This window comes from Rhea pennata, chromosome 3 (assembly GCF_028389875.1).
Source record: "Rhea pennata isolate bPtePen1 chromosome 3, bPtePen1.pri, whole genome shotgun sequence".
Lineage (NCBI taxonomy): Eukaryota > Metazoa > Chordata > Aves > Rheiformes > Rheidae > Rhea > Rhea pennata.
Genome location: NC_084665.1, coordinates 119868272 through 119940360, shown reverse-complemented (window position 1 = coordinate 119940360; position 72089 = coordinate 119868272). Strand labels below are relative to the sequence as shown.

The following is a 72089-nucleotide window of genomic DNA, read 5'->3' as shown; positions in this document are numbered from 1 at the left end:
AAATTTAGCCAGTTTGAGGATTTTTTTTCCCTTTCTGCTGCTTTTGGAAGGTGGTTCAGATACAAAGTGTTGTGACAAGAAATAAAATACTTTTACCCTATTGGATATTTGCATATGTGGAACAATTTTTTGTTTAAAATACAGCAAATGAAAAATGTATAAATTAAATATATAGTTGCAGTTCTTTTTCATTTAAGGGAGACTCCTACTTTTGTAACGCTTCCTTAGGATGACATGACCTACATCCATTAGTGAGAAAATATCTTAGTAGTTATATTCACAGTATACCTTTTTGTCTGGATTTTGGTGAGGTTTGAGAGAAGGAAATTAGCCCTCTTTGCGGTTCAGTTTGACTGTAATATATTTTCAACTATAGTAAGTACTAAGTTAATGGAAGCTGCTTAAGATTATTCGATTGGCCAATGCATTTGTAAATTAATATGTAATTTAGAAATGATACTATCTTTTTGGGCAAAGCAGGATAAACTATATTTATTACAGTTGGAGATTTCCAGATCTAACTTTTTTCAGATTATCTATGATAACTGCAATGACATTTTCTGGTTTTGAGGAGGAATGCAGTGAAGGATTCTTTACAATGTCCACATGGAAACTTCAATAACACAACTTTTTTTTTTCTATTTTATGAGAATAGAAAATATTTATTCTTAGATAAGTACCAGAATCTTGAATCTTTCTTGAATATATTACTTCCCAAAGAGTGCCACATTTTTTGACTTCACAGAAACTAATTCAGGCTTCAGACAGTTCTTACAGATTACACAGTGAATGATTTACCTAAATACAAAAAATCAAGTCAAGCATATAATACTCCTTTTGGAGTCTGAGTTGGAGCAAATGTTAGCAGTAAAGTTGTTAATTTCTGAGTAGATTTTCAATCCAGAAGTCACAATTTTGATGACCCTTAACATTTTTCATAAAATATTGCCTGTTAATTCACTCCTCATGCTCAGTAATTGATAGAAGTTTGTTATTAGAAACAAACAAAAAAAAAAATCAAAGAATATATCCATTAGAAATCAATTGTCTATATTATTAGATTATTTGGCTAGTTCTTGGCATGACCTGAGCCAACAAACACTCTCCTGAAACTTCTGGGCCTGATTACATAGTCAGTCTCGGTCAGGGACCATTTCCAATAGATAGTTTGGATACAATCATCATGGTTTTGAAAGTAAGGAATTAATAATAAGGGTGCAACTGGATTATACCAATTGGACTGTGAGGCAGAGTCCCAGATGCTGTTTGTTTTTTAGGACAAAAATAGCCTTCTTGTGTGGACTCATAAGAACCTGAACTCGATGAAAAGAATATACAGTAACTTATCTAGGTGTTTCATAGGAAAAATACACTGTCACTGCCTTGATGAGTGTAAAAGGGTTTTAAAAAATAGAAATTACTCAATCTCCTCTGCTGCAGCGGGCACATCCACAGTAGAAGAAAGCAAATTCTTTTTCTCCAAACAAAATCAATTTATATCCTAGCTGACAGATAGTTGCTGCAATTTACTAGGTTATATAGTTATATACAAGGGGACTGGAAAAGGTAGGAGGAGCCTGGGGTGGTCACATTCACCCAAACGGTCATAGGGGTGCAGGGGAGTGACTCTTTTTCTTTCATGTGTTCTGTGTCAGGGTGATCTTTCAGCTGAACAGGTCATTGTGGTCTGAAGTTGAGTATTACCTGTTGATCTGAACCCTAAAGTGTTTGCTTTGAATAATTCTTATCATTTGTACCCCTAAGAATTACACAACATGCAGTATCTCTAAAAAGGCTTATCAGGAATCTTTTGTAGCAATAAAATGTATTTTTGCCTTTTTTGCCTATTTTTGCTTTTTCTTCACTAAGTACTTGACAAAACGTGCAGTCATTTAAGAGTTGAGAATATATATCCAGCAGAATGAAAATGTGATTGAAGATGAGCAAGTGTATAAATAAACAAGCTTTAAACTGCATAGCATGGATAAACAGGAAGATATGATTGCATAGGCTTAACCGTGGGTTGTACAATCATGCTCAGGACTTCAGGCCTATACTTAATTTGCTAACCTGCTCTGACATCCGCAGTTTCCAGGCAGTATATTTGGTCTTCATTTAAGTCATTCTCCACTGCAGTCACATCTTAAATTTCAGTAGCAGCGTACATCCAAGAAAAGTTGCTATGATTTCTCATTAAATACCTAGACTGGAAGTCGAACTACATACTAAGTTCTTTGAGTTCCAAGATCTACAAATGGAACCTTTCTTTTTTTTTTCTTTTTTTTTTTTTTTTTAAATGAACATTGCTTTATTGCTTTTGCTAATGAACATTGAGTTAACAGTTTTGGCATTTTTGAAAAAAACACAAGTATGTATTTGTGTGCAATTAAAACTGAAAACCAAACACATGTATGAAAAGTAACTTTTTTTTCTTTATAATCCAGAACCTTGCTAAGACTGTAAGAAATTGGGGAATTTTTCACTGTCTCATTTCACAGTTTTTAGTATATTTTTGAAAAGTCCTAATTATAATTGGAGTTGAATCATAAATAGGAAGTTTGAGACCCGACTTAAATTCTAAATGAGGAGTAGGACTTGGGCATAATGCAGTGGTACCAATGTTTCTCTAGGATCCATTCGTCTCAAAAGACTTCCACTTTTATGAGCTGAGTTGAAATTTTATCTTGAAAGCTTTGTTTTCATCCTGGATAGGAAAGTGTCCTATAGAGTTAACCATTAGTAGAGTATTTTAGGACATGTAGAATGGTAATTATCATTTTCTGTGAAACTAAAAACAATCTTGGGAGGTGAATATCCAGCTCTACATCTTTTATCTCTGCAAAAACTGAAAGAGACTTGAGAATTGGCATCTCTAAATATATGTGCTCTAGGAAAGCCTCAGTGTATAAGAAATTCACAGCTGCTTTTGAAATATATACCTATTTGATTATTTTATTTTTCCCTCTTAGGAGATGGTGAAACTTAATGTATGCTAATTAAGTCTGTTTGCCCAGATGGACTGAGGCCAAATTTCAAGACTGATTTAATGCCTGATAAAACAGTGACTTGAGAAAAGGGTCTTTGCAAACAAACCTGAAAGGTAAGGATAAATCGGTAATTTTAAAGGAAAAAAAAACATACATTTTTGCAAACAAACTCCATAAACAAGTCTACAGAAAGTAGGTTAAAGGGTAATGATGCTAGTCTAGGGGAGTGTTCTCATATACTTTTTTTGGAATCAGTATGCTAATTTCATGCTAATTTCAGGATGTGAATCATTAAGGATGAAACTATACTTGATCAACTGATAAAGCAGAATAATTGAGGGTTGTTCAAGATATAAACAAATATAAAACTTGGGAGACTGTTCCTTGAATCTAATAAACACATACTGTAACTAATGCAGTTAACTACACCGATTTTGTCATTGTATCCCTGTTAATTCCTAAAGACATGAATAAAAATGTACAGAATTGCTTTTCATAAGCACAGACAGTCATGTAAAGAGAAAGCTGGGAACAGAGGTATGTTGTTCACATGTTTTTATGAATGAGCATTTTCTTAAGCAAGATACTACCCACTTAAATTAATTCATTTAAATGATAAAATATGTAAAGGAGTGGTCATGCTTTATTATATCTGTACCATTATTTTTAATAGCATTCTTCATCATAATCTTGCTAATTTATTGAAGACAAAGCATGAATTGCTTACCTGTTCCTGATCATTCCCAAAGACATAAAGAACTTCCTATAAGTTAGGTCACAGTGTGTTAGTTTATATTACTCATCATAAATTCTATTTTTATTCTGTAAAACATTCTTCACAAGTACTCTGTTGCTGTTGATCACACAGTATTGTAATGCAATTAGTGGTACAGTTTAGTAAATACTAATTTGCATTTTTCTTGTTCTGGGTCAGAGATTTAGGTAATGTTCTATATCCATTTGTTTCATTTTTTTGTTGTTGTTCTCTACTTACTAAGAGGGCTGATTCAGGTCTCAAACTGCTAAATAATTTGCTATCATTACATTGCAGTATTTATATATTATTACAATTAGATATCATGGAACAAAAAAGCATAGTCTTTGTCCTGAAAAATGTACACATTAATGTCATGGCCTTGTTCTTCTTATGTGGGTATTCCTTATTCATGCGGTTCATCCTATTAATGACAGATTTCTTGGCCATATATATTTAACTGCCAATATCAATTCCAAGAGTCATAATCAGTTTATATTACTGCAACCCTCTGGGAATGTTAAAATTAGCAGATATTTTTCTGACAATGAAAAGCTTTAGGCAAAAGAAGAGGGAGCAACATTTTGTATATAATGTAGTATTACCTGTCTGTGCTGCCAACAAGTCTGTAGTGAATGACAACGCTTATGAAAGGCCATTGTGATTCTGTAGTGCCCAAATGTGACGGCCACATGCACCATATTTCTTCCCCTGGTGTCCAGCCATCTACTGTTATTCCTTTGCTGTCACATGCTCAGAGATACTTTAAATATGAAGTCTGTGCAGGTCCAGAAACATTTGATTTTCATAATTAATTTCACTGCACCTCTAATGTAGGGCACAGGCACACATTCATTGGCATAGCACACTCCTGTCTATGCCAGAAGAGGAAACTGTGAAGGTGGTGACTGGGAATAGGATGTTTGCATCAGCATAGTTTAGAATCTGGATAAAAGCAGGCTGCAGTCTGTATACACTGTTCTGATGACAGCATTTTTTCTCTTCAGTTTCATTTCCTGTTGCTGGGCTAACTATATGCCTGTTACCTGACTGGAAAGGTGTAACTTCACCCACCTCCAATAAATAGCATATCCAGCCTTCTTATTTTAAGAGACCTTATTCTGAGAGGCCTCTGCTTTCAGTGGAGAAAAGAATAATCCAACTATTCCTCTGTTTTAGGTCATTCAAGAAAAAGAGAGCAAGCAGCACTTCTGTGGAGCATTCAATATGAACAAAATCCTGGAGACATTATTTTGCCAGTATTAAAGCATCCTCATAACTACTCAGAATTACAGGGAACAATTATGAGCCAATTCATTTTAAATAGAAAAGTGTAAGCAGTAACTGAAAATGTTTAAATAGCATACTAGATCCTAGAAAATCACAATCCAAACGGTCATGCAGGTTTGAAAATGCAACAGGAACAAAGACAGTGGGAACAAATATGCAGAAAGGGAAAACTGACACCAGTGGCTGAACTGGAAGTTAAGAAGTGAAGAAAGGCGAAAAGGAAAGCAGGAAAAGAAAGTAAGGAGAAAACTATATGTTGAAGATTTAAAGACAAAGTAAGATATTTTAACTGTATCCTGAATGGAAGGATTTCTCCCAATATAAGTAAATTCAAAGAGATCCTGTTAATAATAATAATGCAGAATAGGTGAAAGTGTCCTAGAAATATTTTTATTTTCACTTCAGAAAAGGACATATTAGATGACTATAAAATATGGTCATGCCCAAATACTTTCCACCCCAACAGTAACTAAAGAAGATACTAAATGTCAGCTAGTACAATTAATACTTTAAAATCAGTAGATAGGGATAACATATCCAAATGTTTTGTAAAAACTATCTAAAGAGGCCCCTCTACTTTTAATACTGATCTTAATAAGTCTTCAGGCACTTCCTGAGGGTTAGAAGAAAGCTAATGTTATGTCAACACTTGGCTATTTTTTATGTAGACTGTAGCAAGGCTTTTGAAATAGTGTCCCATAGCATCTTGAAGACAAACTGGAGAGGTATGTATTGGGTAAGTGCATTATAAGATGAATTGAAGATGGCTAGGCTGTAAGGCTCAATGAGTAATGTTTAGTGTTTAGAAGACAAATTGGTAGTTGGTTACCAGTGGCTTGCCATAGGAATCAATATTGGGCCCAAAACTGTTTAGCAACTTCGTTAATGACCTGGAAGTTGGAATGGAAGACACACTTTAGCAAATGTGGAGGTGACAACAAATAGGCAAGAGTGATTTATATGCTGGAGGTCAAGGGTGCTATTGAGAAGGACTTTGGCAAACTAGAGATCTGGGCTGACAAACCTCGTAAACTTCAGCAAAGGCAAATACAGAGTCTTGTATCTAGAATGGAACAACACCATTCAACAGTACACACTGGGGACTGTCTTGATAGAAAATAACTTTGCAGAAGAGGAACTGGTAGACAAGTTGAACATGAGTCAGCAGTGTACTCTTATCGCTATGAAGGCCACCCTTATAAATGGCAGTATTAGCAAGAGTAGCTAAGGAAATAATTTTCTTTGGCACTCATGAGGCTACATGTGGAGTGCTGTGTCCAGTTTGGGGCTCCAAACTAGAAAAAAGACACTGGCAAACTGGAGAGAGTCCACAGAACAGCCACCAGGTGGTTAGGAGTCTGGAACATATCAGGTATGAAGTGATACTGAGAGCTGGGTTTTCAGCCTTCAGAAGAGAAGGTTATAGAGTGATCCTGCTGTCTTCAACCACTTCATGGGTACAGCTTTGAGAAAATGGAGCCACGCTATTCTCACGGATGCACAGTGAAGGGCTGAGAAAAATAAATTGCAGCAAAGGAAATTCCAGTTAGATATGAGGAAAAAAACCCTGCAGAGTGCCAACCTAATTTACACTGTGATTCTGTGATCTAGTCAGTGAAGGGGATAACCATGCAAAGTTCCTTTCCTGCCATAATTTAGGGGCTTTCTTGTACAGGGTGTGTAGGATAGGATTCTTTTGCTGCCAGAAATCAAGATGGAAGGGAGGTAAGATACCTACTCAGAATTGTCAGAATCATTTAACTGAAGTTTTCTGTGAGAGAATTTGCAAAAAATATTTCTTGGGATTTTCTGAGTGCTCTGTTTACCACGTTGATTTTGGGGCGGTTGGGTGGGTTAGACTCTGTAGATGCAAGTACAGTATAGTAGGTCCTTGGCCAAAAAATGACTTTGGATAAGCACCCTTGTGAATTTTTTCAACTGAAAGACCTATGCTGTATTTGTGCAGGGAATAGAAGTCTTATCAATAGTGCTGACTCTTAACACTGTTTATCAGTGTTGTGCATGTGGGTTAAAACTGGTGTCAGTAAATGAATGAACTCAAGCCTGAAACCAGTGGCTGCCTGTACCTCCTGTTTATCCCAGTTCTTATCAGTGAAGTTATAAAGAAGCTGTTTTATCTGAACCCATTTGGATTATAAAGAAGCAACAAGAAATACCCTGCTTTTATTACAGAGATCCCAGATACTTGGACTTTGCACGTAACAAATCTCTGTTGGCTGCAACCTTTGCACAGCATAATAAATATGTTTGCTGCGTGGCAATGAGCTCATTGAATTAGTAATAGAAAAACAAAAGAATGGTTTGAAGTTAGTCATATAAAAATACTCTTAAACACAGAAGGAACTGTTGCTTTATAGCAATTGTATGCTCTAATTTATTCAAATTAAAAAAAGTTAATAGAGGAAAAAGTTTTTATCTTTCAGTTAATTTATCTTTCTGTTAATTCACCATAGTTTTCTAACAGTATTTCAGTTTTACTCAGAAATAGAAATCAGATATAAACAATAAAGATATCTTTTGACTGGAAACATGATTTAATAAATGATAACTGTAATGTCAGATGTATTCTGCTACACTTTTTAGAAATCCTAAGCGAGATAAAATAACGCATATTTTATTTATATATGGTTTTACTTAAATTTAATTTTTTTCTGAGAAAATATATATGAAATTTTCATTATTTCCACTTGCCATTTTTCGGTCAAGTAGACATACCAGTAGCTACAGCAGTAATGGCCAAACTATTTAAGAGAACTGGGCCTGGAAGAGAATTTAGTAAAGCATCCAGACAGCTAAGTACAAGTGACATAAATGAGACTGCATAAATTAGTGACATAAATGAGAGACATAAACTGTTTATCTCATTAGATGCCTTTTTGCATCAAAAGATTCTCAAATGCTTTTAGAAATCTCTGGCCCTAGTCATTATTCTATTTTTGTTGAGTTTAATCTGTTTTAGATTAGAAAAAGAAATGCAAGCTATTATCAATTTACTATTATTTTTTTCTTTATAAAAAAGAGATCCAGAATTCCCAGTGTTTAAATTAAGTTGGCTATTTTAAACATATATAGTTTATAGGGAGATAATGTAATTTAAAAGAGTACTGTGCACAGAAGTGCGCTGGACTAACACAAAGGCTGAATTTTATCCATTTGTTCTCCACGAGCAAGGTGAAAAAAAAGACCTTGGGCACATGAAATGCAATACAATCGGGGTTTTAGGTAACTAAGTTCACTGGAGTTGTTCATATAAATCTTATTTAGATACCTAAGTATGTATAGATGCTTTTTTTTTTCCTTTTTTTTAGTGAAAACTTACTTTGATTCCAAAAATTTGTTACATGTTCCCTGAAGCATCACCGCCTTGGCTGAGCTAAGCATCTCAGTGGCTCTCTTCCCCCTAAGAGTGTTTATGATTTACAAACAAGGCATTTCTATGTCAGCTCCTTTGGGAGGTCAGTTCAATCAGTGCTCTCTGAGCACCTCTAGCACACATGGGCAGCATTTATTTCATTACAAAGTACAGCAGTCACAGACAATTTCATCCAAAAGTACAGCCGGAGGAAGCATCAGACTTTTGTATAACAGTCTAGAGATTTGAATCAATTGTCAAGGAAATGGAAATCAGGATTTCCAGACGCTCTTCAGTACAGGCATGTTCTATCAGACTTCGCTCAGCTTTCACGTGAATACTCTAACCCTTAACTGACAGGTAGAGCTGCAGTGAGGACCGGTCATCACTCCTCTTCTTAAAGCGTGCTGCTGTTCCAGACATTTTCCTAACAGATATTGTAGTAAGTTAATTAAAGCAGCAGTTTGTTTTTACTGTTATGCAGATAAATTATCTCTGGGCATAGTCCTGTCTTTCATGCACAGTCGAAATACCTATTGAGGTAAGAAGTCCTTAGCATGGAAAGAATGCGAGGCCAGAATTTGTTGTTACAGAAGTAGCACTGATAGCCTAATAGTGTCCTTTTAATTTATAGGCAAATGATGATAATAGTGATAACACACTGATTGCTTGAATTACCCTCAGCTTAAAATACGACTTTCTAAAATCAATGCTTAATCTTCATAATCTTTAATGGAGGAGGCACTGTTAATCTTTTGCTTTCTAAAATGCACAAAGAAAAGAAAAGAAAAAAGAAAAAAAAAAGAAAAAAGCAACCAAACCCTTGAGCAGCATCAAGGAAGTAGAGAAATAACTAAACTTTCCCAGGTACTCCTTAAGGTTGTTACATTAGCTATCTGTACTTCGAGGAAGAAACCGGAGAAGGAGAAGGAAGGTTGTGATGCGGGTAGGTGCTCATACTACCCAGCTTTAGATGCCTGGCCCAGCTGTTTTTTTTCCCTATCTGTAAATGGTCAAAGGAAAAGGATAAGAATCTCAGAAAGAGCCAATCACTTCTGGTGATCTGAAAATTCTTCTGCATTCACATTTTAGCCTTAATCTGGCATGTGCTCTTGAAGCAAACCTCCTAGCTTTCTGCACTTACTGTGCTTTGAGTCACATTATGGAGCAGTCCTGGAGTGCACGAACAGGATTCCTTTCAAGTGAAATTACACCAAGCGTGCATCTTAAGCTGTCCGGTCAGTAACTTGTATTCAGACCATGGTAGCAGACCAAGACTAATCTGAACTAAAGTCCTCCAAAATGTCCACGTAGCTGTCAATTCCTCAGCACTAACAAGTTTGCTCTGCATGTCTACTTTTGTTCTACAGTCCTCACTAATGAAGGCATAGCTTGATTCACGCCCAGGAGGAATGTACATCGTTCTACTGACTGTAAGCGGAGAGTTGCCAGTTCAGTGCCTAAGAACAGGTGGCTGAATAAGCCCTGTTGGTCTCTCTCTTTTTTTTTCCTAGTTTGGTCATTAGCCACCATAGCAGCATGCAGCTCATTATTGTTGACCGGTGGCAAAGCCAGAGTTCAATTCCACAAGAGTACCCTTGTTAGAAATTATATGAAAATTAAGATTAAATTATCCTTTCCTTCTTCAGCATTTGATAAGCACTTGCACATATTCTGTCCCAAAAAGAACACGTTGACAAGTTCTGTGCAGCTTCCCTGGTTCCCTTAGAATGTGCTCTGCCTTATCACAGGAGAGCACTAAGCAATACTCTTTAATGGTAGACCTGTTCTACAGTTTTCGTCTGAGTCTTCACAGAAATAGCTGTTGAAGCACAAGAGATGCAGAAAAGAATGCAAAAAATGAACAAAACATGCCAATGACAAAATAATAAGCTCATATGGCAAGATAAAGAGATCAATGCTAGATAACAGCTGACAGCGGGCAAAGTAGAGAAGGACAAGCTGTATAAGGCAATCTGATACAGTGCCACAGAAAACTGTCAAGATGCAGAGAAAAATTTTAATTAAATTTTAAAATACATAAGCCACTGGAGACGATGTGTTTCTTTAACCAAACCATTTTGTATCTTAGAAAAAGAATACTAAAATAGATAAAATATACATAAATTTTGACTATACTAGTAGTCCAGAAAGATTAAAATTATGCAGCTTTGAGAGAAGCAGTAGAAGTAAAATGCAAGCACATCGTAAAGATTGTAACCAAAATGCTGATCCATTTCAGAAAGCTCTCACTGGTTGGGAAGAAAGTTCATAGTGACCTAAAATATTAAATTTATTAAAATTAAAATAAATAAATAGTAAAGATTAGTTTGGGATACTTTCTACTCAGATATACAAACATTTTTTTCTGGCTTCAGAAATGATTTCATGTCAGCTAAGCTGATCTAGCTGTTGGAGTACATACTCTAAGCCCTAAGGAAATATGAATTTAACCTAACTAGCTTTCAATTGCTACAAGCTAGTAGTGAGCACATGGAGAATTACCCCAGTAACTTGGCTATGTGTCTAAACCTGCATTCTATCTCTAGTGGATAATAATTCAACCATGAGGAAAAAATACAGCCACTCAGTTATATACCATTATTTCTCGTCTTTGGGCTAACGCAGTTTGATACGTTTCTTAATTCACTTTAGACCAGTGGGAGTACTACATTAGACTGAGCTGCTAAACCTTAGATTTTGAGTCATGAAAACTAGTATTGCAATTTGTCTTTATAACAAGCAACGCTTCCTTACACCTATTTGTAGGCGAACAATATGACAGTCATTTGCATTCAGAGAAACAAATATTCAATGATGAGAGTAGCAATATTCATTGTAGAAACAATGATGACAAAATAAATGTTTAACTAAAATAAATTTGCCCTAGATTTCTTTGGCAGAATGACCAGGACACTGAGAAGTACGCAAAGATCTTCCTAGCATTTTCTTTTTTAAAATGGAAAATAATGTCTTAAAACTAATGAAAAAGAGCTCCATTCTCTAAATACCTTGTTTTCTATTCTTCCTGGTTCTGCGGTGGGTATTCTGGTGAGTTTTCTGTCTCCTTTTTAAAAGGCTTTTAAAAGCTCACAAGCTACATGATGAATCTGAATCTAAACAATCTGAGTTCAATGTTTTTCTTTTTTCTTTAGTGTATCTTTAACTGTAAATATATGTGGCTTTCACATACTGTTGGAGGGAGCAGAAGTAGAAACCTGCCACTGGGAGAGCCCATGGCAGCATGGGATATGACTGCATGTATTTCAAATAGCTTTTATCTGTTGTTACCTATTCTATGAGCAACTTGAGAATCTCCATCTGACCATATTTGAGGGATCTGAGTGTGCCAGAAGTACGAAACAAGAGCAACTGTTTTGTTTTGTCTTTTTTTTTTTAAAGCTTAACAGCTTCCCATAGCGGATCTTTTTAATGGATAAGCAATGAAGGCCCACAGGGCTCAGGGGCTGTTGAAGAGTTTGCCTAAGGTAAACTGTTCTTCCCCATCTGTGAACAACAACTCAAAAAGGGTGAAATCCTGGCACTTTGCAGTTGATGGCAAAACTCCCATTGACTTCAATGGGGATAGGATTTCTTCCAAAGTCCACAGAGTATTCCTAAGTCAAAATGTAAGCACACTGGCTTATTAATAAATGCACAATAACACAGCAAGCCAAAGGCAGTATAAATACTTAGACGGAGTGTGATTCAGTTTTGATGCCAATAGCAGACTTTTGGAAGCTGTGAAGGGTCCAGATGCCACAGCTAAAATTTCTCACGTTCAGGCATCTGGATTCACTGATTACCACTCAAAAGGAAATAATTAATAAAGAAAAAGTGGCAGAGTAGTGCTGTATATGTAATGACTTAGGATTTTATAGTGATTATGAGCTATTTTTTAATGTTTAAGTAGGTGAAAGCTGGATTCCTTTGGTACAGTCCTTATTCCACCTTTTTGCAGGAGAAAATGAAAAAGAACAAATGGAGTTAGCAGGGTGCACATGAAAATGTTGGGATGTTTTGAAACCATAATTTAAAGATATGGAAGAATGTGAAGATTTTAATAGCTTTCTATTTTTTAGCTAGATCTACAATTTAGCATATATATTTCAGTTAGAGATGATTATCCCATTATTGACTGCTTTCTATGAACAACCTAATAATACATATTCTGTAGATTTAATTTATTACTGAGATATCTTTTCTGTAGACATCTTAAGTGTACCTTGGTGCAGTAGTCTGTTCATTTTCTCTGTACTGCAAAGGCAAACCTGCACTAATTAACTGAACCCAAATGAGAAAACTGTCCTAAGTAATTATTTAGTTTTCTTATTTTTAGTGGCTCTTACCAAAAAAGAGTTCCTGCTTCTAAGGGCTATAGAAAAGATCCTTCATGTCTTCACTAAGAGAAAGAGAAGTCTATTTATGTAAGCTTTTTGTTTTCCCTGAGGCTTTTTTTTTTTTTTTTTTTTTAGTCCCACCGTTAGAGGACTGATGACCCTAACCAGAGGTTGTGATAACAACCTTATAACAGAGGTCTGATAAGCCTATGAAGTCATCACCTTTCGTCTAATCATTTCCAATGCCATGTCTTACACTGAAAGCATTTGCAAGCCTGGAACAAAATGTCGCCTCCATATGTCAAGCATTTCAGAGAGAGAAATCTGTGTGGAAGCAGGGAAGGAGGTACCCAGCAAAAAACTTTTCTTTGCACTCACACAGTTTTCAGTTTAAAGAAACTATTTTTTCCAGTTTGTACACAGCCTAAAGAGGCTTGTGGCATGTAAATGGGGAAGTACTGACATCTCTTCTTGAAACTTATGTTAAGAAACAGAAATTTTACGAATGAACTGAGTAATTATTTGCAATAAGCTCACTGCACTGTATTGATATAATCAATACAATTTCCCTCACACTGCTTTCCTGAAGGCATGGGTAAACTGATCCCATTTCAGATTTTAAAAGGCAATTTAATTTTTACATTTTATTCAATCTCCTCAGCAGTAAATATTTGGTTTAGAAATAACTGGGAATTGTGACATAAACATACAAAGCAGACAAAAATGGCTTAGATATTAGTAGAGCAGTAACTTAATCTGATTCCTTAGCTTCCCTTAAAAGGAGGAAGAGAGATAATAAAACTTTACATCATTTAAGAAAACCCAAAGAGTGAGATTCAGCTCAGGTCACTGTAATCACGTAACCAGAAGGCATCAAGTTTAAGTGACTCATCAGAGAAGTAGGTGAGATGCACAAAACAATAAAATAATTCCTAGGTGATTAAGGCATTTATAATCTTGTTTAATTTCAGCAATACTTAACACTGCTAAGGGACATACTGTGGTTGTTATTAGACACCAAAATGAGAAAATAAGCATCTTATGAGACTTTATAAAATCTCTTTATACGTTAGAATTTAGGAGAGGTTATAACATACATAACATAATATAAGCTCTTGTAAATATTGTCCTGATAGAAGAGGTATGTTAAGGAAGACTTCCACAAGATTTACAGAAATGAACAGAAGAGTAAAAATACTTGTGCTCCATATTACCTCATCTCACTGTGGGCACAGTGCAGCCTCTCCCACACCACACATGCTTCTAAAAACAGTCTATAATAGTGCATGTATTCATTTTTCATGTACCTACCTTCATTTTTCAAGATGCTATGCATCATTTCCTCAAATGACTATGTGCTTACTCCTCAGCTCTAGAAGCAAGGCATCTGCTGTCTTCAGCTGGGCTGCCAAACACTGTGTTAACACAGAAGGAGTGGTCTCACTTGCTGTCTTTGATTTGACCATGTCCTCAGTTTATTTTTTTGTCAAATGACAACAATGTATTATATGTCTTGAAAGAAAACAATGTCCAGAGACTTCAGTAATGGTTACAATGCATTCGCACAGTGACAACAAATACAGGAAAAACTGTAATGAGGCATTTTGTTAGCCCATTTTTCCAGGACGCAAAACTTCTTTGTCTGCTTCCATGGAATATACTGGTGATACCATGTATTGCAACACATGGTGAGACCATGGCCGCTGTAATGAAGCCTGTCATGTCATCTCTCAAATTTCCTCCCATCAGGCCTTATTTTACCCAGTAAAATAATTTTTACCATTTACCATATCCTGATAAATTCCTGCTTATCAAAATACATATTTTTTAATGCCTTCATTATCTGTTAGCTCAGCAGGTTTATGTAAAGTTTATTTACTTTGATCATTCTTCTTTTTATCCCAAGCACTTTGCTCCTTGACCCCTTCCTCAATAACACTGAGCTCAGTTTGGCCTATATCTGCATGACAAGAACTACAGTGCATGGAAATAATCTTGAACTTGGTAATTCTGCTATCAGTCAGAACCAGAGCAGGGCAGAGCTTGGTGCAGTTTAACTTCCCAAGAATTCACCCAGCTTCTCAGGTGGGTTTTGCTGCTTTCTCTGATCTTTGTCATAATTCTGATGACTGCAGCAGTGAACAAGCAAGCCAGTTTCAGCTTGTTTAGTAAAATGTATTCAGGCTTGGGCATAACTCCGAATAAGAATAGTCTTTCTCAAAACAGAAAGCTAAATTTGCCATTAACTTTATTTTGCTGTTAAAAAAACAAAATTGCTGCTCTGACTGTAAAAAGACACTCTAAGATAATTATCTTAGCAGCTTTTCTGAGGCAGAAATGATATTGTACATTTTCTTAGTGTCTATAATTGCAGAAACACATTGTACCAAACCAAGTTTAAATTCAAAAACAGAGCATTAATGACGATATTACTTTCTTTCTTGGAGATGCTCCATGGACGTAGCTACTGCTATAAAAAGCAATTGTTGTGAGTTTCTGCCTCTCTCCAGGGTTACACGTAAGTTCCCAGTCAAACACGGGGCACACTGAAGTCTGCAATGAAGTGATTTGTCGAGAATTACCTTTTGAATTTCAGCAATTTCAGATACTTGAGGAAATACATTAGTAAGCACAAAGCATGTCACTAATGCTTTTTAAAGTCCATCACAAATTAGACTGAAAGGTACTAATGAGTTTATAATTGGCAATAGGTTGTTAGCCTAACAAAGCCAACTGTTTTTGAAAGTTAGGCTCCCAAATTTCCATTTAGTATTCAAAACAAGTGGTCTGATTTTCATAGCTATAGACTTTTTAATCAAGTGTTTAAAAATGTAATGGAGGCTACTAAGTTCTGAGAAAATGTTCATTTTAATGGGTTGAATTTGCACTCATAACAGAGTTAGCAGCCTTATTTTAATTATTACCATTTTTCAAAATCTTGGTTTTGGTCTTTCCCATCATTAATTTTTATAATTCTGTCTATGTCAACCACCAATAAATATCTAACTTTAAAACTTCTCTCTTTTAACTGTGTTCTGAACACTGTGAATTTTTCATTGTTGAATTTATATTTGTGTATTAGTGAAAACAGTTACGTGTTTCTCTCCATACCACTTGAATTTATTCCTTGGTTGACACAAGTAACTATACACTAATGGAAAGAAATCTTTAAATAATTTCTAGGAGTTACAGTCTAACAATAAAGGGTCAGCATTAATTTATAACATTAAGTACTTTATGAAGCTGTGCGTGTGACTATCACATAGCCTGAATTATGACAGAAAGATAACTTGAAGTCCAAAGTGAGCTTGATAATTTCTGCTATAATTTAGCAATTTATTAAAATGCCTTCTATTCCTGGTAATTCTGTTCTTGCCACAGAATAATAGAAATTATCATTATCATAGTCTAATAAACTGTGATCTAAAATGTTGGTTTTCTTAGTAAATATACCCATTTAAGAAAACTTCTTTGCAAGCTTTTGGGAGAAAAGCCAATGAAGGGAAAAATAGGGCCTGGTGGGAAGATGTGGCTGTCAACACAGGTGGCTACGCTTCCTGCAAAAGAAAGTTACAGTGATCCAGAGGTAGCTTCTTACCATGTTGAAATCTCATCCACTACTTACTCCAGACATTATTATGTAATTTAGGGGAATTATTTTAAATTTCATTCCTCTATATTAATTAATACAGATTATTTTAATAAAATCAATGTGTTATGTGGGCAGAGTGCTTTGAAGCATGCTGAGTATCATAGAATCAGTAAGGTTGGAAGGGACCTCTGGAGATCATCTAGTCCAACCCTCAAACAAGTGGCCCGTACAAGGATCAAACCTGTGACCTTGGCATTATTAGCACCATGCTCTAACCAACTGAGCTAAACCACCTGCAAGTACCTTGAGTTTATGAAGTAGTTTATTAGAACAACTACGTCACACTAAACTAGATGCCTCCATAAAAACTCATGTTTACTACCAATCCTACTCACTGTAGAAAAGCAGGTCAGTATAATTATTTTTTTATATCATGAATAAATGGATATTTATCTGAGGTGCAATGATGCCAATTTCCTTAGTAAAGTCAAAATTGACTTTTAATATTTTGAGAGAGAGAATCTCTCTTAAAATGTATCCAGTTGTAGGTCATTTCTTACAGGTTTATGTATTTATGTTTATAATTGTCCTTGTACAGCCAGATTAAAAGGTACTTATTTTTATGTAACTGGAAATACCTTTATATTAGTAATCCAAGCAAAAACAAAGTGGAAGCAGAATGGTTCAATGCTACCACAGTTGCTATGGCAGAACTCTTAGATTTATTACAGTGATTTTATGCATTTTGCATAATAACTGGTAGCCTCATGTAAAACACTAATTGCAGAGATTGTGGAATCTATTTACAGAGGTATAGTACCCCTCAGGCACCTAATTTCCATTAATTAACTAACGTTCTTTGTGCCTTTGAAAATACTGCTTTTTGTCCTCCTCTGTATTTATACATTCTCTGACAGAATCATGCATCTAATAAGAAAACATAAGAAGTGCAAGACTGGGCCTTAATATTTGAATATCGTAGCAATTGAATAATCTGTGTTATTCTGCACAGTTGCCAGCCTTTGAAATTAGACACAGTTCTTATTTTAGACACAACATTCCTGAAATCTTTGGTGTAGTTTTTAGTGGGATTTTTTTGTCATTTTGTTTTTAAAGATCCATTACTGTTTGAGGAAAAATACCATCTGATGTTGCAACAAGGGGCTTCACCTTTCAGGCTAATATTTAACCTTAGGTATAAATATACACTAGTAACTAGTCAAACAGAGAGCTCTCCCTGTAAGAACACTGCAGAACTTATCTACTGATGTAGTCAAAGAAATAATTACTGTGTCATATCGTCGATGTCTTAATTCATTTCTACTTAGCAAAGTTCTGCATATCTGCTCACATTTCTGGAGCAACTGGAAAGGACCATTGCTAACATTAAGACCAGTGTCGTACCATCATAAGCAACTGTTTTTGTATGCCATTGATAAATATATTAAACCTCAGTAAGTAAGTTTGTGTCTTCAGCAGCCTTTGACTGCTTTATTCTGGGCCTGTAATAACATTATCCTTTAACTTAAAAGGTTCTTATCTCTTCCTGGGAATTTAGAGGGATCAATCATAGCCCTGTCAAATTTCCCCAGGATAGAAGTGCCAAGCTGCTTTACCAAGTAAAAAAAAAAAAAAAAAAAAAAATAAAAAAAAAAAAAAAAAGTTTTTTTTTTTTTATTTCCTTATTTCCTTACAGATTAGAACAGTCTTTCCATTTTTATGGAGCTCATTTTTGCTGAATATGACTAAAAAGAAGTGCTTATAACATTGTATGTGAGGTCTCAGCAGTACAGTGGAAAATTGTTCATTACAGTTACAAACTAATAACACATCCCTATCACTAGCGCAAATGCTTTCACTGATAAAGCCTGCAATTGCAGCTGCTCTCCACAGTTATGCCACAGCTGGCTGTTCCTAGTTAACTTGCACGTATCTAATATATCTAAATCCTCCTCTTCCTCTCTTTTTGGCCAATATACAGTTCTCTAGCTTAAAGCAGAAGCTCCTCCTGTCTGTTTTTAAATAAATGTTCCTCCCCTTTTTCCTACGGATTTTCATGCCATTCATATTGTTATTCTCAAGTTTATTTAGTTCCTTCCTGGGTGACCTAATCTCTTATGCGTTGGCTGTAGAGTAGGTCCAAGAAAAGATACAGCAGGATTTAATCAGGTTTTTAGGTCAGTGCTTTTTGCTCAGTAGCTCACTAACTCTGGTGGCATTGTCATTGGTGAAGTACCTCACTTCTTCACTAGAAAGTTCCATAAATGTCTTCAGTTGTGTTCCTGCATATGTCCCAAGCTTGTTTATTGAGAATTGTGATTGAAGTCAATTTAATATTTAGACAAAACTTACAGTATCTTTATATCAACCCTTCCTAGTGAGTGGCCTCACCTCTTTTTCTTCACATTTTTTTTTTCTTTCTTTACAGTGGTCATATTTTCCTTATGGAGTTTTGGCAGTTCTCCCTTAACCCTTCCAAGATCTAACTTTTTTGCTGATCTGCTCCTTTTTCTTATTCATTGTTAATGTTCTGCTTATTTTAGTAGTATTTTCTGACAAGGTTATTTATTCAGTTAGGCTTGGAGTTCTTCCTTACAAGTTTTTTCCCTGTGTTTAATATGGAAATTCCAAAGTGGTGTTGCACTAAAGAAATTACAGTCTTCCTCTACATACTCTTGGATTCATGCTCTTGGGTTGAGTATCTCCCCTGAGAACAATTGTCTTTTCATAAACACGTGTCAGCAGTTGAACATTTCTACATTTTCCTGATGGTACTAATCAGAAATCTACCTACTTTACTTCTCTTGTCAAATCTTCATCTTCCTTTTTTGCAAAAAAAAAAAAAAAAGAAAAAAAAGAAAAATCCCTCTGAAATTCCGCTGAAGGAATCACTGAAAATAACACGACTTCCTTGAGTGTTCTCCCTAAACTGACTAATCTAGATCTGTTCCAGTAAGAAAATAGCAGTGTCATTGCTTCCCAGCACACCTAACAATGAATAGAGATTTTTTCATTCTTCCTCAGATCCACATCTCATATCCTTGCTTTTGGCAAATGCTGCATTCTTCTGTTCTCTGGTTTTCCTTTGATCACGTTGTTCCTAGTGAGATAGTTCCTAGTTTTTTAGATATGACTTCTCCAGGAGTTAATATGAATCTCAAGGTTTTTCCTTTGTGCTTTTCTTCTATCCTCAGATCTTTGCATTCTATTTAATCTTGCAGTTCTTTGTATAATATCTTCATGTCTCCTTGGACACTGGTGTCTCAGACTGCACCTACACTAGTAAACTAAGCAGAGCCAGGACAATGGACCTTACTTTTTCTTAAAGCTAAAGAGTACTGTCGACGACACATTTTTAGGTCAACCCAATAAGCTCAGAAGACACAGCTTCAGACATAGCTCAAGTCAGTAACCATTCCCAGTAAGCAGTTTGAATGTGATCACCTTGTTTGGAGACATGAGAGAAATTAATCTGAGGGACATGGAATATACCTTAGAGCTAGAGTGGGATCCTTGGCCCATTTTAAATTATTAGCATCAACAAACCTGATCGTCTCCATCATCCTTCCCCCCTGGAACTAATTTCCTTTTTGTTCCTCTTTGCCAACCATTTTCTGTCTACTTCTCTTTCTTATTCTCTACTACAACAGGTCTGTTGTCAAACCATTCTTTCACTAGTAAGGGGTTTCTTCTTTTCCTTTTTCTTGATGATAGTTGCAGTCTGCATTTCTGGGCTTCTTGTTTAGTTGTCTAAATATTTGATTTTCCTGCTCTTTCTACTAATTTCTCTCTTCCATCCCTGCCTGAGCACTGCCTTTCCTAGTCCTGAGATTTTTTTTCCATATAATCTATTTTTTTAGTATACAGCTTTATTCAGATCCCCATCCAAAGATAATATACATTCTAGTTTTCTGGACATACTCCTCTCTACTAACCATTGTCATCGTTTGTCTCTGGACACTAACTGAAGAAACAGGGAAACAGGGAAAAGAAATAGGGAAAAAATTCCTATCCAAAGTCTCCTGTTTATGGTCTATTTGACCGCTACCTATTTGGTGTTTCAATCTATTGCCTGATTAAACCCTCCTTGTGTGCTGTGGGTGAGTTAAATGTCCATCAGCAGTTATCAAAGGCAGAAAGCTTCCAAAACAAGCTCAGCTGAGCTGAGGTGAAAATGTTAAGCCCACATGTAATTTCATTTCAGAATAATTTTCTACCAAACCATGAAATCATGGGAAAACTTCAACAAACACTTTTTCAAAATATATCTACAATAATTACAATTCAAAATTAGGTTTAATATGAATCCCATGAAAAAGCATAATTAAAATGCTAATAACTAAATTTCTAAGCACAACTGCTATTCCAAAGGATTGGAGCAGCTTTTTACATTCTCAGCTGTACCTGTTTCTGACTCTATCATCCTTCACCAAAAGAGCAGATTCTATACTCTTGCTGCAATGTATCAGGAATAATTTAAAATACTGGAAAAGAAATGTCTATCTGATATAACAATGTGTCCAGTGAAAGCAAATTTTATGTGAGAACATAGTTAAATCACTGAATATTATTTTCTATTTACTCCAGTAAACAAACAAGAAAGCCCAAATCCTGCTAGAGTCATGCCTCATGGAACAGTTATTCAGGTTGAAAGGTAGATATTAATAGAATATAGTGCAGCCGTACAGAAACAGTGATACTCTGTCCCCACAAGGCCAGATGATTCACAGAGAAATGCTAGAACCTGTCAGAAGGAGTTACGGAATTACTTCCCTCTGAAGGAAAATACCTAGTAATGCTCATATGCTTAAACGTGAAGGTTAGAATCATTTCAAAACCATGTTGTCTATAGTGTAGGTGTTTGCATGTAACCTAACTGTTAATGCTCCTGTTACAGTCAGTGGAGATCTACAACTGTGTTCAGTTCTCTGAACATGGGCACCTGGTGCTTTTTGAGATTCTCTGTTACTGAAGTAATACCTGCCAGTAATGGTAGGTATGATACAATACCTTGAAGATGTTCTTGCCCTTTTGGAGAGGCAGCTGAAGATCAAACAAGATACTCTAGGGTATAAAGAGACAGTAGATGCCCAAATTTGGCAAATACAACAATTACATCCTTCATGTATCCTTGTACTATCCTGTCTGCCTACTTCCGTTTCTTATGTTTATATTAAAATCATCAGTTCAGTGGATGAAAGAAGTATTATTTTTTATTCTTGTAAGATGCTTACTGTGATAAGGTCCCAGTCCAGCCAGAAGAGAATATCCAGAGATGTACTAAACCAAGGGATCATAAGTGAATAAACTTAAGACAGAGATTTCCAACACTAACTGTGGATTGTGTTTAGTTGTTGGTTCTGTTTATTTAATTTAGGTTTTTCATTCAGATTTATTGTCAACTTTCAAATTCACTGAAAGCAAAATTAAGTGGACATGGGTATCTGTTATCATTTTTGACCCAGTAGAATCTCCTCTCTGATCTTCAGTTGCTATCTGAGAAGGCTATGAAAATCCTGTAAGGTCTATGCCATATCTCCAAGCATCATACAGGTGTCCTGGATATCTTCGAGAAACTAAAATTGGATGGCTGTGTTTTAACAACTGATTCCCCACACATGCACTTGTATGCAATCCAAATGTGATTTTGTACTATGAGAAAAGGAGAATCACAATGCTTCTCCTCTTTCTATATTTTTGTAGTTGTTTTGTGTGCCTTTATCTTATCTCTTCTTATCTCCTCTTTAAAGCAAACAATTACAGTCTCTTCAGTCTATTCAGAATATTTTCCATGGCTCTGATCTACGTATCTCTTATCCTTTGCAATTTCTGCTATAGCTTCTTTGAACTGCAACCACAGGAACTGAATAATAGCTCTATTTGCTTCTATTACTGTTTCTGCTGAGAACAAACCACTGTATATATTATTATAATACTGTTAAAATATTTTGACACTGTTTTCCATTCTCTTCCTTAGTTATGTTACTGTTTTGCTTTTTTTCCTGAATTTGACCACAATTCTGAACTGCTCACAACTATGTGCATATTTTTCCCCAGAGTCCTGGTAATGGAATTCATCTAACCCAAACTTACCTTCTGAACACTGTGGGCCTGAATTTTGCACTGACACTCAAAATGGTGCTAGAATAGGAAACAGTGCATATACCTGCCAGATATAATGCCATTGCACAAGCATTTCGTCATGAGCTTAGGAAATGGGTAGCAGAAAGCCACACAGTAAAACACGTTGACGTTATGCATATTTTTGTGCAACAAAAGTGGGCATTTTAAGGAGCTTAAGTTGTGTGTGAAGAGTATCTGCTAGGCTGTTCTCACAGAGGAATTCTGGATAGGATGGTGAATTACAAGGGCTTAGTAAACAGGAAGATAAAGAGGAGATTTCAGCAATCTACTACCAAAGCAAGAGTTAGCAAAATGCAGACTACGAGGAGGGCAAAAATGAAAGGGTCACTGAGATAAAATGATGGGGTACAGGTGATGTGCTGAAACAAAGAAATATGATCGGAAAAGAAATGAAAGAGCATATAACATTAGAAGATAAAGCCCTTAAATGCAACTATGTCACTGAAAAAATCAGAGATACCAGATGGAATGAGGAAGATGGTGAAAGGTCAAAGAATAGAAGGCAAATTTTGGAGCTGTCAGCAGAGAAGGGCTGCTGAGACCAACAGATCCAATAAGAACAGTCAAAGAGACAGTTGAAAAATTGAGCCAAATCCTCATATCAGACGGAGTGACATAACTCCATCATTGCCAGCCAATTCATTCCTGCAGACAGACTGACTCTTAGTGTTACATTTCTCTAAAAAACCTGCTTTTTCAGAAAATAAGGTCATAATTGGTATGACATATCCTGATTTTATTTTTTTTTCCTAAAATTCAAATGCCAAAAAGCATAATTCACAAATCTTCATTCTTGCCTGCTGAATAAATATATGGATGTTTTATTTAACTTGATTAAGCATGTTTTCAAAGAACTTAAAAAAAATTAACTTCTGGAAGTTTTCCTCATGTTACTAAATAACATCTGAACTAAATAACGTCTGAACAACAGGATGTTCCCTTTTCCTTTTGAGCCCCAACTACTATTGAAAGATGAACTCTAACCTATTTTTGCAGGTTATCTCCATGTTAAATAAGAGCTGGCTCATTTGAATGATCAGCACGATGAATCACAGTGCTGGTGATAGCAGAGAGCATTGGATAAAGCTGTACACCAACATAAAACCCAGTGCTGCATCTTCACTGAAGCCTTAATGTAAAGGGGTTTTAGCTTAAATGGCAACTGATTGCAATCCATTATCATCAGAAATGGACACATTTTCTGAAGACTTTCTGGACAGATTTTCAAGCTCTCAGACCCCAAAATAGAAGCCAGATACAGAAAGGACTCAGTGCCCAATGTGGGAATCTGGCCATATACTTTCATCCTTAAATTATAATCATGATTTGTTGTCAATCTAGCCCATTAAATATGTAGTCAAAGCCACCAGGGGACAGCTTGATTATGTCCATCTCATTTTTTCAGATCCTATGGTGGAGTTAATAAAAATAGCATATTTTTACTAATAAGAATGCACTAATATTGAAAATAGCTTCCAATCAAATTTTAAGATTTGGAGACCCATCAATTTTGATGGCAGTCTATATTCATAAGTACATGCATGTACCTACAGACAATTGAGGAAATAACAACTCCAGATGCAAGATGTAGAATATACACAGTACAACACAGCAGAGTGCAGTAGAATTCCAGAAATGGTTTCTATGTGAAATGGTAGGGATAAGTTTTAGTATTCTGAGTAAATATACTTTTCTTATGGTGATTCGTATTCAGTCAAGGCTATATTCCATGCAAAATTGAATTTCAATTGCAATGATATAACTCTTACTAATTTGATTTTAGGAGACACATTTCTTCTGCATTCCAAATGATAAAAAAAAAAAAAAAAAAAAAAAAAAGGAAAGAAAGAAAGAAAGAAAGGCTTCTTAATTAGAAGACTACTACTTTTTCCTTTTTTGATTCAAGCTGGTCTTTCTGTATATTCAGTGCAGGATGTTGAACTCACTCTGTTCAGAACAACGAATTTCTTTTGGTTATGGCCCCTGGCAAGGCTGAATTTAGGAATGTATATTTCACTTGACCCTCCACAGACCCTCAACAGAAAGTGTAGATGATAAAAATAGCCTACCTTCCTTCCTTCTTCCCTTTCCACTCTTCTTCCTTCTTGCCTTCTTTCCTCTCTTCCTTTCTTCTTTGTTTTGCTTATTGATACTGTATTTCTATCATTACTTGTATTAGTGGCTTATTATCAAGTAGAAAAATATCTAATATTGAATAGTGTTCTTAAATGAATGAAAAGAATGAAGGAGAACTTGGAAACAAATAAGAGCTCATGTATAAGCTGAAAATATTCTATAGGGACTTAAAGTCCTTAAAAAAAGAATATAATAGAACTGACCATAAAGTGACTTCAACCAGGGCTTGCTAGAAGAAAAATAATATATGAGGAGGTAACATTTGCCACCACAATTTATCTGGACACAAGTACTAAGAAATTAAAGAACAGAAAAGAGGCTATTACTGGTAAACTGAAAGATAAATGAAGAGAAATAATTTACTCTAAAAAATACGTGAAAAATGTCTAAGATTTGGCAGCACATTTTAGTTGAGTTGTCTCTGTGGAGAGTGAATGTGTAGTAATCTCCTCCTCCACAATTTTGCCCAGATACATATATCTCAATATCTGTCATTAAAATATGAATGAGGTTCTTGCTGATTGCATATTACCTAAGTTGTTATATCAAGTTAAGAAAGGGACCCGTGTAGACGTTTTTTTAAAAAACACTTTTTAAAAAATTAATAATTTTGGTTACCATGTGTAGAATTGTGCTCTTTATCAGCAAAATGTTTAAGCGTATGGCAACCCTAAGCCATTTCCGTGGTACAGTACATATGTACTAAGCCTCTTTTAGGGGTAAAAGGCAGATTTTTTTCCTCAGATCTCTGTAACCCTTGGTCTCTCCCAGAATTTAAAAATCATAACCACTACAGTAAGGTTTCCAATTTTGAAAACCTTTTTATCCCAGGAAGGAAGCTGCGCCTGCTGCTCATTAAAGCTGTATTTACAAAAGTGATCAGAAAGTGAAAAGACTTTGATGTCAGTACCAATAAGCTGAGTGACATGTCCCCTTCCTTGCTAACTCTTCAGAGCCTCAAACCTAGCAGGAGCTTCATCATCCACTAGTGAAATTTATAACCTGGTCCATATATAGATTAAAATTCAGTCCCTGCCTAGCAGCCATATCTGCTGTTACACTCATTGTTTCATAGATTTTGTTATCATTTCTGTTAATATCATGCAGAAAGCACTGACTCACTCTCTTTTCTTCCTTGTATAGCATCACCACCTTAGCAAAATGAAAAAAAGTTCTCTTACCTCTCCTCAGATGAGACACTAGGTAAACCTAGGTACAATCAAGTGTGACCTAAGTCCACAAAGCCTTCCTTGTGACTATCTAGCAGCTAGTATGTCATAGGGTGCAACTTATGCAGTATTAATTATCTAACATTAGGGGAAAGCTAATAGTTATGGCCTTCTATGTAATGCTAGGCAAGTTAGTCCCTTTGCGCTTCTATTTCCCATCTATAATGTGAAAAGAGAATTTTTTGCATACAGTCCCTTGAAAAGATTCTGGAACAATCTCGGTTAAATTAACCATGGTGTTTTATAGAAATTCATGTTGCACAATTCCAATCAGTTAAAACCGCCAAAGTGATGTATCAGCTCAGACACTAAATGAAGCTAGACTGTCAGAGTGTTTGACTTTGAGTGATTATTGAACTGCTCACAGAGCATAGAGAAAAGTGAACCACTCAGAGTGATGGAAAAATGAACTCCTGAGAGAGACGAAACTCCCTGGAAATGTGTAAGACAACGGGAGAAGATTTAAACATTACTCCTCAGTGTATTTGTGAGCAATAGAAGCCAATGAAAAAAAAACAGTGAGGCAATACCTCTATAACCAATACCTTTGAAAACATTCATTTAATTCAAGTGCAGAAGGCTAAGCATTAAACTATAGAGTGCATATTTGAGGTGCATGATACTCTGTGTAAAATGGACATAAGTGACAAATATTTGAAAGAAAGAATAAAAAAAGTAAAGGAGCTGTTTTTATGTTGATTAACTTAACTTGTAATTCTGGAAAACAAAGTCTCTGAGAAGTGGCTGGATGAAGAGTTGAGAAAAAGCTTCATAGAAGACGCTGTGACGGCGTGAATTTATTTTGGGAAAACAGAAATTTGCAGAGACATCATCCTGTGTACATAAAGGTCTGTGGAGACAGCATAAACTCTGATGGTATGAACATGATGGAGGATTGAGACAATGAGAGAGATGAAGCAAAAAGGTACTTCAAGTTGGAGTTCTCAGAAAATCCTGGTTGACTGAACCACACGTCATGACACAGCAGTGGCATATGACATTTTGGCAGAGTTGGTAATATTGGAATATTACAACCTAGACAAAAAGGAGAAAATAGTGCCACTGGTTGAAAGAAGTTATTACAATACCAGTATGCAATTTTGCTGCAGGAGGTCCCTGAATTTTGTCACACTAAAAGAAAATCAGTTATTTCCTATTTTCAACTTTTTTGCAGATGCACTGACAAGTTTTTACCAGAAACACTATTAATACTGAAATATACAGTAGTTCAGGCTTCCATTGGTGAGATTGGAAGGAAACATTTGAATGGAAATTATAGATAGAGAAAAAAATTGAAAAAACTTTGAAACTGTGGGAAAAAATACTATTTTAGAAATACATTAAGCACTTTATCATGTCATCTTGTTGGTGAGATGAAACAAAGTAGAGGTTTGCAACATCTTTCAAGGCATCTGTCAGCAGAATTCATAACTGAATTTAGAGAGCCAAACCAACCCACAGTTCAAAGGTATATTTCTTTCCCTATGGGAAAAAAAAAAAAAAAAAAAAAAAAGAAAGAAAGAAAGAAACTGGGAGCCTTTAATAATTTAAAAAGAAAGTGTGAATAAGAGGTTCAACAGAATGGTACATTTTCTTGTTTTAGTGCAAAAAGAAGACAGACCCTTTGCTGAGGAATATACTCGAACTAAAAATAAATATGTAAAACGGAAACATTTTCCACTACCTACAAGGAGAGAAATTCTGGAGGAGGTGGCTTAGGCCAAATATTTTTCTACTCTTGATGCCTCAGCAGGCTTCTGGCAGCTATTCTTAGACAAACAGAGTAGATGTTTATGCACCTCCAACACCTCCTTTGGGAGACACAGTTTCCTCCAATTGCCATTGGGTTATAGTTAGCACCATAGGTGTTATGCCAGAAAATACAACCATTTTTCTCTGATGAGGGACATGCTAAGACCTGAACAGATGACACTGTGATTTGGGAAATACAGTAGAAGAGTAAATCCAATGTTTCCAAGGAGCTCCCAAAGAACCAGAAGTACTGGCCTTGACCTGAATGAATTAAAAAAAAAAAAAAAAAAGAAAAAGAAAGAAAGAAAGAAAAGAAAAAGAAAAGAGAAAAAAGTGAACGCCATATAGTGGGTACTTCTCAAAAAAGAAATTTTCAAATAGAAGTACGCAGAAAGATCTCAGTAAGAGACAACTACCAGCATATTTGCTCTGGAAAAAAAGAAGAGGAAAGCAAGGCAAGGCAAGGCAAGGGAGGAGAAAGAGAGACAGAAAGTAAAGAAAGGAAAGAAAAAAGAGAGGGAGAAAGGGGAGGAGTGTAAATGAAGGTCCTCAAGGATTCTTTGGAATATAGGAAATTCAGTACCTAGTCTAATTGCTTTCATAAGCAGTCTGTATTGCTACCTGGCAAAAGACGTGGAGTGAAAAGGAGATGCAAAATTTGATAAAGAATCTGGAAGAGCTAATTGAAGAGGCTGTTGTCTTGAAACAGTGCAACAATAAGTGCCAGACTAAATTGCTGGTAGATGTATTCAGTGGAAGTGTTACCATATCCCCCTCTTAATGGTACTGTGGAAACATTTGACCAGTCTCCAGTGGCGGAAAAAGGAAATGTCAATATCATCAAAGGCCATAGTATTAACACATAATTAAAGAAAGCTTAATGATTTTTTTATACATATTTGTATCAGCGTTAACAAAACTGAGTATAAGTCATTGCTGGCATTGCCAAAACAGGCCCAATAAAACCAGTTCCCTCCCTGGAAGTGAACAGTGTAGGAAGGAGAGGGTTCAGTTTCAAGTGTGTGATTTAGTATTGCACTGGACAAAAGTAGAGTGAAGTAAAGTCTGAAGACAGATTACAAATTGATAAAATAACTTGTTCCTAGACTATGAAAGCCAGAAAGACTGTTAAGGATACAAAAAAAAAAATGTTATGTTAATGAACAATATGGCTAACAAACAAATTCCAAGCCCAAATCCTTTTATCAGTTTCAGTGTTAGGTGGCTTTTCTATTTAAAGGTACTCAAATGACCATTCCTACCATTCTCTATTCCTAAATACAACAAAAAACATTACTAAGGTACATAAAGGAGATTTATACTGAAAAGAAAAAGAGATCAATGAGTAGTAATACTGTGGAGACCATCAGGTATAATACCAAAAATACAGGCCATGTCAAACATAATAACCAATATTATGGAATAGGACTTAAAACTTCTGTTCTTGCATGCGTGAGGAGGCTGTAGGCTGTTAATACTGCAGCTAGAGTGAAGTCCATGAAGGACAGAACATAAAAGGCTTGTGCCTTCAGCATTTGGTTGGACTCCACTGGACAAGGCCCTGAGTAACCTGATCTGATTAGATCTGTTTTGAACACGGACAAGATAATTTTTGGAGGTCCCTTCTAATCTAAATTATTCTATGTTTCTATGATTCTGTGATTGCTTAGGCTTCCACATAATGTCAAGGATTTTCAATATTCACTACACTTATACCCAAATTATCTACTCACATAAAATTAATATAGCATATCTGAAGCATTCTCATACTTTCTGCATTTCATAAGACCATTGATTCAATCCATACACAATATTTCTGATGTGTGCAAGAAGTACTGGACCCTGTGAGTACCTGATCTGTGCATGTACATGTGACATCTTCTGTTTATCAGTGTTTCTTTGTGGTGTATGACCTACTCTATGTACAAAAAAGGAATCTGTGAGTGTCCTATATCTTGCATTTTTAGATCATCCCAAAGTATTGACATGTAGAACATCCCAAACTGATGGCAAGATTTTCAAGAAAAAAAGCTGACAGCTATGAAAAGGCATGATGTGTATGAAAGCTCCAGAAAGCGCTAATTGGATTTCTTTCTTATTTCATCAGCATTAATAAGTGTCCCTCGTGTTCCACAGTGTGCCATGAAACTTCATTTCAATAATGGTTAATTACCAGATACTGATGACTTCATAACCTCCTTTAGGGAATTCTCCCCTTCTTAGGATCTCATAAGAAAAAGAAGAGAAATGTACAGGATAATTTCCTTTCTAAATATAATCTTATCATTATTTTTGATCTTTTTAATATTAATAATTAATGCTTTTTGAAGGGAATGATGAACAAACCTACTGGTATCTAGAAGTACCTAGTGCTTCAGTAATGCTAACTTACTGTAGTGGGCACCAAGGCCCAGACTGGCCCTCTTTCCAAGTCTTGTGGACTGAAGAAAAAAAGATATTTTCTTAAAAGAATCAGTGAGTACAAAACTCACTTCAGATGGCTTGATCCAAAGGCAATTGGAGAAATCCCATTGTAGTAAATGGATTTTATATCAGATCTGTATAGAGTATAGACATACAGCATTTATTCAAGATTGGAGCTAATCTCAATGTAGGGCACCAGGTTTCCATTTGGGGGATGATGTAACATCTGTATTGTCATCAAACTCTGTTTTGTTAAGTTTGATGTGTCTGTCATCCTTTTTATTTTCAGATCTGCATGAATATCCATCTGCCTCTCTTTGTCAGATAGTACAAAAGATGCAATTAGAGAAAAAGAAGATCCCAAGATATGACACCCAGTCACCAGCTTTCAGAATGGCTCCACTGCCAAGCTCTTGTTTCATTTGGAAAAGATGATCCTAGAGGAGGGTGTGAGTTGGCCAGAAAGTAAGTGGAGAAATACAAAGAATGACACAGGGATACAATTTAAAATATACTGATCTGGAAGATGAATTGCATTCTGAGGCCAATACTGACAATTTCACAGAAATAGGTGGAATACAGACTTTTTATTGTCTAGGTCCATGTGACTCATAACTTGTTCCAGTGAACTGAGAGAATGGGAATTCCTTGGTGGTTGAATAGATAAAGCAGTGTGTGGCATTTTGTGGCACCTGTTGAGAAGAAAACCACTGGCCCTTGACTGGGTAACCTCTTGATATCTGAGTGCAGAGAGGGATCGAATGAGCAAAATAGGACTTTATTGTACGGTCTCTTATTGAGTAGAATCACATTATGAAGTAATATCACTGTTACATATACATACTGAGGCAATTGTGGACACAAATGTTAAAAACTATATTACTTTTTGAAAGTAAAAATAATAGTCTATTAATTGTTTTATCATATCTGTGATTGGTATCAACCAAGGACATAAACAGAAATGGAAAAATGTAAGAAATACTTTTTTTTCACAGTGCCCTCAATGTTGATGCATCCAGGAAAGAGAAAAAATTTCTGTAAGAAATCTCTCTAAAGTGGAATACTCTTATCAATGCCATCAGACAAGATCTTAACTACAATAAAGGAGATATGTCCCTTATTGGAATGTATGTCCCATGCTACATCAGTGCTTTCCATTTGGTTGAACTGATGCTGTACTGCTTAGACGTTACATGGTCTTAGTGCATCCTGGGAAGTGTTACCTGGCCATGAAGTCCAAGAGAGAAATGCTAATGAAGAAATAATATACTTTAAAGATAGCTCCAAGGATGCATGGTGACATCTCAAATGAATACAAATTACTGCTTAGCTAAGCCAAAATTTAATGTTTAGTTCAACAAGTTAAGCAGAAATGCTTTGATTTGGGAATGTCATAACACTTCATTTTGATCAGATATGTGAAAATTAAATTTATTGAGAAAAAAGTTCTTAACTATTTCCATAGTCGATGCTTTTACTGCAGTTACCATTGATAGATATGAGTTGAGAGAGAATTCAAACTACTAGAATTTTTCATGGTATAAAATCAGTCTTTTTTACTAATTAACATATTCATAAAAAGATTTTTCATTTGTTCATTAGGTTTGCCTTCATTTCTGCAGATAAATTTTATCATCTCACTTTCATATTTTTGCTGTTATTAACAAGCAAGAAAAAGGAGTCTAAAAATATCATATACCCTTCAAACCTCTCAACCTCTAAACTAACAATATGCTGCAGTGATAATTTCTTACAGCCATAATTTATAATTTATACATTGTAAATTTTCCTATGGAAACATGGGAAATTTATTTGAATAGATTGTTAGACTCTAACTGAGGCATTTTGTTTTAAAAACTCTGTTAATTTAAAAAAACTTGAACTGGAAGAATAACTTATCTTTGGTATATGTTCAGTCTTTTGCCTTCAGAGACTCCCAGCAACCAAAGCAGAGCACAGTCTGGAACATAGTGAGGATCCGGGACTCTCACCTTTGGACCTTTGGCAATTTGCTCTGAGCTTTCTAAACCGTTTGCCTCAGCTACTTGCTATAGACTATATAAAAGGAGGTCCAAGTCGGAAGGCTCACTCTACCTCTGAGGCATTAGCAAAGAGGTGAAGAGGGGAAGGAAGGAAAAGCAGAGGAGAGGAGAGCAAGAGGGTTCAGGGCTCATCATGGGCCCTGTGCAGCTCTTGCTGCTCTTTCTGTTGCTAAGCAGTGGTGTTCTCACACGTAAGTACCAATTTTTATGTCGGTACTTTTAGATGCTTGGTTTACTGAACCTGTTGAAATAATAAGAATGCAAAAATGAGCAGGACAATGGACTATACAATCAGAGAGGAAAAGTGTGAGAAAGATGTCATCTTTCTATAGGACTGGGCAATCATAGGAGGATCCCAATGCAGGAAAAGTTGCAAGTGTTGTCTGGTGTCTTTGGATTAGATTTGATATTTTCTGGAATTTATAAAGCATTCTTGTACCTTATTTTTGCCTAATTGTTTTTCCATAATGTTATCCTTTTCACCTCCATGAAGATACTGTGGCTTACAGTTCAGACTTACCTCAGCTGTTGCTAATCTCTTTTGTGGCAACTTTAAAAAAAATGGGACTGGTAAAATAAAATTTATTTGGCAGGTGGTACTGACATTTGAAATACAATTGTGTATTAAAGTGAGATAGTCATCAGTAGCAGCAGAAGTAGTATGCCAGTAGAGCTTTTTTTTAAAAAAAAAGATCAGAAGAGACGTAGCGTGGATCAGTACGATTTAGTGGATTGTAAGCTATCTTCTTGCTTCCCAGGAAGTGTCTTTTCAGAATACAACATTGCAGTGTTATGTAAGGAACCTTAAGGGGTGAAGGTGCTCTGGGGCCAATTAGGCAGGTTGTCTAGTTTTATATGCAAATCAAATCCATCATAAATACACTTTTGTTGAATTAATGTACTTTTATTGAGTGAACTGACATTACACAGTTTTATGGGATGAATTTATTTCCAACCATTATTATTAGTGTTGTTACATTGAGTAGTCAGCCTTAAAATTCCCAGTATGGAAACTTAGAAAGTCTGCAGGGAACAGTCTGAAAAGTGCTGGCATTGATGTGTGATATTCCAAGGAAAGACTTAACCATCAAATCAGTGCAATATATTGACTATATTATTATTATATTTTATTTAAAATAGACAATCACTTGCAACCTAAGACCTGTTGGAGCAAATGTTTCCTCCTAACTGGAATGAGCTTCCAGTGTTCTTTTCCTCAGAAGTATAAACTCTCAATATTCAAACTGATTTTCAGAAATAACATATTGATTATTCTAAACAAAAGATTCAACAAATAAATATTTGTCTTGATCATCAATATTGTTGAATATTTTTTGTCTGTCTCTTGCCAATTCCCATTTCTTCTATTTTGTCTGCCTGAAAAAAACTCGAATAAGATTTAATAGCAGAGAACAGCCTTATTACTCATCAAAGTCGTCATTTTACCAATGCACAGAAAGCAAAATACAGCCATTTATCCATTATGCAGTATTTCTGTGTCTTCAAATAGACTAAAACTTTTCAGTAAGACAGTTTTGTTGTACAGTGTAGTCTATCTGTATACCTTTGTGCCCATTATTTATAAACTTTCTATTTCACACATCACAGGGCTTTTAAAAATATTTGTTAACCCAGAATCTGATCCTTCTCAGTTTGATTCAAAATAGTTTAATTCCATAATCTCAGGATCCTATTCTGAGCTATTAGTTCACAATATCAAGGTAATTACAGTAACTCTCTTTAGTCTTCACTCTGTACCATCAATATTAATAGGGGCTTTGTGATTTATATCAGTGTGCCAAACTACATCAGAAGCTAGTGGGAACTGACAAGATATTACACTGAAAATGTAGTATTCACATTTGTATTTCCATAGTCCTTGCTTTATAGCTATAAACTGCTTATCCAGTTTTTAATTCTTGTTTCTATTCTTTATAGAAGAAGAAACATCTGAAAGTGGAAATCTAGGCTGTTCAAGTAAGTGATTTGTTGCATATGCTTTTGTTATCTATGGTTATATTGTATATGTTTCACAGCTTGAATTTTCCTGTTCCATAAATCTCTCCCTCTAAAATAGCGGAAACAAAAGTGATGGCAGTATTCTGAAGTCTTTTTGCCATTTATTTTAGGAATTTAGTAATCCATAAGGCATGGCCCAGAATTTCAGGAACTTCTTCAGGTTTGAAAAGTTTAGATTGTGTTGGTAACTTCTAAAAAGCTCTCTTTAATAAACTTTGCATTTTATTCTTTTATTGATTTCTTTTTGTGCCCTCTCAGGTGCAAATTCCTTACTGTGGAAATCACTATTTATCAGTTACGAAGCTTGAGCAATGAGGTTATGTACATTTCACTTTACCTTGGGCTGAGTCTCACTTTTGTTTTAACCTTCATAGTTGCTGCTAAACACACAGAATTGCAGTTGGATATCTAAATATCTGTAGAATAAATGATCAACTCAACAGCAATTTATTAAAACAAGTCGAGACTCAGAAAATGCTGACATTATACCCTGTCTGTATAATAAGCTGACCCTGACTTGCTTGGTTAGACACATAATGTTCTACCATAGGGTCAAAGTATTGAATGAGTTGTTTTGTTCTTTGGCCCTTATGATCTTCAAGTTTTTTTTTTCCTTGTTGGATACTTTAGCACCATCTCCAGGCAATCAAGTTTATTTCAACTGTTTGAACCAACTCAGAAGACTTTTCTGGGCTTCTCTGCCAATTTCTTGTGTATTTTTAATATGATAAATTCTTTGGTATTTGCATTTCTAGTTTTACTATTTCCCTATTCCTTTTCCTTTGATTTCTGCTAAAAAGCAGGAAATCAAGCAATTATTAATCTTTTAGTTTTAGTATATTTGGATATTAGTGTTGCAAAAGTTTCTGAGAATGTTTGTTAAATAATGGTATAGTCCAGGATAGCAGAAAGTTAAGGGGATGAGTAAGTACAGAGTTAAGAGGATGAGTAAGGATAAGTACATTCATGGCAGGCATAGGCAAGCAAAACTATTCGATTTGGTGGTAGTCAGGTGAGTTTACACCACGATAATTTTACCTTTGTTTTCTGTAAAAGTAGATCAGGATTCAAATACGTTCCAACAGTCACAAATAACTGCCTTAGTGCAACTTGAGAAAGCGACCGTTCACTCAGCATCACAGTAGCATCACGGTCCCAGAGAGTTGCCCAGTCTCGACAGAGAGGGTAGTAACTTCTAGTTGCAAATCAGCTAAACTACTCTAACACCATCACTTAAAATGCCTGATCTTGTTTTTAGTTTAAAATGATGCCTGCAAATATAATGGGAGTGAAATGCACCTGAGAGCATTATTTGCCCTACATTATATGTTTCAGACACCAAAAGATCTTATTTGTATTTGATATTGAGCCAAAATATTCTTTTCTTTATGTCTCTGTTACCACATTCATTCATGCTCATATAATTTACTGTTGTAGCTGAATTGCCTCTGAAAGCAACAAAAATGGATTAAACATAAATCCCTTTGAGAACAGCCATTTTAGGTTTTTAGGCTTCCTTTAATCTTAACAGAGACACAAATTCTTACTCTAGAACCTAGTGATTTTGCTTTGTTCTGATTGCTCCCTCTATATATGAAAAAGTTCTCTCCACTAAAAAGTCAGCTCTAGTGAAATTCACTGATGTAATGAGTGAATTCATTAGAGTAGATGATATTTCAAAAACGTCAGGAGCAGGTTGATATTCTGTAGATTTGAGTGAAATGGTAAAGAGGAATGTTGGTTTTGATGCTCCATCCTTTTCTGTGCTTTTTTGCTTTCAAATTTAGCCATGTGACTTAGATAAATCAGCTGCTTGCATTTTTTTTAAATTATGATGCAGTAGTCTGAGCTGAAGTGAATCATTTTATTTGCAATTTTAAAACAACTATTTGCTTGGCTTACTTGAGAAGCAATGTGGTCATTTTGAAAACAATTCTGCTAACTATCCACATCTTATGTTTATTTGTTTATATTTTTGTCATTGATTTTAATGAGGCATGATTTTAAGGCCAGATGGAGTCTTATTGTCAGATCTTCACTAATACAGAGCACTGAACCCAGAAATTTCTGTTTCAGCCCACAATTTCTGTCTGAGCTCTAATTTACACTTCAGAAAGTATCCGGCTGACATGAAGACATTATTTCTTTGTCTGAAAACTCTTATAGCAAATATGAAAAAAAAAAAAAACAGTTGGGTAGTCCTCATACTTCATTTATTTCATTCATTCCATATTTCATTCATTTCAATTTACACACATGTCAGTAGCTAAGTATGCCTTGTGGAGATCTACATAGGCATATCCTACAGAAGTCATTAAAATATATTTGTTTTTCTAATCACAGAAGATGCAACCAGATTTAAACACCTCAAGAAATATATTTACTCATATGAAGCAGAAACATCAAATGGGATCACTGGAACAGCAGATTCTAGAAGTGGTTCAAAGATCACCTGCAAGGTAAGAAGACAGGAGTAAATACAACCCGTTGAGGCTGTTTACCTAAGAATGTTGGAGCTGACAAGTGGGGAGTGTTCTTCAATGTTTTCCCCAACAGGGCCATTCTCTGGAATTTTTTGAAGCCTGAAGTCTAAGTGCTTCCTTTTGTAAACAGGAGATAGCACTGAAGATGGCAGAAGTCCTTCATACCACTATATGAATTAATGCATTTAATACTTATTTGGTTTTTAGGGGAGAAAGAGGCAAGATCTGGTGTTTCAGCTTCACTTGGCTCCCAGGCTGAGTCTACCAAATAGCAGTGCACATCAAACAATTCTAGTGATTGAACTGAGACAGCTCATTGATTCCATGAAGACCACTTGATAGCCTGTTGGTGATGACAGTCAAGACAGGATCGGGGTTATCTATTGTGTGCCTATCACAATCTCGTTGCATCTTCCCCAAAACTTTCCTTTCACATTTTTTTTTCTGAAATGGAGTAACTGGGGATTTTTTTTTCTTTTTTAGCACACAGTATTCTGACAGAATCTAAACATCAATCAGCATAATTACTCAAGTTTTCAAACAGGGTTTGTAGCACTATGAAGCTCCAGAACCTAGGCTGCTTATTTGCAATGTATGTAGTATACTGCATACCTTTAGCCAAACAAATAACTGTTTTCCTGCCATCTGCCTCAAATTACCTTAAACTGCTTAGAGAACTTTGGAATCTTTCCCAAGAGCTGGTGTCAGCATGGCTCTGACGCTTGATGAACTCCAGGAAGACTTTTTAAGACAAGGACTGAATGATCCTAGAAAAATGATAACAAGAAAAGGATAAACACATAATATTTCTGTTTTCAGGTTGAACTGGAGGTACCGCAGCTATGCCACTTCATCCTGAGGACTATGCATTGCTCCCTGAGGGAGACATTTGGTGTTGACACTGAGGGCAGGGCCCTGCTAAAAAAGTCAAAGAATTCTGAGGACTTTGCAAATGCCATGTCCAAGTAAGCAAAACAGACTTCTTCAATACTTGTAGCCTTAACTTTAAGCGGGTTGTAATGTTACAGTCTTTCATGCCTATGTTGTCCCAGACTTAGAACACATTTGATGTTAACATAACAGGTTTATAAGCTGGTTCCAGTCCAAACTGTCCCTAATATAATTTAGTCCTGACATGTCACTGCTCTGGATTACTACCAAGAAAATTTCTTTCCATCCAGACTTTTCCCCTGTAATTTCTTTTTTATTTATATCATTTATATCAGGAGACTGTTATACAGTCCCCTGAAAGACTATTGCATATGGAATGTTCCTTCATGTAAGCAAATTCTCAAATGACTCTCTGGATCCATTTTAAGATTATTTTCCACTGCTGACATGATACAAAGACTGTGCAATAGAAAGGCATTTGAGACTGAAGTCCAGATCATGATCTTTAATGACCTATACAACTTATCTTTTCCTTACTTATCTGCTTTCGTAACTTACTGCTGCTACTCCGTCCGCCCAGATAGTTCTCCACCTTGTCTATGCGTGATTTACTCATGCACCTTTATACTTGTTTCAGTGCCTCCCTATCCACTCCCTTTGGGGTTAGCAAGCCATAAAATCTCAGAATAATTTGAGACAGTGTTAAAATATGTTTTATAAAAAGGTTTTATTTAAAGATTTCAACCAGACAAGAATCTTCTCATTCTTTTGTAGTCTATTGCAGTAGTTAATAATTATCTCATTCTAAAAATTTGCTTATCTCATCTCTAAATTTGTGCAACTCCAACTTCCAGCCATTGCTCTTGATATTTACTTGCCCTAGATGACATAGCTGGGTGGTATCAGAATGTCCTTGGCTAGGATTTTGCAGGGAAATTCCTACTTTATAGTAATGATACTTAATAATAGTAATAACAGTGAATAGTAAGTAATGACAAACCAAGATAAACGTGATGCTTTAGCTATAGCCCAGCAGTTTATTAATGATGAATTCTTCACTGATGAATTTAACATGGTTTCATACTAATGCTGGAGCTTTTTTTTAGGCATGAGCTAAAATTTAGCATTCAGGATGGAACCAAAGTCAAGCTGTATCCTGAGAAGGATGAACCTCTGAATGTTCTGAATCTCAAGAGAGGGATCATTTCAGCTCTCCTTGTGCCAACAGAAACAGTAGAAAATGTAAAAACAATATCCATGGTAAGTGATTTTAAAAATATTCACCTTCTTTCGTTAACAAACGGAACAAACCTCACCTAGCAGACTTACTCCCAAACATCATATTCAAAAGACTTAGAAATTCAAATGAGAGAGGGCACATTTCAGCTAGATCAGAAAATGCCTGACAGCATGAACAAAGATACTAATTTCTTCCTTCTTTCCAGGACACTGTGTATGGAAAGTGCGATAGTGAAGTTGAATTCAAATCTAGAAAAGGAAATATTGCTGAAGATATTTCAATTAACAGGGACCTGAGAGCCTGTGATGACTTCAGTCCCATCAGAAATTATGTCAGCCCCATCGCCATTATAAAGGGACTAGTAAGTATACCCGTAAAAATTCTATGACATAACATTCTTTACAGCATCCAATTAAAATGATAAAAAATTACTAATTTTGCATTTATCTTGTAAAAGCTTCAGTAGATTTTTTGTACTCTTTTGTAAGAGCAGAATGTAGTTTTGGTGCCAGTCAACAGAGAAAAACAGATGCAGAGAAAAAGAGTATGTTGACCTTCTTTCATATTCTTATGAATTTTGACAAGTTCTTTTTGGAGGAGAGCTTTTCATAGGCAGTTTTCTATATCAGAATTGGTACTATTGCTTGTGCAATACTGTATTAGATCACATACCAATTTTTTGTTTTGTGGGTCAAAATTTTAAACATTCCCATTTTAAGTAAACCATATAGTCCACCAGAACCCTGATATGTATGCGATGTACAGGAAGGGGCTCTAAATGCCCTGAAATAAATGGTTTGACAAGTCCCAGTTTCTGAGGCATGTTCAGGCTGCTTGTGTATCTATACTAATCATATGCAGTTGTTTACGTGAATGTTTGTAGATTTGTTACTGGTATCATGATCACTTGCGCTTTTGAGTGTTTTTCCTGACAAAAAGTAAATCGAGATTTTAAATCATGCTGCGCCCACGCCAGTAGGTGGGCTGTTGTGAGTGGCACACGTGAAATTCACCTGCGCGCTGCAACTTTTGCATGCACAGGGCTTTTTCAGCCACATTTCTAGAAGCTTCCGATATATTTGATACAAGTTTTATGAACTAGGCAGATAAATGGAGAGCTGAGGCAATGTGCTTCGCTTTTATTGGACTCAGAAAGATCCTTGATTGCATGGGTCAATAGAGCTCCGGCATCTAGTAAAATGTAGTTTTTAAATGACGCTTTTGCCACAGTTAAGGCATGCGCATCTTCCATGTGGATCTCTAATACTGAGTAAGAGAGAAGCACGAACTGCAGGCTTAGCTTACCCCAGTTCAAACTCAGTGAATCACAAAACGCACTTTGTAATTCCTGCTGCTTTTACAGCTTGTTGTGGAAATCTTTAGAATGTCTGTAATGAGAGTGAAAATATAGAGAACATCAGCTATTATGAGGGACCTGGACTACTAAAAATTACGGATTAGTTTAACTGAATGAGTTCTTTCCTGTAGACAGCAGGGGCTCAATCACGAAGTAACCACTAAGGCAAACACCTCACTGAAGACTGAGGGAAAATTTCAGTGGGATTTTTGCCTCTGAAGAGAGTTAAGAATAAAGATTGATACTGGCACAATTTTCTTTTTGGGTATGAGAATGATTCTAGTTATGCACCATCATTTTCTACATGTTATAATTGTTAATATTAGAGTAAGACTATGACAAATACGACAGCCTTTAAAAATATTTGTTTCAAATACTCAGCAGAATGACTGCCAAACTATTTATTTTATAGAACATCCCACTATCTACCCTTCTAAGGAGCACTCAGTTCTGTCATTACAATATTGATGCAAAGAAAAGACATATAAGAGATGCCATCTGCAGTGAAAAGCATCTGTTCTTGCCTTCCTCATACAAGTAGGTTGCATGCTACTTATCATTACACTTTCTTTGTATAAATTCATTTTGGATAGAAATACATCAAATTCTGACTTAGTTCCCAAATATTCCCTTTGTTCTTAAGGAGACAGCAGACATGACAAGATCCCTAAAAACTATTTAGGCTCAACTAAAGCTCTGTACTTTTCTTTGTTTATTAGAAATCGCTATGGAGTGATGACAGAAGTCAACCAGACACTGAAACTTGAAGATACTCCTAAGATCAACAATAGAAATTTTGATAGAGGTAAATCTGCAGTTCTGAATAAATGTCAAATAAAAATACAGAGACAACATTTGTGAACAATTAATCCATTAAAAATGCATTTGAGGGGAGCAAAACAATTCAGTTTTACTGAAATTTGACAAATATAGTCAGAAAATATTGGGAGGAAATTGGGGAAAAAAGTTTTAAATTACTTCAATTTAAATTAAATTAGTCTTTTCATATTAATTTTTAATTTAATATTTATAATTAACATATTTAATATATCTCGAAAATTAATCTTTTGAAATGGGTTTAACAATATTTTTTTAGTTAGCTGTAATTCTTTTCTGCATTTTTTGTCTTCAGCTACCAAATCTAGATGATCCATGATTACTACACCTTTGGTTCTGAAACAACTTTCTTCGTGGAGCAGATGTTACTCCTAGTAATAGCATACGTTTCTCATAAGATATGCTCATTCAAAATTACAAAATCAAACCCAGATATTTTAAAAAGTATCAGGGAAACATCTTTGTGACAATTTAAAATTTATGCAAATAGGTATCATTATTCTACTTTTGGGAGAATTACATTTAAATTCTGTTCTATTATTTTTAGAAACTGTTCAGTGTTAAACTTCAACAATTAACATATAAGAGAGCTTATATTTATATTAAGTGTATGTCAGAAGGTAAACATGAGCATACCTCCTTGATAAAGACATATCAAATGTAATTTTTCTAATTGCTAGATGAACTGGAAGAGAAAGGACTTGCGCTGGAGAGTACAGATGCAAAATTTCCCAAGCAGGAGGATGCTGTTCTCAAAATTCTTCAGGAATTGCAAAAACTCTCAGCCTCCCAGCAGAACCAGCAGAGAGCAAGACTCTTTTACAAATTTGTTTCTGGACTTAGAAGTTTACACAATGCCACTCTCAGCTCTCTTGTGCCGAAGATGATGGAAACTTCAAGGTACACTACAACAGTGCATTGTGCCAATCCAGCATGTCCATCTCATAGCAAATCAATTCTGAAGTTGATGACTTGCTACAAATGGTTTTATAATATAGGGTAATGAGATGTAAACATGGGCTTTTCAGAAAGATAAATATCATATTAATTTTCTAAAAAGAAACAAGGAAAGGACAAGAAAAAAAACTTTGAATTTAATATTTTTCCATGAGAAGTACTCAGATGGTAATAACAACATGAGCATTAAATAGGTGTAAATAATAAAAAAATTTAAATTGGTCTGAAAATTCTAGACTTCCATAAAGAGCTTGTCTTTTTTGATCATTAGCTGCTCAAATCTTTCTATCTAATTGGAGAAGATGAACAATAAAAGTAAATGCAGTTGAATATAGCATAGGCTTAAAATCCAATACAACAGTGGATTTTTCTTCCCCTTCCCCAACGGAGGGTGTATGCCTGACACAATCCTGAAAAGATGTTAATACAACCAAATACCTGCAGAAAAGTCATCCAGTTTTGTTGAAGGGAAATGATGTTAATTCTGAACTCCAAGTCTGACTTATACTGAAGAATGCAGCTGTGAAAGTGAGATTTTTGAAGATATGGAAGGATATATTTCTTTCATCTTCCCTCATCCTCCACCTCCCAACCCTTGCTGTTCCTCTGCTATCGGAGCTTAATTCAGTTTACACAGAATTTCTGTCCTCAGTCGGTAGAGACACTAAAGCCTCGATCTAGTTCATTAGATTAGAATAGTTAAGGGTGTAGGAAAGCGTGAGATCTTTGGAGAAAAAAGATATCTTTGTAGTGACGTTGTCTGTGTAGTGTATTGTTAATACTTTCTTCTTGTCCATAGCTAGTCATGTTATTAGCATAACTTGTAAAACTAAGAAGCTTCTTTTTGATAAACAGTTGTGTGATTTGCTTCCAAGCACAGATAAGCATGCATCGCTTACATTAACACACCTTAATAAATGTATTGAATACTTCTTTCAAACATTCAGCTTCTTTCAAATGTACAGATAACCGCAAACAGGGAAGTGATCTAAGCCATCTCTTTTCCTTTCAGTTCCCTCACAGTCCAGGCCCTGACTCAGTGCGGGACTCCAGAGTGCTATAGTGCAGTCCTTCAGATACTGAGAACTGGAGATGTGAATCCCTTCGTGGTCGATCTGGTCACATATACCCTTGGACTACTGCCTTCTCCAACTGCTGAAAGAGTGCGGGAAATTCTGAACATGGCCCAGTATCAGCCAAGTAGAGCTTCTTTTTATGGCTTGAGTCATTCCGTTACTAAGTGAGTAAAGAGAGTCCCTAATTTTATGAAATAATCTCAACAAGGCATTAAAATCCTAGAGTAAACACTAAGAGTAGTTACTTTTTGGAGATTTTTTTGACATTCTTATGAGTTTGCTCCTTTGGAATTAAAAAATACAAAAGCGTTTTTGTTTCCAAAGCACTTGGTTTCCAAGGTGTTTCTCTCTTTGCTTAGATTCTACAATGAGAAGGTAACAGTGACAGAGGAAATAACAGATGTTGCAGACTTCATGGTATCACTGCTTGGCACTGATTGTTCTGGGGATGATGAGCTGACATACCTCACACTTAGGGTATTTTTATTTGTTTCTTTCCTTACGCATGCTATTATTATAGATTATTGCTCATATATTACTGTTTTTCTGTTGATGGACAAAAAATGTTTATCATCTTTCTGTGTTTTCATCTCTGACAGGCTATTGGAAACATGGGCACAGTAATGGAGAAAGCTAAACCCAACCTGAAATCTTTCCTTAAGATGTGTATCAGAAGTGAAGCTGCATCACCTTCAGTTCAGAAAGCAGCCATCCAGGCATTCAGGAAAATGACTATTACTGAAGAGGTAATTTGGATCACAAAAAATTGGCAGAAACTGTTTACAATTCACTTTGAATTAACTATTCACCTAAATAACTGAATGAAACAAAATGTTCCCATTAATTCGTCTTTTTGCTATCTCCTGTTTAGTTATCCTCAGCTTTTCTGGAATACCTTTAATGAGTTCACTTAATTTGCATCCATGCATCTGAGAAGTTCTACAGGCTTGTGACTTAGTGGATATTGCTCCTTTGAGATATAGCTGCTTTACATAGCTTCAGTTTAAATGGGAAGTTTGGATCAGTTCTTGTCAAAGAGTATCTTAAATGGAGTTGTGCCTATTTAGAGGTGGTTTTAGCTAAGGAATTTTTAGCTAAGGAATTACTCCAGTTCCCCATTTTAGATTGGCAATTGATTGTCATTATTGCACTACTTAGATTTAGGTTTACATTAGAGTAACATAAAAGCATCTTCTAGAAAATAGGTATCATTACACAGAACATTTTAGCTTAGTATAGTAAATAGCAGTTTCAACATCAACAAATTCGTACTATAAAAGACCAGGTGAGAAAGACTTGGGGAACCTGGGAGCCTTCAAATACTTGGAGTTGAGGTCATCAGACTCAGTTTCATTCAAAGCATTTTTAAATTAAATATTCAATCATTTTCAACTTGTTTTTCATTTTTATTCAGAAAATTTTGATCTACTTATTTCCATAAAGTGAATGATCTTATTTTTTCCAAAATCTGAGAATTTTTCTGCCAATGAGAACACTTCTTATTCCCAACATTCAGCTTTTTAAACAAACGAAAGAAAAAGCTACTAGATATAGGATGAAAAAATGAATTTCAATAAAACCATAATTTCTGTGAAAATTCTACGAAAATGAAAATGTTTTCTATGAAAACAGTTTTAGTCATTTACAGAAATAAAGTCCTTTGTGATTTTGCAGTCCTGAAAAAATTGTATGAATTGCATGAATTCTGGAAATTATTTGACCCAATATAGTCCAAAAAGATTTTAGCAATATCATCTACTAGCCAGCTCCTTAGTGCAAAATGTATCTTCCTCTGTTTAACATAGGACCGCTCAGCACTTCTAAAAGTGTTCAATGAAGGGGATGCACCTGCTGACAGACGTCTGGCAGCTTATCTCATACTGATGAAAGATCCTTCTCAAAGTGATCTCACTAAGATTGTAAGAGTCCTCACAAAGGAGAAGAATGAGCAAGTGAAAAGCTTTGTTGCCTCTCACATTGCCAACATCCTAGACTCTGAAGAAATAGGCATTGAAGAGTAAGTAAAATTAGATGAGATACTGATCACATAGGAAGAACAAAGTTCCAATCCTAACTGCAGTGGTAGTGTGCTTTTTTTTTTTGTCTAGTAATGCATTTTTTATGTTTACTTCCATGTTTATTTTCATTCTTTAAACAAATTAACACCATAACCTGACTAAAGAATAGAACATCAGCTGGGTAAATCTGTGGCTTTGTCAGAGCAGTGACTGCTTACAATCTTGCCTTTAGTCTTATTTTTACTGTTAGGATGTGTACAGAGCTAGCCGTTTGCAATTGTATCAATTGTATGAATAACTACAAGTGACACAAGGTGTCTCAGAACTAGTGCTAAATGTTTTTTTGAATGTGTACTAATTGTATTTGCTTTACCGCCCTCTTTTGTAGTCTGAAAAGCAGAGTAGAGGAAGCACTGAAAGGAAACCAGGTTCCAACAGCCAAAGATTTCAGAAAATTCTCACAAAATTACCAGATTTCCAAAAGACTTTCTGTACCTGGACTTGATCCTGTCTCTGCAAAAGTAGAAGGAAATGTGATATTTGATCCAAACACTTATGTTCCTAAAGAGACTATGCTAAAAACCACCCTGAATGTGTATGGATTTCACCCAAGTGATATCTTTGAGGTATAACAAAAACTTTTGCTATTATTCAACTTTTGCCTTTTTCATTTCTGTTCACTTATAACAACATTTATTTTGAATGATGTATTATTTCTACAAGCTTTGGAGAAAAATCTAATGATCATTATGCTTTCAAGGAGACTTTGATTTGATCCTCAGTGGGATTTAGAGCAAGCCATCCATTATGTGATGTCAGTTGCTGCTGGATGGATGTACCACCTTGCTGGAGTCACTAAAGACCTCAGCTAGGGTAGGGCTGAACCCACCTGTAACAAATCGACTTCATGCTCATGAATTACTGGTCCACTGAAGCACTCATAGTAGATTCTAAGTGAGATCCAGCCTATACTTAGGTTTTATGTTGGACCTCTCCACAGAGATAAAATTAATCATAAAACCTAGCATTCTATTCTGCTGCATATCTTCCCTCAAGAATCACAGAAGCGTAGTATACACTTGAAATGCATTGTTTGTTCCAGAGCAAATCTTTTTGTTGTAACGTCCTGAAGGAGAAGCTCTCTGAGTTATGACATTGCTTTATACATTTCAGCTTGGCTTGGATGGAAAGGGTTTTGAACCAACACTGGAAGCTTTATTTGGAGAGAAGGGATTTTTCCCAGACACCACAAGCATGGCTTTGTACTGGGTTGATGGCAGAGTTCCAGAACAGGTTTCCAAGGCACTCTTTGACTATTTTGGTTATTCCCAAGATGGCAAACAGGAGCAGGTACGGCTTGAAAATGTTCTCTGTACGGCACTGCATTATTGTCTGTACACACTAATTACAGCACTTGCAATGTTTATAGTATCTGAACCTTCTCTTCTTCTAGTAAACTAAAAGAAAACTTCTTATCATATTTATAACATATTAAATATTACATTTAATTATGACTTGTAACCATATTTATGATGGGCCTTTGAGGAAGACAAAAAGTGCGTGTGTGAATTAGCTTTAGGTCACTAAGTAACAGTTCTTGATATATGATTTCTCATAAATCTGTTTCATTTTATGCTACTTTTTGACTGAATTTTCAGGATATCATGAAAGGAGTAATGCTTAACCTTGAAAAACTGATAAAAGAATTGAGCAACAAGGAAGTTCCTGAAGGAAGAGCATATCTGAGAATCCTGGGAGAAGAACTTGGATACTTGAAACTCAATGATTTCAAATTGCTGGGAAGCATGATTTTGAAGAGCATTAAAACTATTCAGGGTGTTCCAGAAATGGTATGTTTCTGATGTACCAATGAATATTTTGTTTTATTTAGGCTGTACTTATAGGCAGCGCTTATATACTATTTAAAGAGCAGATATTTGGTGATGGTGCTGGTCATATGAAAATAAAAATTATTTAAAATAAAATATCAAAATTTAGTCTGAAGGACTCTAAGAAACTCATTAAGACCGTTGCATAATCAAAATGGAATCCTTCCAGAATATGGATGAGGGGAAGGGAAAAGGAAAGGTTTGGATCCTATTGCATGACTGAGATATCTACTTGAACAATGCCCAAAATCTCAGTGTTTGTCAGTGTATTATATTGCTATAATTTAAAATATGAAAATATTGTGTATTAATATTAAGCAATAATTTATGTTAAAAAGAAAAGGAGATATAGTACATTTTAAGAGCATTTGGAAAAGTCCTGCTTCTACTGAAGTCAAAAAGTGTTTTGCCAGTGACTTTGAGGAAGCCAGAAGGTCACATGTCATCCAATCCAATTCAGTTTGGTGTGTTATTATATATGTGTATCAAGGTAGATGATAAAGTGTAGTATTCATTTAATGATGAGATTTTGATAAGCAATCTCTAACTTGATTTTTTTTTTCCTATTTTGAAGTAAAAAATCCGTAGAAATTAGCTTTTATACCCTGTATGAAATTAATTATTGGATTATACAGTTACAACTGAAATAAAATTTCCCCAAAATTCTTCGTATCTAGATGAATTTTAAAGTAAAATGTACGTATTTCAGTATGTAGGTTTGTTAATGTCCAATTCCTTTTTTGATTCATAGATTGCACAAGCCATCTCAAAAGGTGCTGACAGGGACTTATTTGTCCACTACATGTTCATGGACAATGAGTTTGAGCTCCCAACTGGAGCAGGTTTGCAGCTGAAGTTTGGTTTGTCTGGAATAATGACACCTGGGGCCAAAGTAGCTGTGAAGCTTCATCAAAAAAGTGTAAGTCTCAATAGTCCTATCTACAAACTTATTTGGGAATAGAACTGTAACAATTGCAGAATTTTAAATGTTTTGAAATACTCCTGAAATGGAAAAAAACACTTATTAGACATCATCAGATAATCTGTGGATGACATCCACATTAAAGTAAGAAGTAATGCATTATTATGTATGAGATTATTAAATTTATGAAATAAATGTACCTTAATGAATACATAATAAAATAATCTTTGTTTCTCTGTTCTCTAGTGAACTATAGTATGTGAATTTGCCATTCAAAACAGTTAATAAAAATATTGATGTGGTCAACTCAAAATGAAAATACTAATTTTCAGTTAAAAGAAATATTGAAAATGAAACTAAATGAAAAAAATTGGGATCTGAAATAAAACATCTTTATTTTAAAATTCAAAAAATTAAAGATTAGGTGAAATTAAATGAATTCTCAGGTTAAAATGAACATTTATAAATAAAATATTTTTATATTATTAATGACTATTTTGACCTAATTATTCAAAATCTAACATAAATTTCTCAATAGTTTCAGCTGACTTAACCTTTTATTTTCCACCAGATATGCTGCTATACATACATACATATATGTATATATATATATATATGCATACACACACACATATGTTTGTGTGTGTGTGTGTGCGCATGTGCACGCTCATATTCAGTTCTGGCTACCTTTTAGTTATTTTGGAATCTTTTCCAGAATTTAGTATTGTGTCCCCTTTTTCTTTAATGTCCAAACCGAAAGGTTGAAAATAAGCTATTTTCTGTTTAGGGAAATTCAAATCTTGGATCTATTTCTATTTTGTCAAATAGTTCAGTCATTCTTTTTGAAAATAACTATCATTTTTCTACAATGAAAAACTAGTTCATCAGATTTAAAAATAGATGGAAATAGTTCTGTGTGCAAAATCTGCAGCAGAAGTACTTCTGTAATAGTGTAGGAAAGTTTTCTCAGGGTTATCAGTTTACTGTATTTGCTACATTACAGTTATCACTTTTGTGCCCCTCAGTTTATAGTGTGACTTAGCATCAAATATACTGACTAGCAGTACCAATTGTACAAAACTCAGCTCTACGTTATCAAGAATAAAAATACTGTTTTTATATTTTTTATAAAATTAATAAGAAATACATTGGGTAAATAAATGTATCATTTTGTTTTTACGAAACAGATGCAAGCAGAATTCATTGCTAAACCCTCAGTAGCAATAGAGTTTGTAACACACCTGGGAATAAACATGCCTGAATTTGCTAGAAGTGGTGTGGAGATTAATTCCAATATATTCCATGAGTCTGGAATTGAAGCCCATGTTAGCATGAAAGCTGGACAGCTGAAGTTCAGTATTCCTGCTCCAAAGACTCCAACAAAGCTCCTCAGTATCAGGTAATGGATCTGAATGAGAACTTCCAAGCTGCTGTCCTCCCTTTCTCGTCTTGATTCTAATTGTGATGGAACTGGGGGGTAGAGGCAGGCATAGAGAGGTTTTCAGTTCAGAAAAATCCCAGACACTGTAAAACTGGGAGAGCTTCTTTTATAAGATAAGTGGACGGCCCAGATAGTAGCAACTGAGAGTCAGGGTTTACAAATTCTTCAATTTATGATTCAGTCTTGTAATTTGCATCAAGACACTTACCATTTCTGAATCTATATTTTTCTCTTGCATAAAGCTATTGTCATAGCAATAAGTATTTTGGATTGAATTTAAATGAACTGCTTACATTAATTTCAGAGCGGATGAATGTCTCAATGCACAGAATTCTAATTATCTATAGTGGTACTTATGATAATAATACACAGTTTGATTATTTAAGCCCTAAAGGTTATTTTATAAGGCCCCTATCAGGGTAAATGTTTCTTTTTCAGAATGTAACCTCATTAATAGGACTTACCAACTTACATATAGCATCTAAATACCTATTCTGGGAATAATAGGTTCATTTTCCTGTTCCAGCAACACACTACATTTGGTATCTCCAACAAAAACTGAAGAGATTCCACCTCTGATTGAGAACAGAGAATCATGGACTTCTTGCAAGCCTTTCATTACTGGTCTAAGTTTCTGCACTAGCGTATTGTATTCTAATGCCAGTGCCACAGAGTCAACTCCGTACTATCCCCTGACTGGAGAAACCAGGTAAGTCATACGAGCTTTGACAATGTCTATTTTATGTAAGAAATCTACTGAGCCCTTTAAGGCTTAGTAGCTACAGTACCTTCTCACATTCTCTAATAATAGGTTAGCAGGAGCAACTCAGAAAGAGAGCTAGTGAGAACTGTATGATTTTTCCTGTCTGTAATAACCAAATTAATTATTTACATGAGGTTTATTTACTCCTTCTCTAGCTTTGAAGTTGAAATAGTTTCCACAGGAGAAGTGAAGGAATACTCTGCAAGTGCTAACTATAACCTGCAGAGAGAGGGAAATGACCTGTTAGACACCTTAAAGTTTGCTGTCCAGGCAGAAGGTAAGAATCTGAAAGCAATATGATTTAGCTCAGTTTTGAATTACATTGAAGTGGAATTTTTTTTAATTAATAAATCATAATAGAATTATTTATAATATAAAATAGAATACCGTTTCACCCAAATTTGCCGACGCTTTCACTCATTTCATGTATGCAGTTCCAATCCATGTTTTAAATGAAACAGTAATATCAGTGAATGAAAGCAACGAAAAGGAAAAAAATAATGGATTCTATGTAAGCAAGAGAAAAATGGTATTTCTGGTGAAATATGGTTATACTGTGTACCAAGAGGGAAGAATGATACTTTATATTTTCAGGATGATTTTTTTTTAATTTTCCTTTTTAGAAAAGTCAAAAAAACACTATAATTGTGAATAACTAATGTATTTTTTTTTTCAGGTGTGAAGAAGCACGAGGCCACGTTGACCTTCAGCTACAACAGAGACAGGAAAATTTTGACCAGTGATGTCCGCATTCCAGATATTGATGTTGACTTTGGCACAAACTTCAGAATTACTGATGAATCTGTTTCTGGGAAGAAAGCGTATACCTTAATCTTAGACTTTAACAACAAGAAGATTTCTGAAGTTACTCTTACTGGCCAAATAAGGTAACTGAGAAAACCACTTAAGCTTTTCCATATACCATTGAATAAGATAGCTGAAGGTCTTCTTAAAGGTAGAAAATTTAGGGGAATAATATTCTGTTTTGGAGAAATCACATAATATACATACATATATAAACTTATCGTTCAAATCCTCTTTCAAAAACACTTGAAGCATTCTATTTGTAATCCACTAAGAATACATTATATATATATATATATATAAAAATATAATGATTAATTTTAAAGTAAATATATGTAATCTATAACAATTCAGCCTATATATAATTTGTGTTACAAGATCACTGAGGTAGTTCTTCGATGTTTGCACATAGATAACTGCAAGAATGACACTGTAGTAGTGTTATTGCAGGTGTGATAGTTCAAGAATATAAACAAAGCATGGTTTGTTGAGAAAGGTATCATCTTTTATTGGATATATTCAGCTCTAAAAAAGTTATTACGTCTCCCCATGAAGAAATCTAGTGACACTCAATAAACAACAAAATGAAAAGTAACTGAGAGCTTCCTGTAAAAGTTCCCACGCTTCATGATGGGAATATTTCCGGGAACATCTACAGGGGAGCTAACAAAAATGTTCAGCCTTCCAGGGTTTCTAAAATTGTCTGCCTCACAAACCTATGGTGAAATGAGCTGATCACGTTCTTTAATAAACCTCAATCTTCCATGGAATTCTGTGATCCCGATGGTGCCCCAGGGAGTCTTTGTCTTTGCTGTTCATGCAGAATTGCCTCTGATATCAGTGGGAGCTTTGGACAGATGTCAAGGACCTCAATTGCCTTACATTTACACTAACATAATATTAGAATTTTGCTCAACTCAAAATTACAGAGATATAAGTGCGAATAAAGGAAAATGAGCTCCAATCGCATAATATGTTTTGTCAAGTGTTTTGTTTCTATTTGATAAATGATTGTGCTTCATATTCTTAGTAGAGGATGTGGCTCAAGTAAGGAGATAAGGATTTGGTTCAAGTACAAATGTACCAAGACAAGTAGATATTTCCATCTGTTTCAATGTTATAGAATTAATACTGGATTATTATGGGGTGTTTCCGCACAGCAGCATTTAAACAATTTACCTTAGATTTCCCAGAGTAACCAGCAGGATCTGAAAACATTCACTGAATCAGAAGGAATCCTACGAATTTGTTTCATTCCATTTTTTTACACCACCTGTTATGCTCTTACTTTGGATTTAAATGCTGAAATTGCTCCTGAAACACAAATAAAAGATTGAAATGAAATGCATTGTGTGCATACTGACTTTTCACTTTCATAGATATGCTGGAATAGAAGAGGCAATGCTAAGAGGCACCATTTCTATTCCTCGCCTGCAAACTGAACTTAGAACTGAAGCACTGGTTAATTATTCACCAACCAAAGGATATCTTCAGATGAACTCAGCTGCAACATCTCATGGGAACTCAGTTTCAGGAAGAGTTGTTTTCAGATATGGTAAGGGCAAAAACATAATCTATGTGTAAAAACCTATTAATTTAAACAGCTTGTTCCGTTAGTTTATAATATATCTTTAAGTATAACAAGAATATTTCTAATATTTACCATTTTCTTCTTTTAAATTCATAATTTTCAGATTCTGAGAAAGTTGAGCTAGAGTGGAATTCAGGAACAAGTGCTGCCGTGAAAAAAATGTCTTCTGGCTTCACAGCTGATTTTTCAGACTACCCCAAAACTTTAGAGAAGCACGCCAATGAACTGCTGGATCGGAAAGTAGCTCACACAGATATGACACTGCGACATATCGTATCACAATTTGTTGTGGTATGTTTCAACTTACAGTAGATAATACAGCTTGACCACATAGCCCTGATGAATTCTTTTCTCCCTCCAGAATGCCAAAGTGAACTTTATGGGCATGATGTGTAAAAACAGTGAGATTGAATGCAGTTTATATTTTCTACTTTGATGCAGCCAGCCACTTTATGAGATGCCTAGTGCTGTGTGTATGGATGGTTGCACCTGCTTTCAGATGATTGTTATATAACTTAAAATCTGTTGGAAAGTCCTAAAACCTATGATTTAACATTTGCTTGTTATTTGTCCCTTTACTTAGAAAAAACTTACTTTTTCATTGCAGGCAACCAACACCTGGCTGCAAAAGGCATCAAAAGATGTCCCCTATGCTCAGACTCTACAAGACAAACTAAGTGGACTACAGGAATTGACCATTCAGAAAATGAACCTACCTGTTATCACCATTCCCGAAGAACTTTTCCTGAAAAGGTAGGGAGATAAATGAGTATAGTTGCACAGGGAACTGAAAATCGATATTTGTTCATGTTTTTGTATTATTTTATTTGTGTTTGTTCTTAAAATTCGTTGCTATGATTCTAATTTTATGCAATTGTTTACAACAATTTTAGGTTATTTTATAAACCAGAGAGAAAAAATTATGTAGTGGTAATGATACTAGGTAGGACAGATACTATGTATGATACTAAATAAGACAGAATTGATTTTACAGCAATCACTCCTGCAGCATATGAACGTGTCTTCAAGTACTGCGTGATGCAATGAGAAGTGACAAAAATACAGCATTCAACAGTCTTTCCATGAGGCACAGAACTACTGAAGTCTAAATTTCACATAGATTTGTGTCCTGCATTCATACAGACCCCTTTTTTTGGGGTCATAACCCTATCTCTATTCCACTTTTTCTTGTACAGTCCTATTGGACAGTTCTTCCCATTCCTCTACAAATACTGGTTAACCTTCACCAATACAGCAGACTTTGACTCCATTCTCTTCCTTCTCCAGCTGTCATTTGGTCAGAGGCAATGCATGCCATGCTTAGCTCACAAGTTGCACACGTATGGACCAGACACTTGCATTATCTTGAGTCAATCTCCTCCACCTTCTACAAAGTTTCACAGAACTTGTATGAGTCTAATTACCTTTGAGGCTCTTACCCTTCTGTCAAATTTGATAGAAGTCGTCCAAAATGTTAAAAATCTGTAGGGAATAAGGTTTACCAGGAAAAAGAGACAGAGGCAGATAAATAGTGTATTCCTTCTGTCTCTAGGAAATTAAACTATAAATCAGCCAGAGTGGATCTATACTTTAAAATGCTTTAGTACCTGCCTAGATGTTGCTCTCCTTACTGGTCGTAACTTGATGCTCTTGATAACTAGTGTTCTTATCACATTGATGCTCTGCCTATGCATAAGAATTCAAAGAAAATTATTACTTGGTAATATCTTTAGAGTGCTCCCACAGCTACAATGGTAGTATACAGAAACATATTTGTATAGTTTTCTCATGGACTAGAGGACTGAAATTAATGTAAATGAAAGGAGCAAAGAAGCTTCTAAAGACTGGATTACAGGGAAAAAAAAAAAAGAAAAGAAAAGAATTTGGTATTTTCTCTCTCCTACCACTGTTTTTCCATGTACTGTCTTTCACTGTAGTAGTAAGAAACAATATGATAATGACACATATCTTCTTTACTTTTGTAGTGTTCCTGACAAACAATGCACATTAGAATAATAATAAAAAGAATGTCTGCTGTTCTACTCCATCCTACCGGAATGGAACTGATTTTTAAAATTTATTTTTAAATTTATTTACTTAATTTTCTTCTTAAAAATGTAACTCTACTTGTAAAAAAACGTGTATTATAAAAGACCAGTTAGACAAACAACAAAAGCATCTTGCCAGCATATTGTTTTTGCACAATTTGAGACAGAGCTTCCTCCTGTTTATCTTTTCATAATCATACTTTTCCATACAAACTTTTCATCTGTCAATCCATTTGTACGAGTCCTAGCTTCTGGTTGAATGGTTAGATTTTTATTTATTTTTATTCAGAATAAATGAAGCACGGAATATTTGCATGAAACTTTTGAAATACATCATCAGAAAGAAAAATTCTTGATAATTTAGGTTCTTACAACAATATCTAATATTAATAGACTTTTCGAATATTTGTATAAAAATACAACACTTATAAATATGCATACTATAAATATAATATACATTAATAAACATCAATATTTATAAGTTACATGTACATCATATAATATTTCATCCTAATACTAATATTAAGAAAATTTGCCTTTCTCTGGTATTCAGCATAACACATTGCAGAATCATGGCAGTGCTTTTAGAGGAATTATTCTTTCCTGTATGTCATCTATTTTCTTTTAATTTCCTTAATGTAGAGGACTGTTTTCATGCCAATACACCTGTTCATGAATGTTCATAAAGCAGATTTGGATTCTCGGGATAGAAAAACCAAGCACAAGATTCATGAGTCTTGTGTTTAGCCCCTTGCAGAAAAATGATGACACTCTCCCTCCACTAATGAGTTATGGTTAGTAACTCTAGACAAAGAATCAAGAAACTTTGAATTCTAATGTAAGATTTAACCTAAATAGTCCGTTTTTGGATTATTTGCCCTCTCAGTCTTCCTGACTGTGAAATAAGGGGAAAGTTAACAGTATTCACCAATATCCAAAGTGCTTGCAGTAAATTCTGATAGACAAATGCTTCAAAAGTGCTGAGATAAGAATAAATCATCTTTATATTTTTCTCTATAACTAAAGTCAGGACATTGTTATAAGCCTGTGAAGGATATTGGTATAAGTTCAGTTTTATGGAATAACAGGAATTTCTTTGTGTGTAATATGGACTTTTATGTAATATGGACTTTTATATAGACTGTTCAATGGAGTCGCTTTTGTTTTCTAGTGATGGCCGGATCAGATACATTTGGAATAAAAACAGTTTTCTAATTAATATTCCATTACCATTTGGTGGAAGATCATCCTATGACATAAAGGTGCCACAAACTGTTAAAACACCGCCTCTGGTAGTAGAGTCAATGGGAATAAATGTACCATCACAGGAATACAGAATCCCTCCATTTACTGTTCCAGACTCCTATCCACTTCATGTGCCTTTGCTTGGCACTTTAGAGGTCTCTACTAATGTGCACAGCAACTATTACAACTGGACAGCAGCATACACTTTGGCTAACAGCAACACAGAGAAAGCATCCAGCATAAAAACTACTTATACCATGAACGCTGATTCAGTTTTTGAGCTGCTTTCTTACAATGTAAAAGGTAAGAACATGTGTTGATATTGTAATGCTGGCACAACTATTTTATTTTACATGCATCAGATACAGCACATCCATTTTCATATTGCTTATTTAAAGAACAGAGTTTATAATCTGAAATCACCCCCTTTTTTTGAAGTTAGTTTGTAAATCCATTTATTTAAGCAGTAAAGATGGAATCAGGTAGTTCAATAAAGACTTTTAAGGTTTATATTCCAAGATACTCCTTGCTGAGGACAAGGTCCTTCAGGGCTGAAGGCCGAATCCTATAAACAGTTGTGTACCTAACAAGTCACGTGTTTTCAAAACCAGGCATGTCTGTCTGCAATTTGTTTCTTTCTTTCTCTCTCTCTCTCTATAAAAATGTATATTTGTTTATTCTTTATATATGGCCATAACAACGTAGTAGTTATTCCACACACAGACTGAGTAGGTCTTAAAGTAGGTATTTTTAAGGTAGCTCCTCTCAAATTGCAATGAGAAAGGAGAAACAAACTCATTTAGTCTCTTTCAAACTCCATACCATAAATGAAGTTAACAAAGACATATAATAAAAACAAGAGTTAAATAAAGGAATGTTAGTTACACTTTAGTTTGGGTAATTCTTGAGCATCCATCCTGTAATTTAATGGCATAATGCATCATCTCACATAAGTATACTTAATACAGAAATGTAGAGATTTAATTTTTTTTGAAAGTTTAGCCTCAAATATCAAAATGATAACAGTTTTTGCAGAAATATTTTGAATTTACCAGGAGGTTTTTCACCTTTAAGGCAAAATGGTGTAGTAACACTAATAAAATTCAAGCAGTAAAATAAAAGCTTAGTGGCATCAGCCAGTTTTAAAGACAAAATGTATATATTTACCTGTTGTCTCCTTTTTCCTATTTCAGGTTCTGGAGAAGCATCTTATAATAGGATTGGTTTTATCTATGCTTATGAAAATCACCTGAAACACATACTATTAACATCAATTTTTAAGTTGACCGGGACAAAGAGTTATGAACCTAGTTCCACTGCAAACTGCACAGTATCACTTATGGCGTCCAGTACCCTGGGTCCTCAGCTTTCATTTTCCACTGATATTGTTTCTGAGAAGACAAATAATGTGAATATCAATAATGTCAAGATGGAAGGCCAACTGGAAGTGGCATCTATCTTTGCAAGAAGTATTTACACTCTGTCAAGCTCATACAATGAAAAGAGACGGATTTTAGAAGGGAAATCAAATATGAAGTTGGATTCTTCTTACCTTCAGGCTACTAATCAGGTATCTGGCAGATACAGTGATGATGTACTTTCCATTACTTCAGTCTCTGATGTACAGAGTGGACTATTAAGGAACACAGCTTCACTGAGATATGAAAACAGCCAGCTGAAAATGATATCTGAAACAAATGGGAGGTATCGAAACCTTGCAGGTGTCAATAAGCTTGAGCTAATTTTGTCAAAGAAGACAGCTGCACTTCGTTCTGAGTACCAAGCCACTTACAAGCAAACCCAATATTATGCCTTATTTGCAGGTTCTCTCAATTCCCAGGATCTCGTTTTCAACACTGATATTTCTATGACTGATCAAAAGAATCGAGCTGCCCATAAGTCCTCGCTGAATATTAACCAATATGGTCTAGCCAGCAGTGCAACCACAAATGTGCAATTTAGTCCACTGACAATGCAGAGTGAAATGAATGCCAAACTTGATACTTCTGGAGGTTCCATGTCACTATCCTCTTCTGGACGCTATGGTAAAAACAATGCAAAATTCAATCTAGGTGGAAGAGTGAGCTTAGTAGAAATAACACTGGGAAGTGAATATCAGAGTACAATTCTGGGTATGGACAACAAACATGTTTTAAACTTCAGAGTTAATACAGAAGGACTCAAGTTTTCAAATAACTTGCAAGGATCATTCAAAGAAATTAAGCTGGAGTACACAAATGACTTGAATATTCCTGGCTTATCCTTAATATTTGCCTCAAAATTGGACAACAGCTTTAGCTCTGACAAGTTCCACAAGCATGCTTTTGACCTACAACTACAACCTAGATCACTTACAGCTAAGCTGAGCAATAATATTAAATACACTAGAACTGAAGTTACCAACAAAGCAGAATTACTTCTTGAGCCTCTGAAGCTGAATTTGGGTGGCAATGTGAGAGGAGCCTATGGAGCAGATGAAATAAGGCATACCTACACTATTACATATGCTGATTTAACTGCAAACTTTAAAACAGATACGGTTGCAAATGTTCAAGGTACAGCAGTGAGTCACAGAGTTAATCTGAATGTGGCAGGACTTGCTTCCTCAATTACTATCAACACAAATTGTGATTCCAAATCTCTCCGTTTCAGCAATGCTTTACGTTCCACCATGGCCCCATTTACTATGACTGCTGATATACATACTAGTGGAAATGGAAAGTTAATTGCTATGGGTGAACACACTGGAGACCTTTACAGCAAATTCATGTTCAAAGCAGAGCCTCTTGCTTTCACTTTCTCCCATGATTACAAAGGATCTACCGTACATAGCTTGAAGTCTAAAGAAAGGTACACTACACTGCTTGATAATAAAGTCCATATGCTTTTTACTCCATCAGAGCAGTCAAGTGCTTGGAAACTGAAGAGTCAGTTGAACAATAATGTATATTCACAAGATCTCAGTGCTTACAACAATGCAGAAAAGACTGGTGTGGAACTTAGTGGAAGAGCTTTGGCAGATCTCTCTCTAATGGATTCATCAATCACAATGCCATTCACATCTGAAGCAATTAATTTAATTGATGTGTTAGGACTCAGGGGCAGTTTGTCAGAGCCTCAGGAATTCAGCATCTCCGGCTCTGTGAAGTATGACAAAAATAAAGACATGCATGTTATCAACCTGCCATTCTTGGAACACTTACCAGTTTATTTTGAACAAATCAGAGGCACCATTCTATCCACACTACAGGCCATACAAAGGTACCTGAAAAATATTAACATAGATCAGCATATTAGAAAGTACAAGGCAACTTTGGATAAGCTGCCACAGCATGTCAATGACTACATGGACAAACTGGATATGAAGGGCAGAGTTAGCAGCATGAAAAATAATTTGATTGCTTTCACAAGAGACTATAGCATAACAGCTGATGATCTCCAAATTACACTGGAAAAAGCCATGATCAATATTCAAGAAATACTGTCTCAATTTCAGGCCTATCTGATACAACTTGAGCAATACATCAAAGATAATTATGAGCAGTATGATGTTAAAGCACTTATTGCACAGCTTCTTGACCAAATTGTTGAAAAAGTGACAGCTCTAGATAACAAGTATAAGATAAGAACAACTGTAGTTGATACAATTCAGAAATTACAAAATTTTTTTCACCAGTATTACCCTAGTGAAATTGGAAGCAGCACTCTGGCGTGGATTAAAAATGTAGATGATAAGTACAAGATCACAGCTTGGATACAAGAGAAGCTAGAACAACTGAAGATTCAAATTCAGAATATTGATGTCAGACGTAGTGTAGAAAATTTGAAACAGCAGATTAAAATGATTGATGTTAAAGAAGCTTTAGAAAAATTGAAGCGTTCATTACCAATTAAAAAATTGAATGAAGTTCTTGAACAAATCAAAGACTTTATTCTAAACTGGATGGAAGATTATGAAGTGTCTGAGAAGATCAGTGCTTTCCGAGGTCACATGCACAAACTGATTGTAAAATATGAAATTGATAAGCAAGTATATTTTTTAATGGATAGGATGGTGGAACTACTTAACCAGTACAAAATAAAAGAGACTGTCCAGAAACTAACCTCCTACCTGAAAAAAATTGATATGAAATCGTGCTTTGATAAGATTGTTACTTTTATTGATGATGCTGTTAAGAAAGTGCAAACATTTGATTATGAAATGATGATAAAGGAAATCAACAAGTTCCTTGATATGATTATAAAAAATCTCAAGTCTTTTGACTATAACCAGTTTGTTGATGACACAAATAACAAAATCCGAGAACTGACTCAGAAAATAAATGAGGAACTCAGAAATCTAGAACTTCCACAGAAAGCTGAAGCACTGAAACAGTATATCAGAGATGTTAGTGCTGTGATTTCAAAATACATAGAACAACTCAGGGATACCAAGCTTGCTGCAATAATTAACTGGCTCAAGGACCTCATAAATTCAACAACATTTGCTAATCTAAAAGCCAAGATAAATGAATACTTGGAAGATCTGCGAGAGAGGATTTCTGAAATGGATATTTCCAAAGAATTCCAGTGGTATCTTCAGAAGATAAGCCAGTTCTACAATTCTGTTGTCATATACATTTCTGACCAGTGGAATATTGCTTTTAAGAAGATTGTTACTTTGGCTGAAGAGTATGGTATCAAAAATTGGGCTGAAAATTTAAACCAGTTTGTTGAATCAGGATTTAAAGTCCCTGAAATCAGAACTGCTATAGTCACTATACCGGCCTTTGAGGTTAGTCTGCGAGCTCTGAGGGAAGCAACATTTCAAACACCAGATTTCATTGTCCCGCTGACTGATCTGCATATACCCTCCTATGAGATCAACATTAAGAAACTAAAGGACATAAAAATCCCAACGAAATTTACTACCCCAACATTTACTATTCTGAATACCTTTGAAGTTCCTTCCTATACAATTGACCTGCAGAAGATTAAACTTCAGGTTTTGCAAATAATAGACCAACTCATGTCTGGTGAATTTCAGCTGCCAGCAACTGATGTGTATTTTAAAGATATGAAGATGAGAGATATGCCTTTTCTTGACATTTCTTTCCCAGAACTAAAAATGCCTCAGTTTGAAATACCGGAATTATTAGTTCCTAAGCTAAATCTAAATGAGCTCCAGATTCCTGACATGAAGATACCAGAGTTCCAACTTCCACGTATCCCACATACTGCAACTTTCCCTACATTTGGCAAATTGTCTGGTGCTTTCAGAGTTACCTCTCCATTCTTTACACTATCTACACAAGCTGAATTTCATAACACTACAGCTTCTGCAAACAGTCCAGAATTTGTGACGTCTGTTTCAGCTCAAACAACATCCAATTTAGATTTCCTAGTTTTTAGTGTTATTGCAGATTCACGTCTCTCAGCCCCTGAGATGAAGCAGCTGAATCTAAAAAATTCCATGAAGGTCAATCACAGATTTCTTAAAGTTGATCACACCAACGAAGTGGTATTTTTAGGGACTTCCATAGAAGGTGAAGCTGAAACAAGAGCAAACTTATATACAACAAAAAATTCAATTGAAGTACAGAATAATTTAACAGTTAAGCTGCAAAGAAAAATTTGGATGCAGAGTGGAACGACATATTCCCACAGACTGAATATTCCACAAGCTGCCTTCTCCAGTCAGGCTGATCTGATCAATAACATGACAACAGAGCTAGAAGCCGGACACATATCATTTACCTCCACTGGTAAAGGAAACTGGAAATGGGCTTATCCTAATTTCTCTGATGAAGGGACTCATGATTCACATGCCACTTTCAGGGTTGAGGGCCCCATTATTATATTTTCTGCTGACAACAGAATAAATGATAAGTATCTGAAAGTCAACCAAGCTATGAAATATGAATGTGGTTTCCTAAATTATGCAACATTTCAGATTCAGTCTGAAATAGAGTCACAGCCCGTGGGACGTAGCGTTCTGAACGTAAAAGGCACAGGACAGCTTGGAGGCATGAAAGTAGAATTAACAGGCTCTCACAATGCTCGGCTTAATGGACGGATTACTGGAACTGTGAATAACGAGATTTTCTTCTTGGCCCACCCTTTTGAAATTCGTCTATTAACAAACAATGATGGAAACGTGAAAATCAGCTTCCCAATGAAACTGACTGGTAAAATTGACTTCCTGAATAACTATGGTCTTGCACTCAGTTCCTCTATTCAGCAGGTCAGCTGGCAAGCTACTGGCAGGTTCAATCAATACAGATATTCCCATAATATGTCTGCTGGCAATAATGATGACAGAATTGAAGCTCACATTGAAATGAGTGGAGATGCCAACTTGGACTTCCTAAATATTCCTCTAAGCATTCCTCAGCTTCATGTTCCTTATACTAAAATCAAAACTCCTCAACTGAAAGATTATTCCCTGTGGGAACAGGTAGGCCTGAAGGAGTTATTGAAGACTACAAGACAATCATTCGATTTAAATTTGAATGTTCAATATGAAAAAAACAAAGACATGCACTTGATCCCACTTCCCTTGGCAACAGTGCATGAAGTCCTTAATAAATATATAATTTTCTTCAACAAGCATTTTGAGAAAGGAAGAAATGCTGCTTTAGATTTTCTCACAAAATCATATAACGAAGCTAAAACAAAATTTGACAAATACAAAGTACAAACATCACTGAACAAACTACCTCGCATCTTCAGAATTCCAGGATACACCATTCCCATTGTGAATATTGAGGTTTCTCCTTTTACTGCTGAGATGCCAGCCTTTGGTTACATGCTCCCCAAAGAAATAAGCACAACAGGATTCACAGTCCCATTTATTGGCTTTTCAGTACCTTCTTACACACTAGTCTTACCATCTCTGGAGCTTCCAGTCCTTCATGTCCCACAGGATCTACGCACTCTTAAGCTTCCTAGATTCAGAATCAACAGCCCATCAAATCACATATTAATTCCTGCCATGGGGAACATCACTTATGACTTCTCATTTAAATCCAGTGTGATCACTTTGACTGCAAATGCTGGACTGTTCAATCAGTCAGATATTGCTGGGCGACTCAGTGTCTCATCTTCTTCTGTCATTGATTCACTGCAATTTAAGCTGGATGGTTCAACAATTTTGACAAGAAAAAGGGGTTTGAAACTTGCCACAGCATTGTCCCTGAGTAATAACAAATTTCTAAGAGGAAACCATGACAGCACTATTAGTCTCACAAGGAGGAACATGGAAGCTTCATTGACAACACACGCAGGTATCAACACACCCATTTTAAAAATGAATTTTAGCCAAGAGCTTTCTGGAAATACTAAGTCCAAACCTACTCTTTCATCAGGGCTAAAATTAATGTATGATTTTAATACTCCCAAATATGGCACCAGTGCCAAGGGAGGAATTGCTCACAAACTTGCTTTAGAAAGCCTTACATCTTACATATCAGTGGAAACATCAACAAAGGGGAATATTGATGGAGTATTCTACACAGGAAATTCATTTTCTGGAAATGTAGACCATGAAGCAAACACCTATCTGAATGCTAATGGAGCTCGGTCATCTCTCAAGCTTGAGGCCAACTCCAAAGTAGATGGACTCTGGAACAATGAAATGAAAGAAATACTTGCAGTTGAAGCATCTACCCGTCGTGTTTATGCAGTCTGGGAGCACAGTGGGAAAAACTATGCAAGATGTACATCTCTTTTCACAACTACAGGGAGTCAGAAATGCAAAGCAACCTTAGAACTGGCTCCTTGGAGTATGTCAGCAGATCTTCAGATACAAGCTACTCAGCCAAATTCCTTCCTGGACACAGCTTCAGTTAATCAAGTTGTCTTAATGAAAATCAATACCGAAAACCAGAAAGTTGGCTGGAAGGGTGAAGGCCAAATTCAGTCATTATCTCTCAGTCATGATATGCAATTATCAAATGAAAAATCAAAAGCAAAGTTTGATGTTTCTGGATCTTTAGAAGGATACATAGACTTCCTCCAAAACTTGAAGTGTCCCATTTCTGAGAAGAGCTTATGGGATATCTTGAAGTTAGATGTCACTACCAGCACTGACAGAAAACAGTACTTAAAGACTTCAGCATCCCTGGTGTACACAAAAAGTGAAGATGGTTTCTTTATCCCCATACCTATGAATAAGCTGACAGATGGCATTGCTTTCAGTATTCCTGAGTTAAACCTAAAGTCTCTAAGTCCTGTTCTCAGCACTCCAGGATTTAGAGTACCTTTCACCACTCTCCAGATTCCATCATATACTATTGACTTGCACAACATAAAAATTCCCCAGACTTTAAGCACAATCCCATTTGATGTGAATTTACCCATGCTGCCAGGGCTAAGATTCCCCAAAGTGAATGTAGGAGCCAATTACATTACAGTAGAAGAATATAAAATCCCATATTTTGAAGTGACAGTGCCTGAATACCAAATAACTGTGTCTCAACTCACTCTTCCAAAGAGTATTTATCTTGGCAATCTGCATATAAACCTGGATGAAATTGCTAATAAGATTGCAGATTTTGATCTGCCTACAATTACAATTCCTGAACAGAAAATTGAGATCCCCCCTCTCAAAATGTCCTTGCCTGCTGGAATTTACATCCCATCATTTGGTGCCTTAACCGGGTCTTTCAAAGTTGATTCACCTTTGTACAATGCCACCTGGAGAACAGACTTAATGAATAAAAAGGACTCCTTTGAGCAGTCCATTGACTCTACCTGCAGCTCAACATTACAGTTCCTGGAATATGATTTGAATGGTAAGACAACTTAAATTCTATATGACACAGTTTTAGAGGAAATACTATACAGTGTTTTGCTCGGAATTTTTTTCTAGGATTTGGTTTGCTTATGACGGTGCTGCTCCCTATTTAATGCTGACATTAGATTGAACCTCTTTTATCATCAACAGCATTGTTTTGAAAGCTACAATCGGAGTCTTAGGCAGTCACCCTGAAGGTTACTGGCAAGCTATATGTGCAGTTGATGGCATACTCTAAGAAAAGATGAAGAAATCCCTTTTCCGTCTACCTGTTTCTTTCTTTAAATTGCACAGAAATCATAGTATTCCCTCATTACTTATGATGATTCATGTGAGGGAGAGAGAGCAGACTGAGTGGCACTAGATTCAGATTAGAGGTAAAGAAATACTCATCTTTTTTCCTTTCAAACTAAGTATGTTTCATTCTGAAAATTATTTCAACACAGAAAACTCAGGAGTCCCATGGCAGCATATGGTGTTGAGTTTTAGACTTTAGAATTATAGTAAAACCATATATGTCAAGTATAAACTCTCAAGAAATCAGAATCTCAATTTATGGTCTGCATGCAAAATGTTATATCCATGTTATTCTAAATATAGTGCAAAACTGAATACTAAAATACACTGTCTGAACAAATATTTCCATTTCTTTTCATTTTGTACATTATGGGCATCTAGTTTCTTGATGCATAATTTCATATACTACTGAAACACCTCACAACTGGCCAACTAACATAAAGCTGGACAGGTATTTAATATTGTTTGCTGATAAATTCTGTAAATATACACAACTGAAATCTTTTTTATAGTTGTTTCAAACTACAAATATGAAGGAGACATGTTTGTCATGAAGACAGTTGGCAGCTTTTCACATCGTGACATGAGTGTAAACTACAAGGAAGATCTTACTGCTCGGGGAATTAGGTAAAGTTTTTTTGATTATAAAGATCTGTGATATATAATATCATTTATCCTGGACTAAATTGCAAATGCTGTATTGTTTCTTTGAACTCTAACACCCCACAGTTCTTTGCTGTAATCAACAAGACCCAGTGTAGCTACCCTGCCATTATTAGCTGGGACTTTTCCTCCCCCTACATAGCTGGAAAGCTATTTACCCTCCACATTTCCAGCATAACTTTTCTCAGCAGCCTTATTTCATAAAACTGCTGAGATATAACAAAGATTTTTATACTCAGAGTGATTCTAGGTTTGACCATTAACAGAGTTTTCACTGGAGCTCTCTATCAACACAGGTCATTAAGAAATATTTTATTTTTTTCCACAAATGACAGTAGTAAGAGTTACAGAGATGGGCATCTAACTGACTGTTTTGACCTGGATTGTGTTACCATATCCAAGGGGCGGAAGTCAGTGAAAGGAAGGGCAAATGCAGATACAGATTACTGCCTATACTTCTAGATAATTCTTCCATGGAAGAATTGGAAATCAGCTTGTAGAAATCCATAGATAGCTAACAATGGTGCAGCTACAGGCTTTGTTTTATTATCCTAATTTAATTAAAATTCTCAACAGATCTCAGTATAGTTTTACTAAAAAAGGAAAACGGGGGTGACCCTAAATTTTGAATGTGTTAGGCTAAATCTTCAGAAATGTGGACAGTAAAACCCTGCATTTTCTTTTGATGGCTAAGACATTATTTGCTTACATATATATATTAAAAAGCATAAATTTTGTTATATTTGTGCATATTTCATTGTATACTTCTTTAGGACTTTTGCCATCCTTGTGCGTTCCTTAATAACTGTTTATTTGTTGTTACTTTAGAATTCTGGAAAACAGTGCATCACTAGACATCAACAGCCCAACATTTACTGATGTTCACGTGCGTTGTAAAGGCACTGACAACAGACTATCCTTCTCAGTATCTTCACCCTCTGCTGGGACCTTGGGCTATCTCATTGAAATGGACACTGACATTCTGAAAGCGAAATTTTACTACCGAACTCAGGTGAGCTTGATATGAGCAATAAAAAGCAAAAAGATTCGGAGTGGGCAGAGGATAGTTTCCCTTTTAAAATGTGTGTATGTTTGTCTTATGAAATAATTTAAGCATCTGTTGTCTAAAGGAAAAATATATGATGAGTAATTGCAGGTTTTATTTCCTAAACTGGTCTTGCCAGTACTAAAAGAAGCATCTCTGTGAAGAGGCTATTTCATCTTCTCCACAGAGTTAATTTTGCCCCCTCCTAAAGATAAAGAAAACACACACACTGTAAGTGAACCAACAGTACAAAATTAGTTTTAGATAAGCCAGTATACACCCATCAGAATAATTGCATTTACTCTAAAACTGGCCGTTATAGGAATCGAGCCACTGGAAGAGGTCAAACCATCTGTAGAGTGCCTTTTTTTGGATCCATTAATATAACACAGTACAATAATTTCCAAATTAAAAGCTTAGCTTCCAAGATGCTATACTAATTTAGGTATGACAAATAACTCATAATCCACTGTATACAACGGAAAACTTGAAAATTCATTTATGTTAATAGATTCTAATTTGAAGAACCTTAATTACTGTAACTCTCGCACTAAATTCTCACTGATTTAAATGATTGCTAAGTGAAATCTTCTAATGTTTTTATATTAAGAAATGTGAATAATGTGAATTAAATTCACATTAAATAATTTCAAAAATGAAAGGAGAAGGATCATTTTCACAAGTAGTTCACATGCTTTATTAGACATCTGTTACATGCCTGTCTTTTAGACAGGCCTTTAAGGCAAAGAAAGAAAAATCTTTGCATTCAAATAAAAAAAGAGCAGAATAAGTTATGTACTGATCCTGCTGTTCAGAGAGGCATAAAGTAGCTTGGTAGAATAACGTTTGTTCCAAAATAACATTTCAGTATGGGAGCAAATCTACAGTAGACAAAAATGATTCATAGAATATGTGTCTGAGGGTATAATAAAATTAAAGGGATGCAAAATACAAATATTGAAATACATTCATTATAGATAACGCTGAATTTGATTATCCCATTTTGTATTTTCAGTCTGCCCCTCAAAAGGATATTGACATATTAAAAAGTGAGATATCCTTCAAGAAACCAGACCTGATTCAAATGAAATTCAACTGGAAAGAGGATGCTGCCAAAGACTTGCTCTTGGGTCTAAAAGAAAAGATACCTAGAATGACAAATGCAGTGTATAGCTGTGTTAATCGGTATCATAAGGAGCATATGGGACTGGAAATCAGTGCTGCCACCTTAAAGATGAAGGATATCATGCAGAACAATGCTGACAAAGCATACAAATTTGCTGTAAAACAAATAGATGCAATAGATGCTCAGCTTCGCACAGCTGCCAATGAGGCCTCTGACAAATACCAAGAGATGAAAGTCAAAGCTAAACAGTTATATCAAACAGCAGCAGATCAAGCTGAGCAGTTTGACTATCAAAGAATTAAAAAAAAGCTTTTGGATGCTATAATTGACATAATAGAAGAATACCACAAAAGGATAAAACACCTGATAGACTCAGCCATTGAATTCCTGAAGATCACAAAATTCCAGGTCCCTGGGCTGTCTGAAAAGTATACTGGTGAAGAATTGTACCTTATGACTACAGAGAAGGTGGCAAAAACTGCTGATTTATGCCTTTCAAAACTTCAGGAGTACTTTGATGCTTTGATTGCAGCTATCAATGAGCTGGAAGTCAAAGTTCCTTCTTCTGAAACAATTTTCAAAGGCCGTAATGTACTTGATCAAATCAAAAAAATGCTGAAACATCTGCAGGAAAAAATCAGGCAGACATTTGCTACTCTCCAGGAAGCTGACTTTGCAGGAAAGCTTAAGCAACTGGAGCAAAGAGTGCAACAAATTTTCCAGAAGGCAGAAGAAATGATTAGAAGCTTGCAATCCAAAAATTTTGAAGACATCAAAGTCCAAACGCAACAGCTGTACAAAGACGCAATGGCTTCAGACTATGCACAAAAACTGAGATCACTGACCGAAGATGTTAAAAAATACATTTCTCAGTTGAAAGTTTTTAGCCAGAAGACATTCCAGGAGCTTTCAGAAAAGTTGCACCAGCTGCTCCTCTACGTAAAGGCATTGCGGGAGGAATATTTTGATCCAACTACACTTGGATGGTCAGTTAAATATTATGAAGTGGAAGACAAAGTACTAGGATGGCTGAAGAATCTAATAGATAGACTGGTGGATTGGCACAAGAAGTATGTTGGAGATCTTGCTGATTCCGTTACACGCCTGACAGAACAAGTAAGAGAAGTAGTAGAAAACTACAGTCAGGAATATTATGACTTTATTTCTGATGTTGAAGGAAAAGGAAAACAGAAGGTCATGAAGCTCTCATCTGCTGCCCAGGAAAAAATTCGATACTGGTCTACTGCTGCTAAAAAGAAAATTGATGAATATAATAGGCAAGTCAAAGCAAAACTTGAGGAGATCTATGAGCAGCTTAGTCATACCCAAGAAAAGCTAATTAGTGAGGCTAAAAAATTAATTGATCTAACTATAGAAAATTACTCTGCATTCCTGCAATATATTTCAGAGCTTCTTCGCTGGCTTGAGCAAATAACAGCCAACAGCATAAAACCATATATAGCTGTTCGTCAAGGAGAGCTTAGAATAGATGTGCCCAAACCATTTGATTTGGAGTCCATTTACCAACTGCCCCAAAAAGGCAAAGAGGAACTCAGAAAAAAAGTGGAACTAACACGCACACTGATTCAGCAAGGCATTGAGCAAGGCTCCAGGAAATGGGAAGAAATGCAAAGATTTATTGATGAACAACTTGCCACTGAGCAGCTGAGTGTTCAGCAGATTGTGGAAAAAATACAGAAGCACCTGAAGACCTGAATGGACATACAAAAAAAGAAAAATAAGGAATTTGTACCACAGTATATTTAAAGACAACAGCAATCAACATGTTGGAACTTCAGGTAGATACTGTTGAATCTGAATTTGTAAATGGAAACTGAATAATCTACAGTAGGTTATTTTAATAAGCTTAATAAGCCAATAAATGAATTCTTTATTACATTTTTTGTGTCATTTATTCCAGGTAGTTTTACTTGGACCATACAGCTTAATCCAACAATTGTTAAGGTCAATGGAAGTCTTTGCATTGATTTCACTGTGTGTTGGATCAAGTGAATAACGTGCAATACATATTGTAAATAGTCACAAAAGCTATGGAAAACACAGTATAAACAGATTATAGGATAAAGGTCGTATTCATAAGCCAGGTGAAGAACAACTTGAAAACACAGCTATTTCCTGGGATAGAAGTACATTCATAGATAAGTTTGGGAGAAAAAGAGGAGAATAACATGCAAAATAAGGAAGAAAAAAGAAAGAATTATGGAAATAATACCAAAAAGTGAAAAAGAATATCACTATATGGAAATCCAACTCCTGGAAAATTAAAGATAATAACATTATTCTGTTAAAAATAGATGAATCTATGTATGTATCTGTTTTCAGAATACTGTGCCAAGAACTTCAGATGGACTCTTTGTTTCCTCCTGGCTAATTTATGATTCTGAAATACAGGATTTTCTCAACTGTCTTCCAGTGATATTTCTGGTTTCACATCAAATTGTCTAACTTTTAATTATCATAGGTTTTATTAATTGTCAAAGTTTCACTAACATCATTGAATATGATGGGAGTCAGAAAGAGTTTTCCCTTCAGTCCCCTAGACTACGGCCTAGACCTCATTTAAATGAATTCTCAAATTTAAAGCTTAATTTAAAAAACTGTTTCAGAACTCACTCACATAATACTTCTTTTGAGTGGAAAATGTGGGGAGCTGTTCACATTTATTTTCAGCTGCTGGATATAGATATTCCTTGAAAAAAGCCTGGTGAGGCTGAAATAATGTTGCCTCTTTTACAATAAACTGTTTAACAAACAACACAAGAAATTTTGTGTACTTGTTTATTTTGACACAATCAGTTCACTCTGCAATATGATTTTACTTTTTCATTAATGGGAAAACAATGATTATCTCATCTGTTTATGTGCAACCATGATCTTTCAGAGTCTGGTTTCATCTCATGGTATGATTAACTAAGTACTTGAATCAATGGAGCATCATTTTACAAATACCTGAGTGAGCTTTATGGGAGCAGATACCTGTTCAAGCACAGAGCAGCACCATACAAAGACACTAACTCAGCTCCTGGAAACAGGAGACCCCAATGCTGCCTTAAGCTTATGTAGCAATAGTGCTCGCCATTCCTGAGCTACCTTGCTTGATTCTAGCAAGATCTTGGTGCAAGATGGGCTATACAACTTTGACATGCCTAGTGTCAGATAGTATTATTACTGGAGAAAGTCCACCATGAATGATTTTTTTTCTGATGAGCTAAATTAACCTTAAAACCCAGTCAAGCACAGTAATATTCCCACACCTGTCTAGCTGTCAGGAGGGAGTGGGCATCTCGCAGGGAGTACGGTAGCTTCAGTCATCTCTTTAGATCCAGAGTTGTCAGGGCTTTCAGTAAAGCAATAGTTCTCAGATAAAGAGATGGATTAGTCCCCTGTGAACTGTAAAAAAAAGCGGGGGGGTGGGGGGGGATCATTCTGAATAGAACTAATCTGCATGTGTCATCCTGCCCAGAAACCAGAGATATATAAATCCCTTTTTACACGTTCTACTGAATATCTAAGTAAAGATATTGGCTGCAGAGCCCTTTCACCTTCATTCACAAGGAGACTCAGACCTTTGGGTCGTCTGATCTTTATTTGATGTCAGATTACACAATTCTTTTCCATGAGTTTCACAAATGTTTAAGTATAATGAGATTTCTCAGACACAGTCCAGCTCTTGCTTCTCCCCATCACGACAAATAGTCCTGAGGACAATTGAAAAAAATATAGTTATGGGAGAAGAGAGAGAGAGAGATTTAAAGTTTTATTTTCTTTTGTTTTCCCCCTTACGGCTATTTATTTCTGTCCATCATCCTTAGCTCTTGGGAGGGTTATAAATTCTGAAAAGGATCTATAAGAAATGGGTTAACTGAATAATAAATATGCCAAATAGCATAAATACTGGTTCCTCCTGGCAAAAGTGAAGCTGCTCAAGAGCGAACACAATAGTTCACATGCTGAACTGTGGTTTGAGGTTGGAGATTTCCAAGCTGCAGAGCAGCTTTGCCGCCAGTTGGATTAAAGCTCGCAATTAGGTAATCGATGTGACAGCCATTTTGCAGTCATTCCACGTTGGGTTTGGGAGTGCCTGGAAGCACAACATTGCTCTCAAAAAACTAAATTCGCCATAACTTAACTGCTGTTAAATTTCCACGACAAAGATGTCATCTCAAGCACCCTTTAGAAACTCTTTTAATGTTTTGACATAGGAATGGGTGTGCTTTGCATATGTACCATACATGTGTGCCACAAGAGTGTACAACTAAGTGTAACTTTAAATTCTGTGGTTTTTTGCTGATTTTTCTTTAAGATTTCATCAAATTTTAACCGTCTTTGTCCATGTAATGTGTTACAGAGATGTAGACTAAACCACAATTATTCAAATTATGGTACAATTCACTCCACTTATGAAACTTTAGCAACATAATCATTTAAAATATTGGTAGTTCAAGTTTGGCCTCTTTTTCAGTCTAGTTTATATAATAAGAAGTAATATATTTCATTAAATTGAATTGTGTGGGAGA

General features: G+C 35.5%; 1 protein-coding gene across 1 annotated transcript; it reads left to right on the top strand.

Annotated features, from left to right (window-relative positions):
- The first annotated feature begins 32196 nt into the window (after nt 1–32196).
- Nucleotides 32197–69267, top strand: APOB (apolipoprotein B). Its single transcript, XM_062571183.1, has 29 exons — nt 32197–32254; nt 34002–34040; nt 36426–36541; nt 37385–37530; nt 38563–38716; nt 38902–39057; nt 40466–40590; nt 40773–40858; nt 41571–41790; nt 42860–43087; nt 43283–43400; nt 43523–43669; nt 44729–44940; nt 45330–45567; nt 46115–46291; nt 46600–46791; nt 47582–47749; nt 48940–49151; nt 49720–49902; nt 50112–50233; nt 50633–50843; nt 52140–52315; nt 52455–52642; nt 52959–53104; nt 55571–55947; nt 56838–64418; nt 65230–65344; nt 66209–66392; nt 67441–69267. The coding sequence occupies exons 1-29, from the start codon at nt 32197–32199 to the stop codon at nt 69265–69267; spliced, it is 13902 nt and encodes a 4633-aa protein (XP_062427167.1).
- Nucleotides 69268–72089: the final 2822 nt, after the last annotated feature.

Coding starts and splice junctions, on each gene's coding strand:
- APOB (XM_062571183.1), top strand. CDS start 32,197: ATGGGCCCTGTGCAGCTCTTGCTGCTCTTTCTGTTGCTAAGCAGTGGT. Junction 52,643..52,958: donor TCGTATCACAATTTGTTGTG/GTATGTTTCAAC, acceptor TTTTCATTGCAG/GCAACCAACACCTGGCTGCA. Junction 53,105..55,570: donor GAAGAACTTTTCCTGAAAAG/GTAGGGAGATAA, acceptor TTTGTTTTCTAG/TGATGGCCGGATCAGATACA.